The 72,089-nt window shown below is 32.5% G+C and overlaps 1 protein-coding gene across 1 annotated transcript; it reads right to left on the bottom strand.

The window, feature by feature from the left end:
* Positions 1-37,565: 37,565 nt before the first annotated feature.
* On the bottom strand, positions 37,566-59,858 carry LOC114342831 (uncharacterized). The gene is made up of 3 exons (XM_028293640.2): positions 59,746-59,858; positions 45,024-45,477; positions 37,566-37,781 (listed from the first exon to the last, which is right to left on the bottom strand). The coding sequence occupies exons 1-3, from the start codon at positions 59,755-59,757 to the stop codon at positions 37,648-37,650; spliced, it is 600 nt and encodes a 199-aa protein (XP_028149441.1). The 5' UTR covers positions 59,758-59,858; the 3' UTR covers positions 37,566-37,647.
* Positions 59,859-72,089: the final 12,231 nt, after the last annotated feature.

Below are 72,089 nucleotides of genomic sequence, written 5' to 3'. Positions count from 1 at the left end.
AGACAAATAAGAAATCAAATAAACTCCTTACTACAAAAACCTTTCAATGTTAACTAAAAGTGAGTTATACGTAACTGAATGTATATTTCTTTCGTCGAGTAACCAAATCTAAGTATTCAAGCTTAAATACCGGGAAAATAATGCATTTTATAACATAAACTTATTAAACATTTGTCAAATCTCATAAAAATATTAATCAAATAAGCCCTCGAACAAGTTGATAGCATTAAAATTTATGCACCAAAAATATTTCAAAATGTATCTTTTAAAAATTTTTCCAAAAAATGTTATGGTTTTTTGTAAATTACTCCGTCAATTTTGAAGATATAAGGTTTACCTAAGAAATAGTCGAAAGTTGATTCCAAGAGCTATTAAAAGACACCAAAATTAGTCTTTTAAACCTCTTACTTTTTTAAAAATAAAAGGTTAAATAGTAAAACGGCTACATGGTCCTCGCAGCAAAATTGAAATTTAAACGTTTCTATCTCGGTTATTTTTTATTCTACGGAAATAGTAAAATAGGTAAAGTATTTGGAACTAAAAAAACTAAAATTTAGTTATTTATTATTTTTTACGAATATTGAGTATTTTTGTAGTTATTATCAAAAAAAATGAAAATTACGATAATTTTAAAAATTCTGATTTTTTTAAATTATACCTTTTTTTTTCAAAAATATGCATTCTAAACCGGTTAAAATTGTTAAAATCATTAACTACGTTAACCTAAAGAAATTTTTGTGAGGACTAATACAAATTTTAATTTTTGTGGAAATGGCGTATGTTTTATTTTTCACTTTTTCCTAAAAAAATCGAAAAGGTTCTCTTATTTTCATCATAACTTGCTTAATTTTGATGCTATTAACTTCTTCTGGAGCTCATTTGATAGGTATTCTGAAGTACTTTGACAAGTGTTTAACAAGTATATTCTATAAAATGCATCGTTTTCCCGTTATGTAAGCTTGAATACTTGTATTTGAGTACTCGTCAAAAAAATATACATTCAATTACCCATAACTCACTTTGAAATAACATTAGTTTAGTTCTTTAAGTGGGGAGTGCATTAAATTTTTTATTATCTTTAATTATGGTAATTACAGCTTTTTTACAAAAGCTTATAGTTTTTTATTAATACGTGAAAAACAGCTTTAAAACAAGCATTTTTTTAAGAAAAAATAAAATTTTTGATATTTTTAATAACTCAAAAAGTATTGATTTATGTTAATAACTTTTTATAACAAATTTCGCTTAGAAGTTGCCCCTCTATCGATGATCAAATCATCAAGAATCGATTGGAGAATATCCTGGTTACTCTCGATTGAATATGTCAAAGAGTGCACGAGATGCAAAACTCGCTTATTGCATGTAAAGGCAATTTGAGGAAAGTACAAAAAACGTTTTTTGCATTATATTTGTTAATAATCAATTAATACTGTTAGCGTCCCTTTAGAACATATGCATCTCTAATAGTTTTTAACATATTTTAAAAAAATATCGTATATTTTTTAAAAAAATTAAGAAAAAAGAAAGCATTTAGCAAGTTTTGCACCAAAAAAATGATACAGAAATAGTTTGGAAAACATTTTAGTCACAAAGCAATTAAACAGTTACTTATAATATTACATTAAATTTGTAGATCAAGGTCGCAAAATTTTAAACCACTGCAGCCCAAAGTAAAACAAACAATTCAGAAAACCACTAAATGGCGCTAAAACGCAACTGATTCAAACGGTCGAATCACACCAGTAAACACGTGAGTAAAATCCGATGCTGTGATTGGACGCCTTACAAAAAGAGAGTTTTGCATCACACGCATCAATGCATAAAGCGAGTTTTGCATCAAGTCATGATTTTTGGGATAGCTTTTTGTGTGTTAAAAAATTAGTTTTGTTCCAAATACTTATGTAAAATAATAAGTAAATATTATACGAACAAGATAGCGTGCTTAACTACTTTTTTCAATTTTTGTCGATAAGCGAGTTTTGCATCTCGTGCACTACAATAAATTTGATGTTCATCTTTGGATTAACTTAGGTGCTAATATCCAAATCGATAGTGAGTCCGATAGTATACGTAAGGCCAAATGTAATGGTTCTTTATGTAGTTGGGTGGATACTTTGTTTTAGTCAGGAATATTTTTTTTCTAGTACCTTGAGTTCATGTTGATAACAATTTGGGGTTACGCGTAATCTAAGCCTTTAATGTGAACCATTTAATGAGTTTAATTGATGTGAGTAACGGTACACGACGAATACCTATTAGTAAAATTTAAGTTGCCTGGTATACGGTTCATTTGTAAATAAAGTCTGGATGCACACCATCAGACTAGTCTTTGTTTACGTTAAAGAAGATAAAGTTCCTTTCTCGCGATCTCCGTAAACCATACCGGTTCCGGAATCTTGGGAACTTACCTTGATGCACTCTTGTGTTGGATTCACACAAGTGTGTCATACTTTTGTGCCCGCACTCTTCCATGCTCGGAAGCATGAGAAGTGCTGCCTTTATTTCTCTTGTGTAAATATGTGGTATAATGTGGTGTTTACCCACTTTGAGCCAACTTCAAAATTAATGTTTTATTTTAGGTTAGATTAGTTAGTTGATGTACTAATCCTATCTTTAACTTTGTGGAGTGGTTGTGACTGCAACTACAGCTACAACTGCTAGGAGCTACTACTCCTGACCCATATTAAAGTACTAACCCTGCCAAGAATAAACTTCGTTTTGGTTTTTGCCGGAATAATTTTCTGAAGGAAAATTATATCGAGTGGAAGGGGAATGTAGCGTTCCGCTAGGTTTACGAGTAGCCACTCCCGAGAACCGTAATAATTAACATCGAAAAACAAAAAGTTTACTTTACGATTGAGGTAGGAAAATGAAAACAGAATGAGTGCTAGCTAACCAACGACTTAAGAAGGTCAAATAAAGACAAATGTGTGTTGGAGAAAAACCGGCAGACGACATACATAAAAGAATAGGAGAAATCCAATAAACCTATTTTGGAAATAAAGTTCTATCTTGTTTGATTTTTTCCGAAGTGAAAATCTATATGCACTCCCCTACAATAATGAGTTTTGTCAGTAGGAAGCGTGGCGTTGCTATGACGTTTTTTCAGTTAAAAATAGTCTAGTGAAATAGTCGTTAAAATACTTACTTTTTGTGTTATTTGTGAAAAACTGTATAAAAACGCGTTTTTTGTTGATGTGGAACAAAATTTGCTTAACGTGGAATGAAGTAAACACTTCTGTTGTATATAGGTATATTAATTTATTAAAATTCTTAAAATTTATCCACAAGGGAGTGGAAGTACAAAACGTTTTCGGTCAGTTTGATAAATTTTAATAAATATAAATAGGTCAATTTTAATAAATTCATATACCTATATACAACAGAAGTGTTTACTTCATTTCACGTTGTTTTATCGAAGGTATACAGGGTTTACCCGTTTTAAAATTTGCTTAGAATTAGTCAATTTATCCATTCCCAGAATTACTTTGAACGTAAATTTTTTTCATCCCCGAGATGGAGTGAAACTCATTCCCTGGGAAATAGTACACAGCACAATATCACATTTGTTTCTCTGTCGTGTTAGCTATGCGAATGCCATAATTCATGTCAATCCAAGCGGTTCTATAAAACAAGGAACAAAAACCGCGAGTAAATGGACTAATATCACAAGGGTGTGAGAATAAATTGACAATAATTCCACAATTTTTCGAAAACTTGTTGTCTGGCAATAGGGCTTTTCATCGATTGTCATTTGTTTCGAGCTTCTGTCATGTGTCACATAATATTAATATATCTACGTCATACGTCTTTGGTTTGTATCATTGGTATATGCCAATAACGTATGACGTAGACATATTAATATTATGTGACACATGACAGAAGCTCGAAACAAATGACTGTGAATGAAAAACCCTATAGACACGAAAGCCCACATGGCCCGAGTGACTATTGCCCAATGAAAACAAGTTTGAGAAACAAATTGGAGCATTATTTTCTTATTTATTCTTACGATCGTGTGATATTCGACAGATTATTTTTTAATACTTATATGCAAAATTCAATTATTTGTAAATAAACATTCAATGACATTTATCCCAACTATGTGACACACATTTTTCAACTTGTCAAAGTGAATAGCACAGTGTAGCAAATATTCAGACAAAGATAACAATAAAATATTAGTTAAAATTATTTATACACACAGTTTTATTCATGAAATATTCTTACCGAAATACATGCCAGCTCTTAAAATTTCCGATTTGTGCTGTCCTCGTGGCAATTTGATAGTAGATTTTGTAAAATTATTTACATAATATTCCTTCTGTTATATCACTACCAATAGTATATTATTCAACGAGCATGTAATGATGGCTATTACTCACGATGATGAAGTTTGCGACACGAGCCGTAGGCGAGTGTCGTAATTCATCAGAGTGAGTAATAGCCGTTACATGCGAGTAGAATACTATACTTTTTCTACGACCTTTTTTATTTTAATTAGAAAAAAATTTAATTATCAACTACTTGAGATTTCAATTATAATAATTTACAAAAATCCATCCATCCAATGGCACTACAGCCCAAATCGAGCCTTGGCCTCCTTCAACAAGCTTCTCCAATCATTCCGATTTACCGCTGTTCTTTTCCATGAACGCGTTCCCAGGAAGTTCCTGGCATCCTCATCGACTTCGTCTTCCCATCTCTTTTTAGGTCTTCCAACAGGTCTTCTTCCCTGCATTCTTGCATTCAGAAATTTTCTGGGGATTCTATTGTCATGCATGCGGACCACGTGCCCTGCCCACCGTAATCTCTGCAGTTTAGTGTATTGGGCTAGAGTTGGTTCGCTATATTGCTCGTATATTTCTCTATTATACCTAACTCGCAAGTTGTTATTTTCACTTATTGGGCCCAGTATCCTACCTAATACTTTTCTTTCAAACACATCTAATGCATTGGCAGATTTCTGTGTCACCACCCATGTTTCGCAGCCATAACTTACTATGGGCCTGATTATTGTTTTATATACCCGGAGTTTTGTTTTCCGGTGTACGTCTCGCGATTTGAATATGTGGCCCATCGCGAAATAGGCTTTATTTGCTAGCAGATCTATTCATTGCCGGTTCTTCTTCATTGCTTGCAACCAGATCCATTCCTAGGTAGGTGAATCTATTCACATGTTCTATATCGTCAATAAAGTGTTGTTGCGCCTGTCTATTTGATCTGGTTTGTATGAGTAGTTTTGTTTTATTTGTATTTATTGCTAGCCCTACTGCTTCTGCACTCTGTTTCAACTCAACGTAGGTTTCTTCCGCTGCATTCATTGTTCTGCTCATTATGTTTATATCATCTGCGTATGCTGCTAATTGGGTAGATTTGTTTGTAAGTATGTTATTTTCGCTCACCGTCAACCGTCTAATTACATATTCAAGAACAAGATTAAAAAGCGTTGGAGCCAGTCCGTCGCCTTGTTTCAGTCCTTGCGTTATCGTAAACGCATCAGTGATCTGTCCTTGAATACATACCTGTGCTTCTGTTTCTGTCATTGTCATTTGCACTAGTCGTATTAATTTTGATGGTATGTCAAATTCTTCCAATATATTAGGTAGAATTGTTCTATCTTTTTTTTACAAGAGAATTTACAAAAATAGCTAAATGCTATTTACCCCTAGTACGTGGCTGAATAATTGGTTGCCTACTATTACTAAATTCTTATTTGTTGTAAAAATACAACTAGAAATAGTCAATATAAGTTCTATTCGTTTCCGAAAAATTATAAGCTTAAATTTGTACCTACTGTCAGTGAATCTAATAAATAGGAAATGGCTGTTGTTGGTGGACGTATTTCATATACAGTGCGTCCATAAAGTAACGCATAAATTCATTATTTCGTAAACCGGCGATATTAAGGAAAAATCCGGAAACATGTTGATTTTTATTTTTAAATTCCAAATTTTTGGCATATATACCATACTAGTGACGTCATCCATCTGGGCATGATGACGTAATCGATGTTTTTTTAAATGAGAATAGGGCTCATGTGATAGCTCATTTGAAAGGGTATTCAATTCTCTATTCACTAACATAAACATTAACATATTTATTTATACAAGGTGTTCAAAAAAACATTTTTTTAATTAAAATAATTGAGACAAAAAGAATGTATGTAATTTATTTAATTCAAAATACGTTTTACTGTTGTCAAAAAACAGGAAAAAAATGTTTATTTGACAAATAAATATTGTGTTTCGTTTAAATTCAATGTTAGATTTTGAATTAAAATAAATTACACATACATATTACATAATATTACACATACATAATGACATGTATATTATTCTGTTTGTCTCACTTATTTTAATTAAAAAAGATGTTTTGTGAACACCCTGTATAATTATGTTAATGTTTATATTATTGGATAGAGAATTGAATACCCTTGAACACCCTGTATAAATAATTATGTTAATGTTTATATTATTGGATAGAGAATTGTATACCCTTTCAAATGAGCTATCACATGACCCCTGGTCCCATTTAAAAAAAATCATTGAGTACGTCATCACGCCCAGATGGATGACGTCGCTAGTATGATATATATGCCAAAAAATCGTAATTTAAAAATAAAAATCGACGTGTTTCGGGATTTTTTCTTAAAGTCGCCGGTTTACGAAATAACGAATTTATCCATTACTTTATAGACGCACTGTATAGTTATAATGTATATTTACATTTAACTGGGTATATATTCTAATATAATAATATAACTATACATAATATGTTATAACATATTTAACACAATATAACTTGAAAAACAAACACAATATTAATTATAAATTCCAATTACCAGAAACAAAATGCGCTAATGTCACTGTCACTAAATTAAATGATAAACGTCAAAATTTTTAGTAAACCAGATATAAACGAAAAAAATATACTGACATTGAAACAGTTAAAATTCCTTTAAAAATTTTTCGAAGTTACTTATTGGTATAAATCACAATAATTATTATATTAAATAAACAAGTTTAAGTAATTTTATTTGCAGTTTATATACGATTAATATTAAAAGTGGCATGCGCTACTTGAATCTAACTTCAGCCCGTGAGTAATGACCCGTGAGTAACTTCAGCCCGTGAGTAATGAATTATTACTCACGAGTACAGTAATGGGTGCTATTATCTATGAAAAAATAGCGAATAATTAGCATGTTATTAAACGGTCGTAGAAAAATATGTTTATTTTGGAATACGTTTAACCTTTGGTCTGAACCATTTCTCAATTTTCGTATTTATGATAATTACAATTTTATTATTTATGATAATAATAAAATTGTAATTATCATAAATACGAAAATTGAGAAATGCTTTTGACATTAGATGCAAAGCTAATTATTATGGTACATTTTCTTAAATGTGACAGTTGTCAAAACTATGAAACTCGTTATAATCAAACGAAAACAAAATACCTAAAAATTATTCCCAGTGTAATAATGTAGGTAGAATACTCCCGATATAATAATAATCTGATTGGACAGAATTAAACACATAATGAAAAATCTTATTACACGCTTGGAAATTAAAATCAATAAAAAAAAATAGTCAACATTAATATCACAAGAGAATGGGAATAAATTTAAAATAATGCGATAATTTTTGGAAAACTTGTTGCCTGGCAATAGACACGAGAGCTCGCAGGGCTCGAGTGACTTTTGCCGAATGGAAACAAGTTTGAGAAAAAATTGGAACATTATTTCCTTATATTCTTACTATAGTGTGATCTTCGGCTGATTTGATCTCGGGCGCTTAAAATTGTCCATTTTTATTTCCCTCGTGACAATTTGATATTAGATGCAGAACTAAAAGTTTATTTTGGTTAATTTTCTTAAATGTGACTGTTGTCAAAACTACAAAATTCGTTGTAATTAATTTAATATCTATCCAATCAGATTATTATTTTACTGGAAATAATTTAAGTTGATTATTCCCAGTATGTATAATAATAATCTGCTTGGGCACAATTAAACACGTGAGGAAAAATATTACTACACGTTTGGAAATTAAAATCACTAAAAAAGAATCTCTTAAATTTTCATTTTTGTAGGTTTCTATTGGTCAGAGTCTCTACGAATAAAATAATCATTCAAATATTTAAAATTCTAAACACGTATTTACCGCGAGCTCATTATCAAAGAGCTCATTATAAAATATCAATTAGTCATATTGGTACTTATTAGTGAAAAATCCGAAACATATAAAAGCAGGTAAGTTTTGTGTGTTAAGTATATTTATATATTCCATATTTTTCAAATTTTTAATTACGATTTATAGGCTACGGTATGCAACAATGTCTCATGGAAATAATATAGCGTCGTATTGAATAACTGTAAAAAAAGATTAAAAATTGAGGTAACACATAACACCAAACATGGTGAAAATGTTATTTACTTTCATCGTCTTTGCAGAAAACTAGTAAACAATTTTTTTTCTGTGTTACTTTACTGTACCAGTTTACATGCAATCTTTAGTAAATTGACAAATGCATTTTTATAAAATTATTTGAACAATTAGGTAACAATTCAGCCCAAATATTTTTTGATTAGTGACATTTTGTATTTTTGAATAGTGTTTTAAGATTAGACAAAAAAATATCACAGTAGAATTCGTTATACAGGGTGTTTCATTGGGAAAGTAACATAGGTTAACTGTAGAAAGAGGACACTTAGGCGGTCTCAAAAATACTATACTTAATGGGTCTTACTCCATTAATAACAAAGATACTGGGAGTTTTATCTATTTTGCCATTTTCTTAATTGGTTTCTAACTTTTTAACGACACTGTAGATTTATTTTATTTTGGGCACGCAAATATCACTTAAGGTGTACAATAACTTAATTTATTTACAATTGTAAAAAATCCAGGTCCGGATTAAAAATATTGGAAAAATATTCCGACCCGAAAACGACAGCCTGTACATTAAATTTTTTTAAAAGGGATTTTTCAGTTGAAAAGAGGACGAAAAACTAAATTTAGTGGTATATTTTGACTTTTCGGCAAAATGATATTTGTGGTCAAATTTTGAATTTGAATTCTGAAATTATGCCAATTGCGAGAGCTCTAAATAGAAAAAAATTAAAATGCGACTGAATTTTAATTAATACCATTATTTAATCTAAATTGGTAAAATGTTAACATTTCAGTGTTTTTTATTATGTGTAAAAAATAGTTTATGGCAAATATTCATCTTTAAATATTGAATAAATAATAAAGTGTCAATAAAGAATACATCACTTGTTTAAAAATCAACAAAATATCTAAAAATTATAACAAAACAGCGAAAATTTGCAGCATAATAACTATTCAAAACTAAAGTACTTATTTAAAATTACCACCATCAGAAATTATTGTTATGTGTGCACATGTTAATATTTTACCAATTTAGCTTAAAATAATGGTATTAATTAAAAATAAGTCATATTTTAATTTATGTTACTTTGAGCTTCGCAATTCACATAATTTCAGAATTTAAATTAAAAATTTTACCAGAAAAATCACCTTGCCTAAAATTCAATGTATACCACTAAATTAAGTTTTTCATCCTCTTTTCAAACGCAAAATCCATTTAAAAAAAATTAATATACAGGGTGTTTTTTGGGTCGAAATATTTATACAATATTCTTTAACTCGGACCTGGATTTTTATAATTGTAAATAAATAAATTGATTGGACACCTAAAAGAATATTCGCGCGTTAAATATAAAATCAATATACACTGCGGTTGGCAAGTTCTAAGCTGTATTTAAATTTTTTTCTACTTAGAGCTTTCGCAATTCACATAATTTCAGAATTCAAATTCAAAATTTGACCAGAAAAATAATTTTGCCGAAAATTTAAAGTATACCACTAAATTTAGTTTTTCATCCTCTTTTCAACTGAAAAATCCATTTTAAAAAAATTTAATGTACAGGCTGTTGTTTTCGGGTCGAAATATTTTTCCAATATTTTTAATCCGGTCCTGGATTTTTTACAATTATTGTAAATAAATTAATTTATTGTACACCTTAAATGATATTTGCTTGCCCAAAATAAAATAAATCTACAGTGTGGTTAAAAAGTTAGAAACCAATTACGAAAATGGCAAAATAGATAAAACACCCAGTATCTTTTTCATTAATGGAGTAAGACCCATTAAGTATAGTATTTTTGAGACCGCCTAAGTGTCCTCTTTCTACAGTTAACCTATGTTACTTTCCCAATGAAACACCCTGTATGTAACACGTAGATTATTGTGGATAAGTATGTTCAAATCAATTAGTATTGTTTGTCTTCTTGCTTTAATAATTAATTTAAAATCTGGTTTATTATGCGCCACCGGTTGGTCTGTCACCAGTGGGGTCCAAGGACAGCTTATACTTATAATATTCGAGCATATTTCCAGAGACGTATTGATATTGATAATAAGGAAGATGGATGGGAGAAGTCTCATTTGTTATCTTTTTTTGATAAAAGATTTTTACTACTGTCATACCATTCCTTGTAATCAGTTGCAGCAAATGCCTGACAGCCCCCGGAAATATATTGGATGGATTTTTGAGCTTGGCATTCCTATGGGCATTTTTTATTTTGGAACTGACGGTCTTTACGACTATGTTTAAGGTCATTTTTGGTTCATATAACTTATTATGGCGAGTAGTGAACCTTTTGTTTCAGCGAACATCTTTCTTGACGTCAACCAATGGTTAGACGCTGTATTGCTGATATGGCATTGGTTGATTCCATTTGTATTTGTATTCCCATGCAGTAGTTTACCCATCCAAGTGCACATTTTTGTGATCTACTGAGTAGAAAGGTGGTTTATGCGGATTTATTAGGTGATTTCCTCAGTTTAAGTGGTGATGTGTCATGTACTGCACAAATCGCGCGATAAAAGTAGACGTCCCTGCGCCAGCGTGTATCTGAAAATAGACTAAAATGAAAAGTTCTTAGATTAGCAGTAATCTGTTTTTCTAATAGGTTTCTCCATAAACATAAGTCCTCTTTCCCTTAATTGCCCCGGTAATGTTATAGGCCTGGATATTGTGTACCAAAAAAAAATGTTGATTATTTGCAACCTGAAAATTTGTTAATAGCTTAACGGTGCCTAGTCGAAAACTTTGATGTATGGAAACACTGGAACAGGGGAAGTTTTAATTGTGGAACGTGATTTTAATAATAATTGTGGAACATGTCATCCTGTCAAGTTTATGATTGTGAAAACTAGCAGGTTGTTTTTAAGTTTATTCAATATAGACGAAGCAACGAAGCATTAAACCTAGGAATTTTGTGCAGTAAGATGAATCGTCATGCAACTTTTTGCATTCGATTAGAGAGAGTGTCAGACAACTTTGTGAACTAAATTCATCTAGGGCAAAAATTTTTGTGCATAAGAAAATGCATTTTAAAAGTGCATCTCGAAGAGGTGAAAATGAAAAATTTAGAACTTGGGATATATTGACGGAAATGAGTTGAATTTTTATACTCGGGGGTTTTGGGGATCGCTGAGCACGAATTTCATATTTCATATTTGGAGTGAGAACTGAAAGTCCGTGGTGTACAGACGTGTTTACAATTGCTCTCTAAAATATATAGTTTCGTGCCATTGATTGTTTTTAATTAATCAAACAGTAAGTCTTTTTTGGATCTACTACATACATTAGTTTAATTAACAACTTCAAAAAAACATAAACCTGCACCTCATTAGAAGAATGTCTTCAAAATCTCTGTGCTTATATTGCAATAATTTGTTAATGGAGATCGATAGCCAGGTCTCTTGTCTAAGTTGCAACAAATTATGCCATAAAAGATGTGCTCGATCAGAATTAAATGGTTGCAATGAAACATCCGTATCATTTGAGAACTGGCATTGTAATACCTGTAGAGCCTCTCCGAATAACATTACTCTTCAGAATGAGCCATCTATGTCTTCAGCCTCGCTACTCAGCAACCATCAGTTTGATTTACTTATGGACAAATTAGCCATTCTCACAAATTCTGTGACAGAATTAAATAACAAGTTTTCTACACAATCACAAATGCTTGAAAACTGCATGAAGGATGTATCCGCTCTTCGTGATGAAAATAATCTTCTTCGTGAAAAAGTTAGTTCCTTGGAAAAACTAGTGAACTCTACAACTCCGTCACAAGATGATATATATTACGAAACTACTCAGCGTTTGAAGCGGGAAAAGAACGTCCTACTCCTAGGAGTTCCTGAAAGATCACCCGAAGATGACGCTCGCATAATTAAAGAAGTAATTACGCACTTATCTCCGAATTCTGCGAATTGTATCCAGTCCGGCTATCGTCTTGGAAAAAATACTAATAATAACAAACCTCGTCTTTATCGTGTTATTTTTGGGACTCCTAAGGCTGCATTGGACGTTTTGAGAAACAAGAAGAATATTTCTCGTAATTTATATCCTTCAGTTAAGATAATCTCTGATATGACACCTAAACAGCGTCAACATCTAAATGATTTACGTGCAGAACTAGAGTTACGATTAAAAACTGAAACAAATCTCACTATTAAATATGTTTATGGAGTTCCGCAAATCGTTCAAATACTATCCAACAAAAGAGTTCGCGAGGAAGAGTCTTCACCTAATCGAGAGTCTGGCCTAAAAGTTGTAAAACCTGCCTCCTCGAAATCTGAATAGCAATCAGTACACATTGTTTTTTGGAACTCACAAGGAATTAATAGTGTTAATGACTTTTTAAGTGATTTCAATGATATACCCATTCTTTGTTTATCGGAAACATGGGTTATTACCGAAAATATAAAATTTTCAAATTATTTATCTACTTACTCATGTGCCAGTTCAGTTGCCATAAAAGAAAAATCCTTGGGTAGGGCTAGCGGTGGTCTATCAATTTTTTGTAATCCCAACCTTTCTTCTGTTTGTATTGATAAATCACCTTGGTGGATCTTTTGTTTAATATCTAGCAATAATTATAAATTTGTAGTCTGTAACGTTTATTTTAAACCTAGTCTAAGTATTGAATATTTATTGTCACTATTTCAGGAGGTGTTATCTAATATTTTAGAGAAATTTAATGATACACCTATAATTATTGGAGGAGACTTTAACTCCCGTGTTTCAGACAATGACGTATCCCCTCCTGAAATATTTGAAAACACAAATTTTTTTGACGAGAGACAAAGTTTAGATACTGTAATTAATGCAAAAGGTAGATGCCTTCTTGATTTCATGAATTTTAACGGGTTCTGTCTGTTAAATGGTAGGTGTATTTCTGATCGGCCTGCAAAATTTACTTTCGTCGGCCCTATGGGCAAGAGTACAATAGATTTAGTCTGGGTAAATAACTCACATTTGCACTTTGTTAATGATGTTTACGTAAATACAACGTGTACTTTATCAGACCACTTTCCTGTTTCATGCTTTATAACTCAAACGTATCTTTCACCTATGAAAGAAACTATAATAAAAAATAAAACTATTTTTAAGTTAAATGAATCTTTAGTTTTGTCTTATAAACTAAACATGCAAAATTCGGCGGGGGTGCACATAATTCATGATGTCGAAATGGCAAACAAAAACCTGTTGGATAATATTTATAAAACAGCTGATAATCTTGGGCTGTCAAAAAGTATAATCGCTCCTAACAGACCTAATAAACACAAACCGTGGTATGATTGTCAATGTAGAGATCTAAAGAAATCAGTTAAAAGTAAACTCAAAATTTGTCAACAAGACAATTTCTCAAATCAAACTAAAAACGAATACTTAATTATTAAAGCAGAGTATAAAAAATTATTAAAAGTAAAAAAAACTGAATTTCAACAAAATATTATTGGTAATATTTCCAACTCTACTGATTCAAAAACTTTTTGGTTTCATATTAAAAGAGCTCGAAATATTTCAAATAGTTACATATCTTTACCTGCTGCAACATGGGAAACATTCTACTCTGAAATTATGGGAGCCGGGATAGTGGACACAACCCTCTATTTCGATGCGAGGAATCCGTATTTTGACAATCCTATTACCACCAATGAAATGTAATTTACTTAGCTTTAAATTCCTGTCAAAACAACAAAGCTCCAGGATCTGATAATATTCCCTATGAGTTTTACAAATACTTACCAAATAACTGGATCTTATACCTTAACTCATTTTTCAATACTATCTTCAACACTTCCACTTTTCCTAATAGTTGGTCGAAAATTACTCTAAAAATGCTCCACAAAAAAGGTCCCTCTAACGATCCTTCCAATTACAGGGGAATTGCTTTAGTAAACTGCATTACTAAAGTATTCATGCAAATTATTTTGAACCGTTTAGTCAATTGGGTAGAATCGTTTAATATACTTCCCGAATCCCAATCTGGTTTTCGTAAAGAACGTGGTTGTTACGATAATGTCTATACTCTTACATCCATCATTCAATTTCGTCTCCGATTTAAAAAGCGCAAGCTATTTGTATTGTTTGTTGACTTTAAGCGGGCTTTTGATTGCATTAACCACGCGTTGCTCTGGTCTAAACTTTTTGCTTTAGGTATTAGCTCTAAAATTGTACTTCTACTTAAATCTTTCTATTCTAATGCTACCTTTAGGGTTAATGCTGACGAGCAATATACTAAATCGTTTAACATTTGTGAGGGCGTGTTACAGGGAGAAGTCCTCAGTCCCTTGTTATTTGCGTTATTTCTTGCAGACATCGAAGATTTTTTTAAAAGCCGCGGAGCAGAAGGCATCAATGTTAATAACGTAAATGAAATTCTTATGCTTTTATACGCTGACGATTTGGTAATATTAGGTCACTCGGAGATCGATATATCAAAAAAATTAAAAATGTTGGAGGATTACTGCAAACAAAACAAACTTACTGTCAATACTGCTAAAACTAAAATTATGTGTTTCTCTAGGGGTCCTTATAACTTAAAAAATAATATTAAATTCACTTTCAATCAATATCCCATTCTATTAACTAACACCTATAATTACCTTGGAGTGACTTTTGCCTCTTCGTCTCTATTCCGTGAAATGGCAGATGTGAGTAATGCGAAAGCTAAACAAGCAACTGGAGCACTTATACCTGTTCTAGCTAAACTTAAAATTGACTGCATGCAAACGAGGCTACAACTTTTTGATGCATTAGTAACAAGTACAATCTCCAATTGTATTTCTGTATGGGCACTCCGTTATGTAGATGTTCTCGAACAAGTTCAAGTACAATTCCTAAAACGAATTCTTATGCTTCCCATATCCACACCCGGTTACATAGTCAGAGTGGAATGCGGCAGAGTCAAACTCTTGTATAATATATTCAAGTGGACACTAAACTGGTTAAAGAAAATTTATATGATGGACGATTCCCGTTACCCCAAAATGTGCTTTTTTCGTCAACTACAACTGATGGAGACCGATAGCAGGTATAACTGGGCAGCGCAGGTAAAATCACTTTTTACTTTTATTGATGCTGAACCTATTTGGAATAATCTCTCCCTTCATTCCCTACAACTGAATAGAAAAGCCTTGTTAATCAAATTTAAAAATAAGCTCTCAGAATTAGATATTTCTCTTTGTCAGCAATCCAATTTTCTCCCCTTATATAAACACCTAGCTCTTTCCGAATTAAGTCAAAAATACTTATGCCTAAAAATGCCCATCCAGATTACAAGAACTATTGCACAGCTTCGATTATGTAATTCATTCTGCTTAACGTTCACTTATAAGGATTCTACATATAAAATTAATCCTAATGAAATCTGTACTATTTGTAACAATAAGGAGTTAGAAACAATTGAACATATACTTTTTAATTGTCCAATATATTCTTGTATGAAACAATCATCCATTAATTATATAGCCGATATTGATACTGTAACTCATACCTTAAATAACATTACAGTATATTCAGCTAAAATAATAGCTAGCTATATCTGGAATGTTCTAAAACTTAGGTCTTTCATCATAAATGAATAGTTAAATACGTAAATTATACTTTGTATCTTTAATTAATTCTTATATAACTCGTTGTTTTTTTTTTTTTTTTATTTATTTCTTTCTTTTGTTTATCCCTAAAATAAACATATTGTGTGTTTCTTGGGATGAAAAAAAAGGAACGAAATATTTGTTCTCACCCTTTCCATAAAATTGTAAAATTTTAAAAGGAAATAAATGTATCTATCTATCTATCTATCTATCTAAATTCATCTAGGGCAAAAATTTTTGTGCATAAGAAAATGTATTTTAAAAGTGCATCTCGAAGAGGTGAAAATGAAAAATTTAGAACTCGGGCAATATTGATGGAAATGAGTTGAATTTTTATAATCGGGGGTTTTGGGGATCGCTGAGTACGAATTTCATATCGGCGATGGTCTCCAAGGTACCTGGTGCCTACGGTGGAACTCGTCGCCTAGAGTTTTACGTTATAATCATTAAAAATCAGTCAATATCCATTACTCGGGGGTTTCTGGGGTCGCCGGCCACGAATTTAGTGTTGGCGATGGTCTCCAAGATACCTGGTGCCCAGGGTGGAACTCGTCACATGGAGTTTGATGTTATAATCATTCAAAATCAGTCAATAACCATTACTCTGAGGGTTTGGGGGGTCGCTGAACAAGAGTTTCATGTGGTCGATGGTCTCCAAGATACCTGGTGCCCAGGGTGGAGCTCGTCGTCTGGAGTATTATGTTATAATTATTCCAAATCATTTCAAACCATTACGCGGGGGTTTTGGGGGTCGCTGATCACGAATATTTTATGACGGCGATGGTCTCCTGTGTACCTGGTTCTCAGGGTCGAACTCGTCGCCTGGAGTTTTATGTTATAATCATTCAAAATCAGTCAATAACCATTACTCTGAGCATTTGGGGGGTCGCTGAACAATAATTTCATGTGTTCGATGGTCTCCAAGGTACCTGGTGCCCAAAGTGGAACTCGTCGTCTAGAGTTTTAGGTTATAATTATTACAAATCATTTAAAACCATTACTCGGGAAGTTTTGGGGGTCGCTGAACATGAATTTCATGACGGTGATGGTCTCCAAGGTACCTGGTGCCCAGGGTGGAACTCGTCGCCAGGAGTTTTATTGTGTAATCACACAAAATCAGTCAATAGCCATTACTATGGAGGTTTTAGGGGTTGTTGGGCATCAATTTCATGTTGGCGATGGTCTTCAAGGTAGGTATACAATAATCTAAAAAATACGTGTTAAATTAAATGTTAGTGCACATATTCATAATCAATTTATTTGTATAATATAATGAAAAAATTAATAAAAAAGTAAAATAAAATAAACAAATATATTTACTTACTTGAAGTTACACAAATTTCTCTCTTCCGCAATTTCGAAAACCAAAATTATAAAACAGCGCAGCTATAGACTGTAGATAATGAAAACTCCTTTAATACCAATCTTAAACAGCTTGATATTATAATATTATTATTTTTTCTGTAATTAACAAAACTAATAAGTATAAAATATATGACTTTTTCAAAACACCAACATTAAAAACTTACTTTGCTTTAAATACCGTATCACTTTTTAGATGTTTTTTTATAATTAATTAAAAAATTTTAAAAGAACAGAACTATATAAAATTGTAGCTTGGAGGTATTCACATACAGGGTGCGCCAAACCTCTGGTCTTCTTTGATTACGGCTAAACTATGAGATATACAAAAAAATGTTTATAACAAAACTAATGTGTATCAAAGAGGTCTATAATTTAAAATTATTTTCAATTATACAGGGTGAGTCAGAACGACGGTATGAACCAAAGTTTTATTTTTTTAAATGGAACACCCTGTATATTAAATCATTTTTGAATATATTATTTAAAAACATGAAAAATTTGTATAAGGTCTTATAGGTCTAGAGTTAATAATTTTCGAAATATTTACATTTTTATTGAGAAAAATGGTAATATTTATAGGGTTGCGGATTAGGTTTCCAAGGAAATAAAAATTTGGGTGATAGGTCAAAGTTTTTAAAATATAGTGTTATTTTTAAATAATTTAATATTTTTTTACTTTTAGCCATAAAATATACAGTGTGATCACTATTTGCAAATACAAAATTTTCTCATTTTTTTTAAATGGGACACCCTGTATATTACTTTTGCGTTTTGTAGTAAATATTACAACCTTTCTTTTGGTATAAGGTTGTATGTACCTAGCATGTTTGGTTTTGTAGATATTTAAAAAAAACTATAGATTTTACGTGTTTGCGGATTTTTTATTTAAAAATTTTTTTGCAAAAAAAATAATTATAATCTGGTTTTAGAAACATACACTAAAATATAAAATATGAAGATAAAAACGTAATTAAAGATTAAAATAAATCATATGCTAGTACAATTCAATTGAATTTAATACCTTTAAATTATTTTACAAAAAATATTTTACCATATTAATGAATGCATAAATTAGTTACTAAATTAAATAAACAACCAAATTTTAAATCAACCGTAGTAATTTTTCTACTACAGCAACTTTCCTGTACCAAATTAATTGTTAGTTAAATTGTATTTAGTTAAACTTTTAATTTACCTTTTAAATTTACTTACATACATCTTGAGAATATAAAAATTATTATAAAGTATGCTTTGAAACAAATGAATGTTAAATGTATCATCCAAATTATTTATTAATATAAATAGTATTTACTGGTGTCACAAAAACTGGGAATACTTTTGTAGTTGAAATTTTTGTAACAATTTTTTTTATTTTAAATTTTAATTTTTTAACCGAAACATTTTTGGATATGACATTTGTTTTGGGCGAAACCATTAGAAATTATTACCAGATTTTGTGACACGAGTAGGTACATAGATACTATTTACTTCTTAATATACTTCCATAACGTTCATTTGTTTCAAAGCATACTTTATACGTTCTCAAGATGTAGGTAAATTAAAAAGTTATTAACTGATCTTACTCGTAAATACAATATAACTAACAATTAATTTGGTATAGGAAAGTTGCTGCGGTAGAAGAATTACTACCATTGATTTAAAATTTGGTTGTTTATTTAATTTAGTAACTAATTTATGTATTCATTAATATGGTAAAATATTTTTTGTAAAATAATTTAAAGATATTAAATTCAATTGAATTGTACTAGCATACGATTTATTTTAATCTTTAATTACGTTTTTATTTTCATATTTTATATTTTAGTGTATGTTTCTAAAACCAGATTATAATTATTTTTTTTGCAAAAAAAATTTTAAATAAAAAATCCGCAAAAACGTAAAATCTATAGTTTTTTTAAAATATCTACAAAACGAAACATGCTAGGTACATACAACCTTATACCAAAAGAAAGGTTGTAATATTTACTACCAAACGCAAAACTAATATACAGGGTGTCCCATTAAAAAAAATGAGAAAATTTTGTATTGGCAAATAGTGATCACACTGTATATTTTATGGCTAAAAGTAAAAAATATTAAACTATTTTAAAATAACACTATATTTTAAAAACTTTGACCTATCACCTAAATTTTTATTTCCTTGGAAACATAATCCACAACCCTATAAATATTACCATTTTTCTCAATAAAAATGTAAATATTTCGAAAATTATTAACTTTAGGCCTATAAGACCTTTTACAAATTTTTAATATTTTCAAATAATATATTCAAAAATGATTTAATATACAGGGTGTTCCATTTAAAAAAATACAACTTTGGTTCATACCGTCATTCTGACTCACCCTGTATAATTGAAAATAATTTTAAATTATAGACCTCTTTGATACTCATTAGTTTTGTTATAAACATTTTTTGTATATCTCATAGTTTAGCCGTAATCAAAGAAGACCAGAGGTTTGGCGCACCCTGTATATTCCATGCTTTGTTTTTAAATCAGGAGCAGCAAAATAAAAAGACAGATTCACACCCAAGAAAGTCAATAGAAAAATCACCATATACATCTTATTTTTTGGTTGATCATATCGGCATTCGACAGTAATCCATCAACATTATATTATACTAATACGTCGCTAAAGAGTTCTAAAAACCACTGTTTTTTTTTATATAAAAGCAGACTAGAGATCTACAAATTAAAATACCGCAGAAAACACAAAAAATCGCTGATATAACTTAATTACCCTTGAAATGCCAATTATGGTAAAATTTCATAAATGTCATTAGTGTCAAAATTTAGCGACAACTGCTTTAAAAGCGACAAAATTTTAAAATAATTTTTAAATAGGTAATTTTTTAGGATGTAATAGAAAAGTGTTTTAAGAAAAATTATTAATGAAAAATATATTTACCGACCCCCAAAACGCCGAAGTAATGGATATTGACTAATTTTGAATGAATATAACATAAAACTGCAGGCGACGAGTTCCACCCTAAGCACCAGGTACTTTGGAGACCATTGTCGACATGAAATTCGTACTCAGAGACCCCAAAAACCCCCGAGTAATGGTTATTGACTGGTTTTGAATGGTTACAACATAAAATTCCAGGCGACGAGTTTCACCCTGGGCACCAGGTAACTTAGAGACCATCGCCGACATGAAATTCGTACGAAGCGACCCCCAAAACCCCCAGACTAATGGTTTTTCACTGATTTTGAATAATTATGACATAAAACTCCAGGCGACGAGTTGCATCCTGGGAACCAGATACCTTGGAGACCACCGCCAATATTAGCGACACCAAAAACCCCCCGAGTAATGGTTATTGACTGATTTTGAATGGTTATAACATAAAACGCTAGGCAACGAGTTCCAACCCTTGGCACCAGGTACCTTGGGCACCATCGCCAACATGAAATTCGTACTCAGGGACCCTCAAAAGCACCAGGGTAATAGTTTTTGACTAATTTTGAATAATTATAACTAAAAACTCCTGGCGACGTGTTCCACTTTAGGCAACAGGTATCTTGGAGACCACCGCCGACATTAAATTCGTGGTCAGCGACCCCAAAAACCGCCGTGTATTGGATATTAACTGATTTTTAATTATTATAACATAAAACTCCAGGCGACAAGTTCCACACTGGGCACCAGGTACCTTGGAGACCATCGCTGACATGAAATTCGTACTCAGCGACCCCAAAACCCCCAGGGTAATAGTTTTTGGCGAATTTTGGATAATTATAACTAAAAACTCTAGGCGACGAGTTCCACCCTGGGCACCAGGTATCTTGGATGCCATCGCCAACATTAAATTCGTGGCCGGCGACCCCAAAAACCCCCCGACTAATGGATATTGACTGATTTTTAATGATTATAACATAAAACTCTAGGCTGCGAGTTCCACCGTGGGCACCAGGTACCTTGGAGACCATCTCCGATATGAAATTCGTGCTCAGCGATCCCCAAAACCCCCGAGTATAAAAATTCAACTCATTTCCGTCAATATATCCCAAGTTCTAAATTTTTCATTTTCACCTCTTCGAGATGCACTTTTAAAATGCATTTTCTTATGCACAAAAATTTTTGCCCTAGATGAATTTAGTTCACAAAGTTGCCTGACACTCTCTAATCGAATGCAAAAAATTCCATGACGATTCATCTTACTGCACAAAATTCCTAGGTTTTGGGCTTTTTAGTGCTTCGTTGCTTCGTCTAATAGCAAATTTTATATAATATAATATGAAAAAATGTTTGTCCGACATGTTGGGCATTTTAATAAGTCTGACATGTAGAACATATAAAATGACAGGAATTATATTGGCCGTAAATGGCAGTCTGATTTTTGCATGAGAGTTTATTAAAAGGGTAACAAATCAATTCGAAGTTCTGTACAACAAAATATATAAGACGTTTTCGTGGTCTGACGTTCGAAACCTGTAATCTGTTCCACAATTAACTTCCCCTGTTCCATCGTTACTGTACATCAAAGTTTGTCCGACTTGACACCGTTAATCTATTAACAAATTTTCAGCTTGCTATTATTTAACTTTTTTTCGGTATGCGGGATCCAGACCTATTATTCTTTCTACTACAAAATGAGGATGATGTTTTTGTGCCTTTGTGAGGTGTGTTTGTATCTCTTACTGAAGATTTTCTGTATTCGTTTTAGTGCACTTAACAATATCAAATGATTAGTTATACGTGAAACATGAGTAGGTGTTCCGTACAAATGTTTAGTGTTAAGATGAGAATGAACCAACCTATTTTCACTCATGGCTGACTATATTATTAAAAACGACCCTTGTATTTATAGTCCAAAGTGCGTATATACTAATATCACTCCAGAAGTTTTCTACAATTTTTTTACAGATATAATAGCCGATCTACTTGTTTTCCAGTGGAAACCAATAATTCCAGATCATCCAATCATTTTAATTCAATATTTAGGGACGGTAGTAAAGGATATGCAATAAACACAAATTTTTAATTTTTTTTTGTACGATCACTGAACGGTGACGGAATAAGACTACTAAAGGTAATCGATTATTCAATATTAATGACTATCCATAAGTTTTACTATCTTACCAAGCATAATTTTTCTCATATAAATGTAGTATATTTAAGAAAAGTGTAAAATAATTTCTTATATATTAGTCATTTATGATTCCGTGGCACAAATACCAAAGAAAATCTCAATATTTATATGATTGCTTAACTTCCTTTAATAGTTAATTTCATTTCCATGCCATAATCATTATCCAAGACGAACTCCTTGCTCTATATAATTTGCAAAATTATGCAATTCGCTATAATAGTCGTCGTTATTATTAGTGTTTTCATTTGCCAACAGGTGGGCGTAGTGAAACCATAAACCAGAAGATAAAGGTTACTACCTGAAAAGGCGCACCTTTGATTCTTTATTAGTTATTTACTTCTCCGATCGGTAGTTTTAAAGTCTATTATTGACTACTAATTTGCAATAAGAATAGCATTTATTGATTTCTAAAATTGCCATATCGCGATATGCGAATCAACTTAGGTTTGCCTGAGGTACTGTATGTATTGATTTCTATAAAACTACAAAAGGGTACATCTGGTTAAGTAAACAAAAACTTTTTTTGCATAAAATATTGCTAATTCAAAAGTTTTACAATATTTTATTGAAATGTATTATAAGCAACCAGAAAATATTTTGTTCATAATTTTCGAGATTCAACCACGACTTTATACCTCATGCCTTTTTGTGTGCTGAAAATGTTAAATGAGATAAGCAAACAGAAAAGTAAATTTAGAGTCAAACCGGGTTCATTTTCCTGAAAATCTAATTTTTGTTTGTTCTCGCCTTCATGTAAGTTGAAAGTTACATAAGGAGAAAATCTTGGACACTACCCTCCCTAGGTAGGGCTTAGGGGCACAGAAATGTAACTACATTTTTCCCCTTTTGAGATATCTACACCATTGAACTTCCTTAGTGAGTTCTTTTGAGTGACACAAAACTGCATCTCTCCGAATACCTCAAACCCCAGTAAGCAGTTTTCGTAACTACATTTCTTAGCAATCTTTTAGTGTCACAGAAATGTACGTGGTGTTACATTTCTGTGATACTATGTTTTCGTAAGATAAATAAGCTGATATTGAGTTATATTTTTGTGGCATAAATTTTACTGCACTGAACGGTGGTTGCAGGTGGCAACATTTTTTTTTATTAACTCCACATTTATTACAATCTATCTATACAATCTAAACCTAAATGTTTAGGTAGATAACAGACAATAAGTAATAGGACTGACAATAATTAGGAATGACATGTAGGGAGGCATCCAGTGATGCACCCCTTTTTTAAAACTTAGCCTACAACACTGACTATTTCTGACATAAACTTATACACATTAATTTAGTACCTATTGTTCACTTAACTCTAACGGAACTTTTCGTTTTAACCTACGAACAGTACGCGGTTTATTCACTAAATTTTTTGCTAACACGTTTGGATGCACTTTAAGTTTCTCTGTATGTTTTTTCGCGCACTTTTTGATGTCATCTTTGACGTATGGTAGTCCGGCATCCCGATGGATGGCTTCATTGGTTATGAACCATGGAACTCCTAGTACTGATCTCAATATTTTGGACTGAAATCTTTGTATGATTTCAATGTTGGAATGTGCAGCGGTTCCCCATAATTCTATCTCATAAGTCCACACTGGTTTTAGGATGGATTTGTAGATTAATATTTTATTTTCAGTTGATAGTTTTGATTTTTTGCCCAACAGACAAATGGTTCCTAACTTTTGACCCAGTTGTTTTCGCTTAGTAAATATATGCTTCCTCCAGTTTAATCTTCTGTCCAAGTACATACCTAGATATTTGAATTCATCCCCTTGTGGGATTCCTTTACCGTTTAAGTATACAGCCGGACATGTTTCCCTACGCGTGGTAAATGTTAGGTGTAGCGATTTGTTTTCATTAATTTTGACTCTCCATTTTGTCATCCATTGTTGAATTTTATTTAGATTATTTTGTAAGATTTCTGAGGCTATTTTGGGATTTTTGTTCGATGATAGTATTGCCGTATCATCCGCAAATGTGGCTGTAGTGATATGTGTATCTGTCGGTAAGTCAGCAGTGAATATAAGGTATAATATAGGTCCTAGTACACTTCCTTGGGGCACCCCAGCGAGAATTTGTTGTATGTTTGTGTATTCATTCTCATACTTTACCTGGAAGTTTCTATTGGTGATATATGACTTTAAGAGTATATAGTAATTTGTAGGTAAATTCTGTTTTAGTTTACATAATAGGCCTTTATGCCAGACTTTATCAAATGCCTGACTTACGTCCAGAAATACCGCCAAGCAGTACCTATTATTTTCAAAGTCCTCGTTGATTCTCTTTACAATTCTATGTACCTGTTGTTTTATAAACCCAAATTGGTGTGGTGGTATTAGTTTTTTGTTTTCTAGTATAGGCTAGCTTAGTAAGTATCAGCTTTTCAAAAACTTTGGATACCGCTGGAAGAAGACTAATAGGACGGTAGGACTGTACACTTTCTGGTTCTTTTCGTGGCTTTAGTATCATTGTTATTTGTGCTAGTTTCCATTGTGATGGGAAATGACCTAGTCTCATTATAGAGTTAAATAACTTGTCAGAAATTGGAAGCCTTTCTCTGGGAGTTGCTGAATAGTTTTTCCTGTAATCAGGTCGTATCCTGGAGCCTTTTTTTGGATCGATTTTGTGTTGTATAATATTTTTTACCTCATTTTTTGTGAATCTTTTTTCAGGAAGTTCTAGTTGATAAGGTTTTGTGAGTATCGAAATAATTTTTTCTTCAGTCTGTAGTGAGTAATTTCCCTCATTTGGTGTAAAGACTTTTTTAAGGTGGGTCGCAAATGTTTCGGCCTTTTCTAGAGGACTTCTCGCCCATTGTCCTGTTTGTGTTCTTAGTGGTGGGACTGTATAGTTCTGCCTTCGTAGAGTCCTTATAGCCTTCCATAACGAGTAGTCAGTGGCTTGAGTTGCATCTAGTTTTTGTAGGTATTCCTGAAGCTTGCATTTTTTCTGCTATTATCAATTTTTTTAGGTCTTTTTGTGCTTTATTGAGGTTTGTTTTACTTTGAGGTGATCTTGATAATTGCCATTGTTTTCTATAAAACTACAAAAGGGTACATCTGGTTAAATAAAAAAAACTTTTTTTGCATAAAATATTGCTAATTCAAAAGTTTTACAATATTTTATTGAAATGTATTATAAGCAACCAGAAAATATTTTGTTCATAATTTTCAAGATTCAACCACGACTTTATCCCTCATGCTTTTTTGTGTGCTGAAAATGCTAAATGAGATAAGCAAACAGAAAAGGAAATTTAGAGTCAAACCGGGTTCATTTTCCTGAAAATCTAATTTTTGTTTGTTCTCGCCTTCATGCAAGTTGAAAGTTGCATAAGGAGAAAATCTTGGACACTACCCTCCCTAGGTAGGGTTTAGGGGCACAGAAATGTAAATTCATTTTTCCCCTTTTGAGATATCTACACCATTGAACTTCCTTAGTGAGTTCTTTTGAGTGACACAAAACTGCATCTCTCCGAATACCTCAAACCCCAGTAATCAGTTTTCGTAACTACATTTCTTAGCAATTTTTTAGTGTCACAGAAATGTAAGTGGTGTTACATTTCTGTGATACTATGTTTTCGTAATATAAATAAGCTGATATTGAGTTATATTTTTGTGGCATAAATTTTATTGCACTGAATGGTGGTGGTTGCAGTTGGCAACATTGGATTTAATAATTTGTTTCGTATGTTTGGCAGCTTGGTCCGTTGCATTTCCAGTTCTGTTTTACAAAACTGTGAAGGCGTAAACACCTAAATGAGTTGATAGTTTTATCCGCTTACGGACACAACATTGTATCTCAGAAATGACTACTTTTCAGCAGACCGTATTTAAAAAAAAAATATTTGCATTTTGTAATGACCTATAGTTTATTCTCAAATTTTTTGTTCCGAATAATTAATCTTAGAAATGTTTACTTTACGATATTACAATCATACGCAACAATGGATAAATTGCGTTCTCAAAATAACAACAATTAGATCAGCGATTCTCAACCTGTGGGGCACGCCCCCCTAGGGGGGCGCGCTTTTTGTAATGGGGGGGCGTGAGCATATAAAAAAATACACCAACATCATTAACTAATTAGTCCAGAAAGCCACTGCGCATCCGCTAGGAAAAATATTCTAATTCGGATTTTTTGCACAATCTTACTCAAAAAGGACTCCTTTTAACAAATTTGCATGTTGCCAGGACCAAAAGGTGGTCAAAAATTTTTTAAACGTTTTTTTTTTATCCTAAAATTATTTTTTTTTACATGGAAAAAATTTTTTTAGGTTTTTTGGATCATTCCAAACAGAAAAGATCTTTAGTGACTTTTCTCTAAAAGTGATAGTTTTTGACATATAAGCGATTAAAAATTGAAAAATTGCGAAATCGGCCATTTTTAACCCTCAAAAACTATGTGAAAAACTGAAAATTTGAATGTTGCCAAGGTAGGTAGATATTCTTTAAACATCGATTGATGAAATCCCGAAGAGTTTTTTGCAATACAATATTCAAAACTCCTTTGTTTTTTAATTGCTAATCAAGTGTGCGCGACACTATTTTCCACCGACAGTATGGTGCAAATGAAAGGAATAAATTTCGTTATTTCGTAAACTGGCGACTTTAAGAAAAAATCCCGAAACTGTTCGATTTTTATTTTTAAGTTGTGATATTGTGGCATTTATAGTATACTAGTGACGTCATCGATCTGGACGTGATGACGTAATCGATGATTTTTTTAAATGAGAATAGGGGTCGTGTGCTAGTTCATTTGAAAGTTTCTTCAATTCTCTATTCAGTAATATAAACATTTACATAAATGTTTATACAGGGTGTCCAAAAAACTTTTATTAAATTAAATTATTTGACAAAAAAAGAAGTAGAAGCACACCCTGTATGAATAATTATGTAAATGTTTACATTACTGACTAGAGAATTGAAGAACCTTTCAAATGAGCTACCACACGACCCCTATTCTCATTTAAAAAAATCATCCATTACGTCATCACGCCCAGACGGATGACGTCACTAGTATACCATATATGCCACAATATCACAACTTAAAAATAAAAATCGACCTGTTTCGGGATTTTTCCTTAAAGTCGCCAGTTTACGAAATAACGTATTTATTCCTTTCATTTGCACCATACTGTCGGTGGAAAATAGTGTCGCGCAAGCTTGATTAGCAATTAAAAAGCAAAGGAGTTTTGAATATTGCATTGCAAAAAACTCTTCGGGATTTCATCAATCGATGTTTAAAGAATATCTACTGACCTTGGCTACATTCAAATTTTCAGTTTTTCACATAGTTTTTGAGGGTTAAAATGGCCGATTTCGCAATTTTTCAATTTTTAATCGCTTATATGTCAAAAACTATCATTTTTAGAGAAAAGTCACTAAAGACCTTTTCTGTTTGGAATGATCCAGAAAACCTAAAAAAACTTTTTTCCATGCAAAAATAATAATTTTACGAAAAAAACAAAAAAAAACGTTTAAAAAATTTTTGACCACCTTTTGGTCCTGGCAACATGCAAATTTGTTAAAAGGAGTCCTTTTTGAGTAAGATTGTGCAAAAAATCCGAATTAGAATATTTTTCCTAGCGGATGCGCAGTGGCTTTCTGGACTAAATTTACTAAAATCAAAGCAAAACAAAATTCTGACAAGATAAAAAATAAAATACACATTCTTCTTCTTCTTCAGGTGCCATCTCCGCTACGGAGGTTGGCAATCATCATAGCTATTTTAATTTTTTTTTTTGAGGCAGTAGCTCTAAATAGTTGTTTCGAGCTGCATCCAAACCACTCTCTCAGGTTCTTCAACCATGAAATTCGTCTTCTTCCGATGCTTCTTCTGCCATCTATCTTTCCCTGCATTATGAGTCGTAGGATACCATACTTCTCGCCCCGCATCACATGTCCGAGATACTGTAGCTTCTTTTCTTTAATTGTAAGTTCAACTTCCTTTTCTTTACCTATTCTTCTCAGTACTTCATTGTTTGTAACTCTATCTACCCAGGAAACCCTCATAATTTTTCTATAGGTCCACATTTCAAAGGCGTTAAGTCGTCTCATTGTCTCTACATTTAACGTCCATGATTCCACTCCATAGTATAGAACACTGTAGACGTAACATTTTGTTAGGCGTACTTTAAGAGCTAATGTTAAATCTTTGCTACATAGGACCTTTTTCATTTTTATAAAATTAGAACGTGCTTTTTCGATTCTGACTTTTATTTCTGCAGTGTAGTCATTATTTTCTGTTATAAGTGTTCCTAGGTAAGTGTACTTTTTTACTCTTTCGATCTGCTGGCCCTCTACTATCAAGATTTCGTTAGTATTATGGTTGTTTTTACTAATTTTCATAAACTTCGTCTTTTTGATATTGAGAGAGAGTCCGTACTCCCTACTACACCTTACTATTTTACTCATGAGTCTTTGCAGGTCTTGTAAACTATCGGCTATATGAAAAAAATGAATAAAAAATACACATGAACACTGAATATGGGTTATAATCATAAAGAGCACTCAATACTAAAAAGTAAGATTTTATTGTTTTTTGTCAAAATTATTGAACGAGGGGGGGCGCGGTGAAAATAATTATGGAAGATTGGGTCGCAAAGGGTAAAAGGTTGAGAAACGCTGAATTAGATAAAGTAGTGGCAACACATTTTTGTGTCCCTAACTGAAAAGTCTATTATTAAGTATAGAGACTTCCTGTTGTGTATCAGTCATTTATTTGAAATTCTTTATTGCTGTAGCATTATAATCTAATTTCACGAATGAGATTTCACAATTAGGTACAAATAAATTACTAATACCCAACAGTAAGTCCCTATATATTAAACTTTTCAGCTAGGGACACAAAAATGTATCGCCGCAACTTTTTATCTAATTGTTGTTATTTTGAGAACACAAAATTGTTGTATGATCGTACTACCGTAAAGTAAACATTTCTAAGATTAATAATTCGGAACAAAAAAAATTTGAGAATAAACCACAGAGCATCACAAAATGCAAACAATTTTTTTAAAAAACTTAATAAGCTCTACTGAAAACTAGTCATTTCTGAGATACAATTTTTTGTCCCTAAGCCGACGCCTAATAGCACACAAACGTCCATAGGACGTCCTTCGCGTATTTTAAGGATGTCAAACGTCTAACGGTCGTTCACCTAACATCCTACGACGGACGTCCATAAAACACAAAAAATACATTGACACACTTTTAGGGCCAATTTCTCATATCGAGTTCAACTCCAGTTTAACCTGAACTTCTAGTAAACGTCAGTTTAAAGTCAAAATCGTCTTTCTCAATTCACGTTCAACCTATGGCAGTTTAAACTTGAACGATGCTTGAACGGTGGAATTCGGCCGTTCAAAGATTTCAGAACTCAGTTCAGATGATTTCATGGACTACGCATGCGTTGTATTAACACGAAACGCTGTCATAATATAAATATATCCTATTTTATTATATTAAGCCTAACGATAAAAGATAACATTATATTTTTTTTAATATTTATCTATAATTATTAAAATGACTATTTGACTACAAATACTTAAATTTAACTTTATTCGAAAACAGCATAAAAAAGGTAGTTCAAAATGGCGACAGTTTTTTACCTTTTGCCATCTATTGGCATTTCTCGAAAGCTGTAGAACGAGCACTGACATGAACGAACCTGGTTCAACTGAACCATAGATTACCGCAGGTATGAGAAATCGACCCTTAGGCTACGGCTCCACGGGCGGGAAATTGACGCTAGCAGTAGCAGTAAAATGAACTTAAGGTTCCGCGAAACGGAATGGGAATAGCCGAACTGAACCGACTACGCACAAGTCCTGTAGTCGGTACAGTTCGGCTATCCCTATTCCGTTCCGCGGAACTTAAATAAATTTTTTTACTTAGCAACAACATTTTTGTTTATTTTAATAGTATTTTGTATTTTGACAACGAAACCCGATTTGGGCTTCGAAACGTTAATAAATTCATTTTTTAGTAAAAGTGTGGCTTATTTCCCATAGAAAATACTTAATTATAAAAATGCCACAAGGAAATAGCTTCAGAACAACACTATAATAAAAAGCATTACAACATAATATGGATGCGAAGTTTGGCCCCTAAAAGACAGAACAGAGAAAATGCTTAGAGCAACAGAAATGGACTTCTGGCGCCGTTCGGCGGGGATATCTAGACGCGACAGAATAACAAACGAGAGAGTCCGAGAAATCATGTGGGTTACACAAACTACTGTTGACGACATCAGGACGAAACTACTCAGCTGGTACGGACACGTAAGGAGAATGCCGAAGAATAGAATACCAAGACAAATCCTCGAATGGCAACCAAGAGGAAGGCGCAGACCAGGAAGGCCTAGAAGAAGTGTGAGAGAAGGAGTTGATAGAGAAATCAGGGACAGAGAACTCGAGGACGATCTATGGAATGACAGAACGAGATGGAGATTGGAAATCGGAAGACGTCGAAGAACGTTCTAAACCGATATTATATATTTATATGAATTACTGCAAAAGCAATGGATTTTTGCAATTATATCGTTCCATGCAAACAACAAAAAATCAGCTGTACCTACCGACCGACGTGTTAACGGGATTTTCATTAGCGACCCTTGATGTACCTTTTAAAACCTTCAAATACATTTTTACAAAAATTGACTTCTAATTTGATTTTTATGATCTTTTAGGCACTAATGTTTAATCTTAATTGATTTTATTTGATAAATGATAAAAAACACTAAATTTATTATTAAATAAATAAAGTCTTTTGTATAAATCCTTTATTTTTTAACCACTTAACATTTAACTACAATACTAATAAAACAAATAACTGCTAAGGACTCACGTAATTTATTTTTAACAATTTATTTGATCGCGTACAAAAATCGTTAACACACTGAAAAAATCATCCACAATCCTGGTCTTAAATACCAAATACAATGTTCTCGATTATTCATGAAACAAACAGCATTAAAAATTATTTAGGTACATATTACAGGTAAATCGAATTATCCAGAATAAAAATATTTACAAAACAACGTTAAAAGAACTAGTATTTTGGACAAAAACCCATAAATCAAATAACATAATTAAAATTCTTAGGTAAACAAAAAAAGGTTGTTGACATGTCATGAATAACTTTGCGCCCGACGTTTTCGAAGAGCTAACCGAACAATATGTATAATATTTTTTCATCTTTTTTTTTTCTTGACAGGGGTAAAAGTATATAGGCAAAATATGCTTAAGGCCGTAGGCTCAAAATTTCGGCTCCAATGTTTTTTCAATGCATTTATTTCTTTTGCTTCCTGAGAAAACCAATAAATATTTTTCAAAAGCTTAAACGCAGAATGAAAGACTACATTATTACTGAGGGCCTAAAGTCTCTTAGAATAAACAAAATGTTTCTTTTGAATGAGATATTTAAAATTAAAAATCACACTAAATTTTCACACTTGTAACTTATTAAAATAAACATTATAGAAGTTTCCAGGGACTTTCGGTCCTCGGTAATAACGTAGTCTTTCATTCTGCGTATAAATTTTTAATTTTTCAAAAATACTAGTTTTTTCAGGATTGAAAAAAAATTAATGAATTTAAAAAGTATCAAAGCCGAAATATTGCGCCTACCCCATAAAGCAATAGGTATAGCTACAAAGTTATTCAAACATACAAATGACGGTTTCCAAGGCATTTTGGTATTGAAAATTGAGATAATACCATATCAACCCTACTTTTTGATTTAACTTTGGAAGCCTTAGAAAATTATATATATCAATCAGATACATTTGCTAATTATATTGGCATAATAAGCCGAAACAAAAGGAAAGGAAACGAAGTCGTTTTTGTTCAAATATTAATGAAACTAAAACAAAATATATTATAGCCTACAAAATCAGATCGAAATTATTGCTTTCAGCTTTTCTGCCTGGGATCAATATTAAATGATAGAAACAACGTTAGCCGAGAAATAAAGCAAGAATTATAAGTAGTTTTACACATACAAAGACTGAATGGAATGTAAGTTGCTAAATCGTGGGTCGTGTGTCTAAGCTAAGAATCTACAGAACAGTTATTAGACCAATGGTCGCGCATGGATGTGAACCGTAAATTCTCAAGCGCTGATGACAAATAATTCAGAATATTTGAGAGCGAAATATTTTTCCTCGGTGATTTCTCGCAGAAAATCGCCAAGGAAAAATTCAATGTAGAATCACTGAAATGACTCTACAAGAGAAATTTACTAAAGGAGGCTAGGAGGAGGCACAGAAGATACAGCTGAAACAAATAATAAACGACATAGAAGATATAAACGCGAGTTGGGAGAAAATTAAAAACAACATTGAGAAGCAGCAACAGAAGCTCTAGGAAAACGCAAAGTCATACTGAACAAAAGATACAACAAAAATACACCATGGTTCAGAAAATATATAAAAGAGAAATGTAAAGAGAAACGAGATGCCTACACGAAGTATAGAATATCAAATACTCTAGAATCCAGATACACATATAGAAGAATACGAAATGAAACAAAGCATTTGGCAAGAAGAACAAAAAATGAACACTGGGAACAGTTTACAAAAAGGATGGAAAACGACTTCTACCGTACACCAAAACAAAAATGGAGATTTATAAGAAACCAACGAAAAGAAATGGCAGAATTGAAGGAAGACAATATCATACCAGCAAACGAATGGGAAAGATACTTGACGGAACTGTTTAAAGGAAAGGAAAATAATAATCAACACAATAACATACCTGAATTAAGACACGAAATATAAATAAGTTTTCAGGAAGTAGAGATAGCCATAAATTCGCTCAAAAATAGAAAGTCACAAGGACTAGACGGAATAACCAACGAGCTTCTAAAACATTGAGGAGAAAGTATAATCCTAGAGATGACAAAACTTATACAAAAACGAATATTGCACTGCACGATACCAGACGCATGCAGAAACAGGATAATGATAGTAATGTTCAAGAACTGAGACAAAGAAGACCCCAATAATTATAGAGGTATAAATCTACCGAACACAAAGCTAATCACAAAAGTCCTAACCAACAAAACCAATAAACTAGCAACTTGATCAGATGAACAACAATGATTCAGATCCGGAAGGTCCTGCGTAGACCCGTATTTGTACTAAGACAAATCACAGAAAATGCCATCGAGTACAATAAACCAGCATATCTATGTTTTATAGACCTGACAAAGGCTTTCGATCGCATTCAAGTCGATGACGTCTTACACCTGCTGTATAGAAGAAACATACCAATTAATATTATATAAGCAATAGGAAACATCTACTTCCATAATCGAATACAGGCAAAGATAAATGGAAAACTAACACAGTTTATACCAGTACAAAGCGGACTCAGACAAGGTGACTCGTTGAGCCCACTGCTCTTTAATATAACAATGAATATAACAAAGAAATCCAAATATTATGTTGTGCAGACGACGCCGCATTAATAGCCGAGACAGAAGACGACCTCCAAAGATTAACACATCTTCAATACAACAGCCAAGAAATACAATGTGATAATATCAGCAGAAAAAACCAAATGCATGACAAAATCTAAATACCCACTACGATGTAAAATTCGAATTGATGGAAAAATAATAAAGCACGAAGCATGGTTTAAATATCTAGGAATAGATATAACTAGTTACGGAGATATTGTAGAAGAAGAAGTACGACAACAAAGCTTAAAAGCAAGTAAATCGGCGGCATCTGTTAATGACACAATCTCGAAAAACAAACACCTAAGACAAGACACAAAAGCAAGAATATATAAAGCAGCAATTTGACCTATATTGTCCTACACGGCGGAGACAAGACCTAACACATCTAAAACGAGACGACTACTAGAAACAACAGAGTTGAAAATAATTCGACAAATATCAGGGAAAAGTTTGTTTGATAGGGAGAAAAGCGAAAACATAAGAAGAGAACGCAATGTAGAAGACATAAATGGATGGGTGACAAAACGGAAACATGAGTGAAACGAACACATTAGTAGAATGGCAGATAATGCTATAGTACGAATAGCACGAGATAAGTCACCAAATGGACGAAGAAGTATTGGCAGACCAAAAAAATATTGGTGCGATAGTACGCCTGGTTAAACGAACCACGAACTGGATAGTATATTGCACAGCGTAGACATTGTTATATATCAATGCAAAAAGACTAAAATAGGCTTGGTTATTTGAAAAAATGCCATAAAAACTAGTGCAAAAGTAATCCAGAAATGGTAGCTCCAGGGAAATACACTAAGAAAAAGGCCTTATAAGAGGTGTATGGACGATGTAGAGGAGGACCTTAAAACTACGAACATCAGGCAGTGCAGAAGAAAAGTAACAAACAGGCCAGAATAGAAGATTATTGTTAAGCAGGTAAAAAAATCACAAAGGGCTGTAGCATGAGGGGGTAATTAAAAAGAATAAAGTCATAAGTATATGGTTACGTTAAGAATGAAAATGTTTAGACTGGCTTTACCGCGACTTAAAGCGTTCTTCCAAGATTTCAGATTTAAAATCCGATTATTATCAAATGTATCTATGCCTAAAATAAGGAGTACGTGAAATAACTTCCAATCCTCAATTTCCATATTGATCCACGGCAACTGTTCCTTTTAGCATCATAACTGTGTCATACGAATTATAAAAGATGATTCGTTATTGATTTAGTTCCCATGATATACAGGGTGTCCCGAAAAGACTGGTCATAAATTATACCGCACATTCTGGGGTCAAAAATTGAACCTAACTTACCTTAGTATAAATGAGATCATAAACAAAGTTACAGCCCTTTAAAGTTACAAAATGAAAATCGATTTTTTTCAATATATCGAAAACTATTAGAGATTTTTTATTGAAAATGATCATTATTAGGGCAGGAACATCTTAAAACAAAATTATAGTAAAATTTGTCCACTTCATAAAAATTTTATGGGGGTTTTATTCTTTTAACCCCCCCCCCCCCAAACTTTTGTGTACCTTCCTATTAATTCATTATTGTGGTATATGCAAAACTTTTTTGCCTCTTAGTATTTTTTCGATAAGCCAGTTTTTATCGAGATGCGGCTTCTTTTTAATATATTTACATAAAAATTTTATGGCGGTTTTGTTCCTGTAAACCCACCAAATATATGTGTACGTTCCAATTTAAACTATTATTGTGGTACGTTTGGTTAAACACAGTGTTTTTAAAATTTTTTTGCCTCTTAGTCTTTTTTTGATAAGTCACCTTTTATCGAGATGTGGCTTCTTTTTCAAAATACACCTAAAAATGTAAATTATAAATACATTTTCAGATTATTAACAGGTGTCTATAATCGTACTTAACCATATTTATACAGGGTGTCCAGAAACTCTACCGACAAATGAAGACAGGAGATTCCTCAGATAAATTTAAGACATTTTAACCTAATTCTTCTAGTCCGAAAATGCTTCCTAAGGGAGCTACAGCTCTTTAAATATGGCGTCTTGTAATTAGTTTTTCTTAAATAACTCCAGAACGCTTTCAGTTACAAACATGAGAATTGGTACGCATATTTATCTTTCAGAGATAAATCGATTACATTTATTGTAAACTTTTAGTACCGTCATAGGCGTCCGTTTTGGGTAGGGCAACGGTTATTTTATCGGATAACTTTTATGTCTTTAACTTTTAAGCATTTTTGACACTGAATTATTAAATTATGAGGTATCCTAGTACTAAAAGGTACTTTTCCTTTAAGTCGGCAGAACACACGGTTTTCTAGAAAAATCGATTTCAAAATTTTTCGTTTCTTGAATTTCTAAAAAAATTAAAAAAAAACAGTTAGAAAAACGACAATTGGTACGTTTATTTATATTCCAGAGATGAATCGATTTCATTAATTGCGAATTTGTAGTACCGGTCATATGCGTCCGTTTTGGGTAGGTCAAAAGTTGTTTTATCGCATTAACTTTTTTGCCTTTAATTTTTAAGAATTTGTGACTTTAGATTATTAAATTGTGAGCTATTCTACTACTAAAAGTTACTCTTGGTATAAGTTAGTAAAATACACTGTCTTTTTTGAAAACTTTTTTGCAGTTTTTTTTCAAATTTAAAAGACGAAAAATTTTCAACTCGATTTTTCTAGAAAACGGTGTGTCCTACGGACTTTAATCAAGAGCACCTTTTAGTACTAGAATATCTCACAGTATAATAATCCAATATCAAAAATGCTTAAAAGTTAAAGATAAAAAGTTATGCGATAAAATAATAGTTGCCCTACCCATAACGGACGCCTATGACCGGTACTAGAAATTCACGATGAACGAAATCGATACATCTCTGGAAGATAAATATGTGTACCAATTTTTGTTTTTCTAAATGCAAGGGTTCTGGAGGTATCTAAGAGAAACTAATTACAAGACGCCATCTTCAAAGAGATCTAGCTCCCTTAGGAAGCATTTTCGGACTAGATGAATTGGGTTTAAATGTCTTAAAATTATATGAGGGGTCTCCTGTCTTCGTTTTTCGGTAGAGTTTCTGGACACCCTGTATACATACAAATATGTGGTGGATTCGAAAATTATTCAAAATATCTCGATAAACAGTGGCTTATCGAAAAAGTACTAGGAGGCAAAAAAGTTTTAAAAACATTGTGTTTAACTAATGGTGCCACAATAATAATTTAATTGGAACGTACACAAAAGTTTGGGGGAGGGGGTTTAAGGGAACAAAACCCCCGTAAAAATTTTATGGGGTACACAAATTTCATTTTAATTTTTTTAAGATGTTGCTGCCATAAGAGTGCCACATATCCATTTTCAATAAAAAATCTCTAAGAGTTTTCGATATATGAAAAAAAATTGAGTTTCATTTTGTAACTTCAAAGGGCTGTAATTTTTTTTTGTGTGCACTATTGTATATAGGTAAGTTAGGTTCAATCAACCTATTTTTGACCCCAGAATGTGTGGTAGAACTTATGACCAATCTTTTCGGGACACCCTGCATAATACAAATAATTCGTCTTATCGAACTTAAAACTTGTGTTTACGTATCCGGTAAAGTAGCAAATCAGGTAAATTGAAATTAAAGAAAACAGCATATTACAAACAACAATTTTATTCAACAAAAAAACATACCTTTGATCAGTCTAGAAATTAAAACAAATAATAACTAAGTTACTCTTTACTCTTCGTGATGTTCAACTGGTACCCAGCCTGGGTTACCGTCCGTTAAACTGTTTTCTTGATGCCCGCTTAAACCACCTTCTTCGATATTGGGTTCCTGTGTTTCATAGTTTGAGACCTGTTCGGAAGTTCCTAAAACGAAGAAAAAAAGTTTAAGCAAATATTTAGTCAAACTATGTATTAATTAAAAACGGCTGTGTCTCACCATTGCTCTAACGTTAATAGTTTTTGATTTACAAGATGTTAAAATTAAAAAAAAATATTTGCAGTTCCAAGAAACCATGTGTAATTTTAAACAGTAGAAACAAAAGTATTGGCTTTTAGATAAAATGCAGTTTTAATAAAATATTCACACTAGGATCTTCCAACTTCTTGGCAATAAGTCAAATATTGCTTGAATTCACGCAGCACGTTTTCAAACGGTGCAGGTCGAATAGGGTTAGTTTCGATGTATGTATGTATAGGGGTGTAACGAAAAAATGTTTTTCTAATTTCAATGTGGAATAGTGATAGAAAGTTGCCTACAGCCATTGTTAAGCCACAAATAAAATATTTTTCCAAACAAAATATTTTTAAAGGTGCCGCAAAATAGTTGAAAATTAGAATTTTTAGTTAAATTTTGCGAATTTTGATGGTTTTGGTTTGGTAAAAAATAGCTATTGCAATATCTGAATTCATATTTTAAATGATAAATACACACTTTAAAACTACTCTTTAAAGATAATTTTAGTTTTAACTTACAATAATCCAATATTTATTTTTATTAAAACTGGCAAAATTTGAACTTGAATTCCACATTTAAAGAAATATTTAATAGTAAATATTGATTTCATGCCTTAATATAATTTAACATTCTAACTATAGTAGAAGAGCACATTTCAATAGAGGAACCTGGATCAACCTTCCTAGAGTATATAACTCCTGCTTTCGGAACAGGTGAAGCTATAAAAGATAGTATAATGGAGCATTTTCAAGGTGACAATCCTTTGAACATTTCCAATATAACAGCTGTCGGATACTATGGAACTATTCACTATTAGATGTGATTCTATTCACTGTAAAGGGTTATTACCCTACATCTGTGGCTTTTGCCCAGTATTCATGTTTTTTGTTGTGTTGTTAAGCAATTGCTCTTCTATGAAGGTATTTTAAGAGGACGTAAGTTTTTCACTCATTTTTTATATGAAAAAAAATATTATCTTAAATATGTCCTTTTAGGAAGCTCTGATGATGGCACGTTATGTGTTGAAAGTACTTAGCTGATATAAAATATATTTTTTAGACACTATCAAAAGTTTTTTGAGAACATACACCTGTTTGCCGTTTTGACCTACTATGGAACTGCCACTAACACCCGTGTTAACAATTGTGTAATTGCTTTTGTAGAAAAAAAACCTAAATAATAGAGGCCCTAATGAATTTGGAGTGGTTTTAGGCAAAGAACTTGAAATTTGTAACCAGCTTCCTGTAGTTAGTTTCGCTCCCATGCAAAACAACCTCCCGATTCTAGAGATTAAGGATGATCACAAATATTTACATGAAATGTGCAATGCAATCTCAAGTGGTGTATGTCCTTATGATGTTTCTTTAAAACCCCCTGGGAAATTAACTCATTCACGATGGCTTACGTTGGCCAATCGCATTCTTACGTTATATGTTGCAACAAAATATCCTTCAATTAATCTGAAAACTTTTCCTATGTATGTAATAAAGGTGTATGCCTTAGTCTGGTTTCATATCAAACTGAAACCATCTTGTGCAAATGCATCAAAACATAATATATGGAGACTCATAAAATTTTCACGTTATGCTTGTGAGGAACCTCCCCAAATAATTGATCCAGTAATTCAAAGGAATGGTTACTTCTCTCACCCAAAAAAATGTGATTCTCTCCATGTTATGCGACAAGAGAAAACACATAAGAGAGCTATAGGTCTGGATCCCGCGTATGAAAAAAAAAGTTGATTAATAGCAAGCTGAAAATTTGTTAATAGCTTAAGGGTGTCTAGTCGGATAAACTTTGATATATGGGAACACTGGAATAGGGGCAATTTTAATTGTGGAACAGGTTAAAAATTGGGAACGGTCAGACCACGAAAACGGCACTTTTATTTTGTCCGACAGAATAGACTTAAACTCTCCGAACAGAGCTTAAACTCTCATGCAAAAATCAGACTGCTATTTATCACCTGTCATAATTCCTGTCACTTGACATATTCTACATGTTCCACTCATTAAAACGCCCATTTGGTGATAAAATAGCAGTCTGATTTTTGCATGAGAGTTTAATCTCTGTTCGGAGAGTTTAAGTCTGTCCTGTCGGACAAAATACATGTGCCGTTTTCGTGGTCTGACCGTTCCAAATTTTTAACCTGTTCCACAGTTAAAACTTCCCTAGTTCCAGTGTTCCCATATATCAAAGTTTGTCCGACTAGACACCCTTAAGCTATTAACAAATTTTCAGCTTGCTATTAATCAACTTTTTTTTTCATACGCGGGATCCAGACCTACTAGGTCTGCGGCGACTTTTGAAGGAAAGATCAGAACTCATAAATGGTGTAAGGAAGTTTGTTGTCCCGAATGTTGTTGCAATTAATGCCAATGACTACATTGATATAATTAACTGGACGAAAGAAGAAATTACTGAGCTTCCTATGACAAAACATATAACTGATAAGGACTTAAAAAAGTATATAAGTGATGCAAGAGATCCTACTTGTCAGGTGTAGGCAGCGGCGTATCCTGGGATGGGGCCCAGAGGGGCCGGGCCCCCCCAAGCGCTTCATCGAAATTACCAATTCTATTTTTCACCACGATATAAAATACAGAAACGAAAAAAAAACATTCTCTCTCTCAGATATAGTTAATCTTCTTAGAAGCCAACTGCCCACCGCAACAAGATCATAAAATTACAGTTATTTTAAAATCTTGGGTTTGTCTCAGGGTAACTCTCTAACGCATCTCATCTAGCCGACGGTCAGCGACCTTGAGCCGAACAGGAGCGCCCTATCTAGATTTATTTTCTAGCCACAGCCACAGATTCATTCGCTTAATAACCGTTGCTCGGACGGGACGTCCTGTTTTCAGTATTTCAGTGGTGCGGTGTGCGGACTGCGGATTTAGTTTTCTGGCGATATTGTAGTATTTCCACTTCCACATGTGCTTCTCGTTAGTTGAAAAGATAAGAAATTTCATTCAGTATTCTTGACGCGACACGTGTCCACAAAGACATTGTAGTAACGTTTTATTTCTAAAAGTTATAAACTATTTACAATTTGCTCAGTTTTTATTTTTTTAAAATGGACAAATTTATTATAAAGAGACCTCGTCTGGATATTGAGAGTGAGGGGGAATCTAGATCGATAAACGTAAGTAGATACTCAAATAATAATAATTATTTTGGATTCAAATTTTTATACTTTTGTGGCCTGTTGATAGTTTTCCAATTTTTTTATACTTGTTTCTTGTTTGATTTCAGGTTGCAACATGTTCAAATGATTTTTCCAATCCATCTACTTCTCAGGCCACTACCACCAGCTGTTCCAGTTTCCAAGGATGTTTAAAGACTCAAGTCGAAGTTGAAGGATTGGTATTTGCAAAAAAAAATATTGGGCATTTTGTTGGAGTATCAAACATAAGTGATGCAGATAAGATAACTTTATTACGAAGAGTATGGGAACCTTTGCCTTCCCACAAGTTCTGTGTTGAAATTATTGGGTCAAAGAAACGCACTTTCCAAGTTAAATGGCTGCAGAGATTTCCTTGGTTGGCCTACTCTGATAAGCTGAAAGGTGCATTTTGTAAATTATGTGTAGTATTTTGTCCATCAGCAGTTATTAGTGGATATCATGAGTCTCCGGAAAACTTAGTAAAAAAAGCTTTCCGTAAATGGAAAGACGCCATTGAAGTTTTTCAGAAGCATTCTAGGACAAAATACCATCAACACTCAAGCATAGCAAAAGATGAATTTTTTAAAGTTTTTGATGGACAACAGCAAAATGTAATTCAACAATTGCAGAAAAAAAAAATAAAACTGAAATAGAAAGAAACCGAAACATTTTAAGATCAATTATCGAAACCATAGTATTGTGTGGGCGACAAGAGATACCATTGCGAGGCCATCGCGATTCAGGTCGTCTGTCACTTGAAGAACCTAATATAAATGATGGGAATTTTAGAGCTTTGTTACGCTACCGAGCTAATCATGGTGACAATATATTAGCTGAACACATACAGCATGCTCCAGGAAATGCATCATATTTCAGTCCCAAAGTGCAAAATGAGTTAATAACTCTTATGGGGAAACAGATAGAAAGCGCCATCTTGACGAGAGTAAAAAAATGTACCTTCTTTACACTGCTAGGTGATGAAACAACTGACATAAGTCGTGTAGAACAATTCTCACTTTGTGTTCGTTACGTTGATTTTGAGTGCATTGATCTGAGAGAAGACTTTATTACATTTGTTCCAGTAGATGACGTAACCGGAGCTGGTCTTGCTTTTGCATTACAATCACAAATCATACGGCTAGGACTTCGAATGGAAAATGTTCGTGGTCAAGGTTATGATGGAGCATCAGCGATGCGAGGGGCATTCAACGGTGTTCAGTCGATCATAAGACGAGATTTTCCTAAAGCAGTGTATACACATTGTTCATCACATTGCCTAAACTTGTGTTTAAGCGATGCTGCAAAAACACCATGCATCCGAAATTGTTTCGCCAAAATATCTCAAATTAGCACTTTTTTTCGAGCTTCAGCAAAGCGAGCTAAGATTCTAAGAGATGTGTTAGAAGAAAGAGGGAAAGCCAATAGTGGTCTCCATAGATATTGCGAAACTAGATGGGTGGAAAGGCATGACGCAGTTATTGTTTTAGCTGAATGCTTTGAATGCATTATTTCTGCACTGGAGGTTGTCATCGAAAACCATAAAAATGATGCAGCTATCGAAGTTGCTAGTCTGCATACAAGCTTATGTAAATTCGAATTTATAATAACGTTGACTATAATGTCAAAAATGTTATCTGTAACATTAACTACATCCAAATATTTACAAAAGGAAACTCTTGAGTTAGGTGCAGCGTTAGAAAAAATCAGCTTGACGGAAAAAACTTTTTCTAACATGAGGACAGATGACGAGTTTTCAAAAGTTTTCAACATGGCTCAATAATTAGCAAACAAATTAGAAGTTCCTGTGATGGTTCCGAGGATAGTTGGAACACAAAGATTTCGGTCAAATATTGAATCACGAACTCCAAAGAGTTTTATCGTCGTACGGTATACATTCCTTACATAGATGAAATAATGACATCCCTAAAAGACAGATTTTTAAGTCACAAGGATATATTAAGAGGGCTTGATAATTTTGTGCCCGCTAACTCTGTCAAAAAACAATATGAGGACCTAAGACCTGCATTAGAGTTTTACAAAGATGATCTGCGGAGTTCAAACAATTTCATTCTGGAAGCGGAGTACAATCTATGGAAAACTCACTGGCAGACATTTGCAGCAGATAAATTACCCAAAAGTGCGCTAGATACCCTTAGAAACATGGACTGGGACATGTTTCCTAATATTAAAATTTTATTAACCATTCTCGCCGTAATCCCAGTTACAACAAGTTCAGTAGAACGATCATTTTCAACGTTGAAGAGGCTGAAAAACTACCTCCGGAATTCTACTGGGGAAGAAAGATTAACAATGTTAACACTACTAACCGTCCACCGAGATATACCAGTAAATATAGAGGATGTCATCAACGAGTTCAACAGTTCAACAACCAGAATATTAAGTCTTTCGTGATAAAAGTAAACAGTAAGCAATAAGTATTATACTCTTCTTTTATACGTTATTTAATTAAAAGCTAATGTTCACTACTCTTTTAATTTTTCATGGCCTACAAATTTAGTTCATATAAATTTAAATACCCTCATACATAAATTTATTATTATACGATATTACTTTCACATATTTTTCGCTATTAAGTATGGTTCAGGTTTGCGTTTGATTGAATTTGGATAATAATCTATGAAAATAGTATAACCTTCATATTTATATTTATAGATGGGTATAGGTATATTTCTAAAGTAACTGAAAGGGCCCCCCCCCAAAAGAAAATCCTGGTTACGCCACTGGGTGTAGGGTGTGGATTTTCCGTGTTTTCCCTGTCATACAGAGGTAGTGGAAAGAGTCGTAATGCTCGTGACTGAGTCATATCTTAGTTTCTTGTGTGGTCTTCAAGCAAGAAATGGCTTTGTTAGAGCAAAGATTGCTTCCCAGAAGAATATGCCCAAGTTTGAGACAAAAAACAATTTATTTACGTATCAAGAGGAATATTGTAACTAAAGAAATCTTATAGCAATGTGTACATATATAGCAATGATAGCACTGTTAGTTGTTATTAGAATAAATTTGACTAAGAGATGTTCGCTATGGCACCGGGTTAAATATACACGATATTTGAAATTTGCTGTATTTTTTGTTAAAAACCTATCTTTTCAGAGATCTTGCGGTACCTCCAGATGTAAACTTAGAACAAAAATATTTTGCAATTTTATTGTAGACATGAAAAGGCAACTTTCAAGTGCTATTAGAAAGTTTAAAAAAAAATTTTCCTATCCTTTCGTTCCACCCTAATGTTCGCGTTCCACGCTATATTCAATTAAAAATATCTTCATGTAGACTGCACGCGGAGTATTATCCTGGTTCAGTCAGAGGGAAGAGCATATGTATCTCCAGACAAGGGGCTAAGAAGCCCCGAAACCCGTAGAGATGATTGCTGTACTATCTGATTGAACAAGAATATAATACGACTGCAGTTTAGGGTTACAATGAAATTTGAAATAGACACTAATAAATTTCGAAGCCGGTGGAGCACTCTCTGATTGAACTGGAATAATGATGCGGCTGTAGTTTCGTATTGCAACGAAATTGAAAATCGTTATTCATTTTTGAAATTTAAAATGTTTATTCATTTTTAATTTATATTTACTCTATTTGGAATACGAAGTAAACCATTCTTGCTGGAAATTTACCGCCTGAGCAGATGGGATGTGAATTATAAATTGTAAAATTCCCTCATCGTCCTAGAGTCTCAGAATCCATATGGCTTGCATTTTTAGAAGCCTCGGATGGTTTAAACAGAGAACGTTTTCCATTATTATTTTCCATTATATGTGCTATGAGATTAAAAACTTCAACTTTTTTTTAACAAAATACCTAAAAGTTATTCCCAGTATATAATAATGTAACTAGATAATTCTTACTATAATAATAATCTGATTGGACAGAATTAATCACGTGTGATGAAAAATCTTACTACACGAATGGAAGTTAAAATCCTTAAAAAATATTCCCTAAAATTAAACAAACCTACCATAATGTTCTCCACCATTTTGTACTCCATAGACGGGTGAGGATCCTGCTCCATGAGAATCACCATGTTCATGCACCGACACTGGGTATGGTTTTGGCACTTCTACGGGAACGGGAACATGTTTGACAATTTCATGGGGCACTGCATATGGTACTTTGACGTACTTAGTCTCAACAACAGGATAGGGTTTGGAAATGTGAACTGGATAGGGATGGGGGACTGGAATTTTTACGGGGTAGGGTTTTGGTACAGTAATTGTTTCGTGTTTGCTTTCATGAATGGTATCTCCGGGTACAAATCCTTTGGAATATTCACCAAGATGAAGTATGTCATATTTGGGGTAAGAGATTCCACCAAAAGTTTGCAGATCCGGAATACCTTCTAGCTTTGTTGACCCAATTCCTGGTCTCGCCTTTGCTGTTACTGATAAACAGCAAATTGCAATGAAAGTGGTCTGAAAAGAAACAATAAGTTTAGTGTTTTTTTTTTCGTACTTAATGCGTCATTACTAATTAACATCAAGCTGATATGCGCTTCTTATAGTAATACCGTATTTATTTGTAGGGTTCTAAATCTTCATTAATGCTAACTTTTAAAAGAAATGTAGCGTCAACCAATTAAAAAATGGTAACCTTTTTGTGAAAATTAATATTAAAAAGCATTTTCAGACCAGGCAGAGCTTTTTATAAAGAATAACTTTTTTTCTTAAGAATAATAATCAAAGTTTTCAATCCTAATAGCAACATTAATAATATTGAAAAATATTAAAAATATTACTAAAAGATTTTAATTTGAAAACTTATGGGTCCATTTCACTGGTAACACCTCCAAGGCACTCCAAGGCTTCTAAAATTTGCAAGTCAGATGGATGCTGCAGTGAAGGCAAAGGGAGGGAATTCTAAAAAGTTGCAATTCACAACCCCCCGTCTGCAGCTTGGTAAAGTTCCAACGGAAAATGGACCTAGTTACTCTATAGGAGTAATACTAATATAAAATAAAATAAAAATGTATACCATTTTTATTCAGTTGCAATGCGAAAGCAAAACAATCTTATTTTTCACTTAGAACAGGGAGCGCTGTCCAGCACTCTGAATCAACGATTTTCGACTCTTATTCGAGTCATCATCTTATTGCTGCTCTCTGCTCGAAGTGACCAAACCATGAAAGTTTATCCCCACATTGCAATTGACGTGTATGGATTAGGTGACTAGCGTCATCTGGCAATTGAAAGGTAAAGTTTTCAATCTTAATAGCAACATTAATAATATTGAAAAATATTAAAAATATTACTAAAAGATTTTAAATTGAAAACTTATTGGTCCATTTCCCTGGTAACACCTCCAAGGCTTCTAAAATTTTGCTAAAGTCACTAGCCAGTTGTGTCTAAATTTAGCGAACCGACTATACCCGTATTTTGAGAGAAACTTTAATTTTTTTATTAACTACAAGGATGTAATTGCATATTAGAACATCGTTTTTAATTCCAAACTACCTTTTAATGTTAAGAATTTTTGATATTGTCAAATATAAAAGTACTTTACTCTTAAGCAAAATTAATTTTTTTGACATACCTTGTATAATATTAACCCGCGATCAGTGACGTTCCCATGTGTAACAAGATCACCGACGTGTTAGATTTTATCTAACACATTGTTCATTGTAAATTAAACCCAAAAATTAAGAAATATAATACGCATATATTTAATAAACAAAACTAATTACTTCACTCCAAACTGACTAAATTGAGCTTACAAATAATAAAATTTTAAATAAAAAACAATAAATCAAGTCTAAAATATCCATAAAGCTGGTTCCTTTCAGCCTCCCACAGACACTCAGACTGAAACAAGTGCACTTAAATTAGCATGTGGTGGAGAAAGCATTCATAAAAATGCGCTATTGCAGTTTTCCGAAAAAAATTATACCGAAAACTAGAATTTTTTAGATTTTTTCTAACAGGGTCAATGATCGCGCGTTAATAAAATTTGATATATTATGATGGTTTGAATCTTGGCTTTTAGATTAGACCATGCAGAACTTTTTATCAATAATAACTTTTTTCGTAAAATTAGTAATAAAAAATTTCCATTTGTGTCCAACTTAAGTAAACACGGTGTAATGGAATATGGGTGTCCCGAAAAGATTGGTCATTAATTATACCACACATTCTAGGGTCAAAAATAGTTCGATTGAACCTAACTTACCTAAGTACAAATTTGCTCATAAGAAAAGATATAGCCCTTTGAAATTACAAAATGAAAATCGATTTTTTTCAATATATCAAAAACTATTAAAGATATTTTATTGAAAATGGACATGTGTCATTCTTATGGCAGGATGATCTTAAAACAAAATTATAGTGAGATTTGTTTACCCCATAAAAATTTTATCGGGGTTTTGATCCCTTAAACCTCTCCAAACTTTTGTGTACGTTCCAATTAATTCATTATTGTGGTAACATTAGTTAAACATAACGTTTTTAAAACTTTTTTGCCTCCTACTATTTTTTCGATAAGCGAGTTTTTATCGAGATGCGGCTTCTTTTTAATATATTTACATAAACTTTTTATGGGAGTTTTGTTCCTTTAAACCCCCCAAATGTTTGTGTACGTTCCAATTAAACTATTATTGTAGTACCATTAGTTAAACACAGTGCTTTTAAAACTTTTTTTCCTCTTAGTCTTTTTTTGATAAGTCACCTTTTATCGAGATGTGGCTTCTTTTTCAAAATATACCTAAAAATGTAAATTATAAATACATTTTCAGATTATTAACAGGTCTCTATAATCGTACTTAACCATATACAAATATGTGGTGGATTCGAAAATTATTCAAAATATCTCGATAAACACCGGCTTATCGAAAAAGACCTAAGAGGCAAAAAAGTTTTAAAACAGTGTTTTAACTAATGGTGCCACAATAATAATTAAATTGGAACGTACACAAAAGTTTGGGGGGGATTAAAGAACAAAACCCCCATAAAATTTTTATGGGGTACACAAATTTTACTTTAATTTTTATTTAAGATGCTGCTGCCATAAGAATGCCACATGTCCATTTTAAATGAAAAATCTCTAATAGTTTTCGATATATGAAAAAAAATTGATTTTCATTTTGTAACTTCAAACGGCTGTAACTTTTTGTGTGTGCACTATTGTATATAGGTAAGTGAGGTTTAATCAACCTATTTTTGACCCCAAAATCTGTGGTATAATTTATGACCAATTTTTTCAGGACACCCTGTATATTATATATTCCATTTTCACAAAACTGGTCATGATTCAATGTGTAATTCTAGGTACGTTCGCGGTTGAATGAATTCAAATCTTCAATTTATCAATATTATGTAACAACAGTTACACAATTATTAATATTAAGCATATTTTTTAATTATATAATTACACTCTCAAAAAAACTTGTGACAACTAGGAAGTAGAGCAGGAAATGAAATGTAAGCTCTTTCGTTTTATTTTTTTTTATTTCTTAGCTAAGTGATGGTTATCATTAATTTACTGTACAAACATTTTTGTGCTGTAATGTTTCTTTATAACCGTGCCCAAATAGGAAAAAACTTTCATATAAATGTAATACAATTTAAACGTATAAAATTGTTCCATATATATGAATAATCAGTTTATTGTTTTCCCCTTAAGTAAATACTGTTCATATAACATCCTGAAATTGATAAAAATGTTACAAAATTTAGACCGGGGCATATGAAAACATGTTAAATCACTATATTATGTAAGTGCCAGATTTAGTTACCTGGGGCATTTTGAGGTCTCGAATCCCCGCACAACCTATAGTAGTGCTAAGGATTATTTCTAAGGGTTTTCGGCACTGAATTGATTCGAACAGATTACTCGGTGGTTTTGGGGGTTGCTGAACACGAATACGTCATGAGAACCCTGGAGCACTTAGCTCGGGAAGAGACGCGCTCGTTTCTGTTACGTAATCGGTAGCGCTTTAGATTGAATACAACAATACGAATTTAAATACGCATTTAAAACATCTCTCTTTGTAGAATTTTTTAAATACATCGAGAAATACATGCAGAAGTCTACAAACTTACGAAACAAAAACTCACGAAAACACGTTAGAGTTCTTTAATTACCACATAAAAATTTAAAGGAATTCAAGATATTACAATATTGACGTTGGTTTGAAAATATATTTAAGTTAATTCTAATACATTTAGCTCTTAATTCTGAAGAGCCACATAGACGTATTTTATAAAAAATAGACTTTTCTGGAGAAACAAAAATATTACACCATACTATTGATAGAATTTGCTAAAGCATACAAAAATATTTTATTAACTGTAAGGTATAGAATTTTTAATAAAGCAAAAAAAAATAATAGTTTTAATATTTTCAAATTACCCCCCTCTCAGGCCAATGACCATTATTTTGTTGTCGAGGCATTAAGTTAAATAAAAATAGCTATTTGTATAACAAGGGAGCAAAGTGCTACTTTTCCTCCCGAGAATGAAGTTTAGTAATCATTCAAGGGAAGAAAAGGCACTTTACTCCCATGATATAAATATGATTTTTCCACCTCCCCCAAATAACAAGTCATTTTTTCATTTTTAAATAATTTATTTATGTAACCACCTAACAAAATTTATTAGAGAACTAAAACTAACAAGTAGGTACAATATAACTGTCAACTGTCAAATATAAGTCAAATTATTAATGTGAACAATGTTAAATCAAAATAACATGTATACTTTGGATAGAGGTACAGTAGGAAAAATGAAAGAATACCCATGAACGAACATATAAAACATGCTGTATTTTCCTGTCACCGTGTCACACAAAAAATTGGCCAGCGCAAGTACATGTAATAATTATTGTTACATGTACTTGCACTGGACAATTTTCTTTGTGACATAGTGACAGGAAAATACAGCGTGTTTTATATGTTCGTTCATGGGTATTCTTTCATTTTTCCGACTGTAGGTGAAAAAAATGTTTTCAAATTTAATTTTAAAAAAGTTTACACGGAGAATTTCTAAATATTAATAAAGTTTTTTCTCGAACGCATCCTTATAATACTTTAATTAACGGAACCTGTTACAAACCTACACATACGTTTCAGTATAAAAAATTGGCTAATCTATCTATTAGGTCCATGAACTTAAACGTATCAAGTGCAGAAATACACTTTCACGGCAACAAAAAACGAACTTATAAAAACTTGCATATAATTACCAGAATTATAAAACCAAAGTGAATGCTAATGTTGATGTATTAAAAATTAATTTCACATTTATCAGAGACTGGACTTTCGATATATTCGCAAAAAATATAATACAAGTTATTGTTGACTATGGTGATTTTGCAAAAATATTTAATTAAATTGTGTATCGCAAAATCAAATAACTTTTTATCTATTACTTTGTCGCACTAAGTTTACTAATGAGTTAAATCATTGTACGTAGCTAAAGCAAATCGCGGAATATCTAATCAGTTTGGGCACATGAAGATCAAATATTGTAATATGGAAGAAGTGTTGCCTTTATTGCAAATTGCTTGTGTAAAAATAATATACCAGGTAAAAAATATTGAATTACTGGAATGTATATGGTAGGTATTACTTGAGTATTACTTTGATAGAAGGGTACCACAAAACTATCTTGCCGATTTGAGATTAGCATAAACATACAGTATTGTATGGTAGAGTATGGTACAGCAAAAGCAAACAGAGGCCACGGGTCACCTCATTTAATAGGTCTCCTGATCTGCTTTTCAGCGATGGATAATTCGCATATTTATTTCTACAGGCCTACCAAAATTATGCACTTAGTTGAGTATGCAAAACTATAAAATAAATTTATTATTTCATTAACAAACGGTTCAATATCTTCAAGCACGTCAATTTTCATTTTAACCCTTATCCGGACAAGGTGGGCCAACGGGCCCTAGACGCCAATTATTTTATCATAAACTGATAAGAAAAATTTTATTGAATTTTATGCATCACTGAATTTGTTTAGAAGTATGCTTCCTTTAACATAGTCATGAGCTATTCAAAATATTCATTATAATTTTTGAAATTATTGCGTCGAAAGAATTTTGTCACGTAAAGGGGCAACACGGGCCCGTCGGACCCTATTTGTATTTATAGCTAAAGTCTTAATCTTTATTACAGAAGTTAATCTGGCAGTTAGGTAATGTTTTTGTGGATCACATAAACGACTTTTATGATTCCGGAAATCCAATAATAAAGTCTAAACGTGTAACAAACAATGTAAAATCTCTTTGATGTGAACATCAAAGAGATGATTACAATAGGTGTTATATCTATTCTAAATGAATTTTAAAATTTGATAATCACTGTTGGAATGCAATAATATTGTTAGGTAGGTACTTATACATATTTTGAAATAAATAATGCATTTGCTATCAGTCGTTGGATATCGATGTTAATGTCGAGAACTAAGCTCCTAAAATTATATTGAATTACAGTGAAAGTAGACAGTGCGAATAAAATGTCCCAAAAAACCAGTATCAGCTGCAGAACTGCAAGATATTGCTAATAATGTATGGGATTCCGGTGATGAAAGATCTCCTGTAGCAGGTGGAATTGAAAGTGACTCTGAAATTGAAGATCGTCTTTCGAAAGCAAGTGAAGAGGATGATTAGCAAGTAGTATTGAGTGATGATGAAGAAGAATGTGTAGCTACAAGTTCCCAGATTTTAGAGTATGTATTTTTTGAAACTAAGGATTGAATTAACTGGAAGGGTCAACCACAACCGACAGGACGTATGCGATCCTGCGACATAATAAAAAGCAATGTGCACATAGTAAGGTTAGCCCGTGGTCAAAGTGTAGATCATCCTGTTGATTCCTTTTGTTTGTTTGTGGACCAAAAAATTGTGAATGAAATAATAAAGTGTACAAATAAAGAAGCCGAAAAGTCCTGGGGATAGAGAACTGGAAATATTGCGACCCTACAGAGCTTTATTGGACTACTACTAACTGCAGGGCACCTGAGTGCCAACATCCATAATGTAGATATACTTTGGAGTAAATTTTATGGACCTACTATATTTAAAGCTACCATGGGGTTAAAACGATTCAGAATTTTCTAAGATTTGTTCGATTTGATGAAAAGGACACGAGGTCTGAACGAAGAAGGAACGACAAATTAGCAGCAATACGCGATGTGTGGAATCAAGTCAACCAAAACTTTTAGAAGTACTGTTTATCAGGAAAAAACCTAACCTTCCTAATATTTATTACTTGTGGATAAATATTTTTTCTCCAAATTTTTCTTGCATTTCATTATTTTTTGCAAATCTTTCAGGTAGATCGCACCCTCGAGGTAGACCGCATACTATAGTAGCATACTTAATCTAGACAATTTAAATTTAACTTTAATAAAAAATCAAAAAAAGAATATTAGAAATATATGGGTCAATATGAATAGTACATTCAAGAACAGTGGTGGGCCCAACGGACCCGAGTTGCCCGGTTACGTAAGTAAAATGTGTTGCCCGGATAAGGATTAAATAGCCTTAAATTATTATACAAGTGTTGGACGTTACGTCATCAATGTTGGCGTAATGACGTAATCGACTATTTTTTAAATTAAAACAGAGTTCACGGTATATCTCATTTGAAAAGTTTCCCAATCGGCTTTGCCACGATGTATTATTCTAATTTTTACTTTTACAGAGTGGACCAAAATTATGTAAAATTTAATTACCTACAATAAATACTCATTCACTAAACTAAATTACGTTAGGAAAAAATTTACTGCCTCTGTTTCCAATTGCATCATTGCCGGTGGTCGTCAATTTTATTGTTTCTTATAATTTCATTGTATATTACTAGACATTTATTATAACTTAATTATTGTAGTAATAAACCAAGAGTTTTTTTTTTAACCTTTCAGAAATAAATATCCCAATAATTTCATCGTTGCAAAGCCAATTAGGGGACCTTTCAAATGAGATGTCCCCTGTCCGGTGATTTCGGTTTGTATTAAAAAAATCCTCGGTATTAAAACTGCAACACTAATATAGTAACGTCCAATGCATTTATAGCAATTTATGTCATATACATACATGCACACCTTAACAGAATTTCGAAGCAACCCGTGGGAAGCAAAAAATGATGGCTCAGGAAAAGATTGAGAAAAAAGTTACTTTTGTAACCTCTCATAATTATAAAATATAAAAGGGAGAAGCGGTCTTGGTTATGAACTCTGTCCCGATATCCCAAATGGTTCTCAATGAGCCCAATCAGGGTCCTACAGGCCCTAAGATATTAGTTTCGAGTTCGATCAGAATTAGATGTAAATGTAGGAAAAATTTTAGATGAGAGGATAATGTTGATGAGGTTGCTACAAATATTGTTGCAATATACTAGCAACTATTGTCAGTAGATATTACTAAACGACGAAGAAGACCTGGAAAGGTCAGTAGTCTACTTTATGGCTGTAGTACTAGCCGTAATGATTTATGAGCAAGATTTATTGTACAATTCTCCAAGTAGAATTTTTAACATCCGATATGTTTAATGTCGATCAGATAGCCAAGCGGGGCAGATGTTTGACCTCATTTTTCTTCATTGCCGAAATGGTCTAGCGGAAGTGAGTTCGAATCCCTGGACCGGTATACAGAAAAATAAACAGGCTGATGCAGTAGTTTAAAATTCTAAAATGGATCTGTGGCTTAGACTGGAATACGCTGGTGTCTAATTGGCAATGGGGGAGCAGTATGGCAAGGGATAAGGGTCCTAGAATGGTAGAATATGCGGACATTATTTGGATTTATGGATTTTGTGACGTAAAAAAATAGAAAATATCAAAGTTCGTTTCCAAACCATTAAATTTTTGAATCAGTGTTTTACTATTTAACCCTTATCCGGGCAAGGTGGGTCCGGCGAGCCCGAGACGCCAATTCTTTTATCACAAACTGATAAGAAATTTTTTATTGAATTTTATGCATCACTGAATTTGTTTAGAAGTGTGTTTCCTTCAACATAGTCATGAGCTATTCAAAATATTCATTATCATTTTTGAAATTATTGCGTCGAAAGAATTTTGTCACGTAAAGGGGCAATACTGGCCTGTCGGGCCCTACTTCTATTTATACCTAAGTCTAAATCTTTGTTACAGAAGTTAATCTGGTACTCAGGTAATGTTTTTGTGGATTATGTAAAAGACTTTTATGATTCCGGAAATCCAATAATAAGGTCTAAACGTGCAACAAACAATTTAAACATCTCTTTGTTGTGAACATCAAAGATATGCTTACAATAGTTGTTATATCTATTGCAAATGAATTGTAAAAACTGATAATGATTGTTGGAATGTAATAGTATTTTAGGTAGGTACCTATACATATTTTGAAATAAATAATGCATCTGCTATCAGTCGTTTGAGACCGATGTTAGTGTTGACAACTACTAAGCCAGCAAAATTATATTGAATTACAGTGAAAGTAGATAGTGCGAATAAAATGTCCCGAAAACCATTATCAGCTGCAGAACTGCAAGATATTGCTAATAATGTATGGGATTCCGATGATGAAGAATCTTCTGAAGTAGTTGGCATTGAAAGTGACTCTGAAATTGAAGATCATCTTTCGGAAGCAAGTGAAGAGGATAATCAGCAAATAGTATTGAGTGATAATGAAGAAGAATGTATAGCTACCAGTTCCCAGATTTTAGAGTGTATAATTTTTGAAACTAAGGATTGAACTAGATAAAAAGCAAAGTGCACAAAGTAATGTTAGCCCTTGGTCAAAGTGTGGATGATCCTGTTGATTCCTTTTGTTTGTTTGTGGATGAAAAAAATGTGAACGAAATAGTGAAGTGTACAAATAAAGAAGCCGAAAAAGTCCTGGGGATTGAGAACTGGACATATTGCGACTCTACAGAGATATATGCCTTTATTGGACTCCTACAAACTGCAGGGCACCTGAGTGTCAACAATCATAATGTAGATATACTTTGGAGTCAGTTTTATGGCCCTACCATATTTTCTCTTTTATACTCTTTCCTCAGAAGGGTTTTCACACAATAATAAAAGGCAACAACAACGTAATCTTTTTCCAGGGTATGCGTAAATACCAATCCCTCTTTTCAAATAAAAGGGCCTATTAGATTTAAAAAATATTTTATTTATTTATTAATTAAGTCTTCTTTGGCTCCAAATCTTTATTACTTGTAAATAAATATTTTTTCTTCAAAAGTTTTTTTGCATTTCATTATTTTGTGCAAATCCTTCAGGTAGATCGCACCCTCGAGGTAGATCGCATAGGTACTATAGTAGCAACTTTTTTAATCTAGTGAATTTAAATTTAACTTTAATCAAAAATCAAAAATGAATATTAGACATAATATATGGGTAAATATGAATAGTATATTAAAGAACAGTGGTGGACCCAACTGACCCGAGTTGCCCGGTCACGTAAGTAAAATGTGTTGCCCGGATAAGGGTTAAAAGAAAATAAAGAGTTTTTAAATCTTCAGTCCTGATGGTATAAAGAACACATTTTTAATTCACAAGAATGCATGCAATGCAATAGTAGAAGTAGATATAAAAATCATTACCAGGAAAGTAAGTATAAAACAAATATTTAATCACAGGTTCATTATCACATGAAAACATTCAACTCAATTTATATACAGGAAATGAAATAGGTAGATTAGTAAGGATCGATTACTGTACATGACCCTATTTAACGGAGAAAAAAATATTTGCGAGAGATGGAATTAATAGCCCGCGCAACTCCCACATTTGGGCAGATAAAATTCCTCTCAGAAACTTCGAATGTTGCAATTCTGCAATAATTCAAAGTAACATTTCTTCGAAATAACGGATAAAGCCCAATTTATCTTACGGCGACGGAGACGCGGACGACACGGCTGTCTTACGGCACATGTTGAAGTGTCGTGTGATATGAAAAGCATTGGCTAGTTTATTGTACAGCGGAACGGGGCGACACCGGGGGCGTGCGCCGTATATTGTCCCTACAGCACGTACCGTCCACGTCCTGTCGTAAGATAAATTGAGCTTAAATATTAAACCGAACTATTATTTAAAATAAAAAGGTGTTATGAAGAACCAACAAAAGTCTCGTTAAAAGTGTATAACAAAAACTTAACCAAAAAAGAGAATTTTCTGGCTTGGTAGCTTGCGCAAGTTCTTTAGAAAAACCTTAACCTTAATACCTTCCGGTAAATTTGTATTCGCAATTCATCCAATTTTCCAACAAAAAAGTCCCATGAATTCTTGTTGATTTATTGACATAATCTGGACAACCATAAATTTGAAAAAACTTAATCTTAAAATTGCTGAGACATAATACTCCCGAAACCGTATTTTAAATAGGAAAAAAGTACCTAACATAGATATATTATTGTCAATTATTGAATAGTCGTGCAAGAGAGGAAACTCAACAGCGGAGAGATCATAGAAAAATTAAACACACAACCTTCGCCGCCATATTTGTATCAATGTTTGTGTAAATCGAAAAAACACAATCCAGAATGCTAATTCATATTAAGAGTAATATTTTAAAAGTGAGAAAAACAAGTGACAAATATTTGAAATAATCGATTACAAATAAATTAATAATTACTTAGAAATATTTTCAACTACATAATATGTAAATCAATAGTACAGTAGCAACTTTCTAATAAACATGGCCCCCCAAAATACAAATGGGTAGAACATCCCAAAAAATCTACTTTAAATTTCAACATACTCTCTCTGTGGCTCAGTGGTATAGAAGAGTAAGGATCTGTTTTTAGGTGGATGTGAGAGGTGGCATTCAGATTTTTGCGGATAAAGTTAGGTGATAACTTCGTTAATAATAATTGATTTATGCTACTTCTCAAATATGCCCGGAACATTAATAAAAAAAAAATAAAATATTTAAAAATTTCAAAAAATTTCGTTTTTTTTTTCTAATTTCTTTCCTTATAACTTAAAAACTATTCATTTTAGAAAAAAGTCCTATAGAAATATAACCAAGATAATTCAATTTCCTATCAGATGCGATTGGTCAAAATTTTTTAATTTATCGCCCTTGCTTCAAAATAGCAATAAATATAAAATAAGGGGGCAAAACAAGCCTGTCTATATTCAATGATTTTCCATCACTTAGGTTACACTTGGAACCTTCCTAATTCGCTTAAACATTTTTTGTTATGTGCTAAAACCGTACACCAAATTTCATTAAAATTGACTTACTAGATTTTGCGTAATAATCTTGCAATCTAAAGTTTTTTTAAAAAATTTAATTTTTTTAAATTCTTGCACAACAAAAACTAGAACATACAAAGATTTATCAATTTTTTTACATATAAAGAAGTACTCAACCTATCTAATGCACTTTACGGAATTGAAATCGGATTATTTAAGCAGCCTCAGCAATGTTTTAAAGTTATAATAGTTATTTTCCTAACAAGTGCAGAAAGTCATTCTTTTCCGCACGCGACTGCAGTTTGCCGAACGACGCGAAGCGGGAGTTCGGCAAGCAGTCGAGTGCGGAAAAGAGACTTTCTGCAAGAGTTAGGAACAATATTTTTTCTAAGAGTCTTTAAAAAATTACCAAATCTTAATCAATTAATTTAATTAATATGAAAATACATACACAAATTAATTCTTTGACAAGGTTGTCAAAATCAAACTTTCAATATAATTAGTTAGCATGACGACGATCTTGGTTTCCATGACGATGATTCAAAACGACTGTTATTGTCTACCGATTTGACTTTCGAATATGGTGTCAAAATAATATTATTTCATCGAATTGTCGCGTTAATTTCATTAAAACAGGAACACAATAAGATATATTTTAAATTAATTAGTAAATAATATCTAAATATTAGTTTATTGCATGTATTATAATTATTTTAACGCCATATTAACATATCTAAATTAACACGCATGCGGAAAAGTAAAAACCGCGTGCGGAAAAGTAACACGCGTGCGGAAAAGTGAAACTTTCTAAACTAAAATGCGTGCGCGAAAGTAGACATTTTTGCACGCTCGTAGAAAAACAATTTTTTGGCTTATAAACAAATTAGTGCTGTGGCCAGGAGGGGGTGCTACCGGCTTCTTTATTTAGATGGACTTACCCAAGTTTTTATGTATTTTGACCCGTAGAACACGAATTTTTTGGGTAACAGTTGATCCGGATGTCAATAAGATTGTTATAAACAAAGAACTTAAGGAATTACATGAAATCGATTTTTCGAAAAATAAAACATTTTTTTGTATTTCTTGGGTAATTCTAAGCAAAAAATGTTCTTACAAGTTTTTTCGTAGGATGCATAGCTTTCGAGATAAACGCGGTGGAACTTTCAAAAAATCGAGAAATTGCAATTTTTGAACGCGAATAACGCTTGATTAAAAAATAAAATAGCAATTCTGCTGACAGCATTTGAAAGTTTAAGTCAAATTATACCGGTTTTAATTATTTGCACTGCTAAAAATTAATTTTTTTATTATTAAACAAAGCTATTTGTAAATAAATTTAAAAATTTACCCCATTGCTGGGGCCCCTTAAATAGTCCGATTTTAATTCTGTAAAGTGTATTAGATAGGTAGAGCACCTCTATATATGTAAAAAAATTAGCCAACTTCTAACTGGTCTACTTTTTTTCACAAAGATTTTAAAAAATTTGAACTTTTTTAAAAACATTTAGATTGCAAATTTATTATGCAAAATTTATTAGGTCGATTTTAATGAAATTTGGTACAAGATTTAAGTACGTTACAAAGAATTTCCTAAGCGAATTACTAAGGTTCTAAGTGCCACCAAAGTGGTTAAAAAATATTGAATAACAACAGACTTATTATGCCCCCTGATTTTGTATTTATTGCTATATTACAGAAAAGGTATAATACCTAAAGACATTTTTTACCAGTTTACAAAATTCAATTATCTTTATTTTATTTCTCTACGACTTTGTTCCAAAACGAATCGTTTTAAAGTTATAAGTAAAGAAAGCTGAAAAAAATCGATGTTTTTCGAAATTTTTAAATATTTTAATTTTTTTATTAATGTTCCGGGCATATTTGAGAAGGAGCATAAGTCAATTATTATTACTGAAGGTGTCACCTAACTTTATCTGCAAAAATCTGAATGCCACCTCTCACATCCAAAAACAGACGTTTTTTCGCAGATCCTTACTGGTCTAGTATAAGAGAGTCTAGCTTTGGATCCAAGGTCGTGTGTTCGAATCTCAGCTGGATGGGAAATTTTTTATTTATTAAAAATTGGAAATGAAAATAAATAGTTTATATTCTTGTGGTATCGGTACTCACCGGAGGGACCGCAGACGTTCGTATACAAGTAGCGACTCTTTATAAAGACAATGAAGTCGAGTTTATTAAGTAACAAGACTTTTACTCAACACAAACACACTACACTTTACACTATATGATTGTCAGATCAATGGTACCATTCTAATGTCCATTAGTTGTCAAGACATTAAACTAAATTAAAAAAACATAAAAGATAATACATTTTGTGTCTAGATGTAAACAAATTAAAAAATATATATATCAATGGAAATTAAAAAGTCGAAAAAATTTTAATATATATAACGGGAGATTCTTTAAGTATCAGTATAAATAATTTTTAAATGGGACAAAAATGTTAATGTATAATTTCTAAGAATATATCCTTTATTTTATAATAATTATTATAGTTATTAGTATTGTTATATAAATTGTCAGATTATTACTTACCAAGGCATTCATGGTATTTGATACACTAGATAGTTAGGAAGTAACTGCAGAGGTGATAGGGGAGAGAGCCTTTTATATCGGATCCAACATTTCCGGTATCTCTTTGGGTTAACATTTTGCTTCCACTTTCAACAAAAGTTTACAAAAAAAATGGTATTATACAGTTTTGTTGCAATAGTCCATTGGTCGTTGATACGTGACAAGGACAGAGATACTTTTCACTATCTCCTGTGAGGACTAATTTCATTGATTATGTATTAGGTGAGAAATAGAATGTGCCCGTCATATTCTGTTAAAAATTCATGATGGTTAAGAAGATAAATAATGCAGGAGCGGCTTAACAAAAGGATTATTTTATTAATACTTTCTAATGTCTCGATTTAAATGGTAACGAACGTATAAAAACTTTGCAAATAATTTTGTCAAGGTGAGAAGGTTACCTACATACAATAAATAGAGAAATAAAGATTATCTCGTTTATTAATATGTATTAACCCTTATAATACCAAGCGTTATTATACGTGCTTTTTCGAATATATCTAATCCATTTGTTTCTTGTTTTTGTTCTTCTTTTTCATAGCCTGCATATTTCTTTATTACCGTGATAATTTACCTAAAATTGTACATACATTTTTTTCTATCGCGCGTATTATTTAGGTTTTTAGAGTGTGGGTGCGATATCCTACGTATCCTATCGCTTGGTATCCTAGGTATACTAACTTTTTAAAAGTTGCTAACGGACGCGTAAAATCGTTACATATTGTACTTTTCGTATCCCCACTACTCTTATTCGGAGCTTGTGTTGCACCGACCGCCTAGTAGTCCAATCAACAGCCATTTTCTCGTGGAATTTTGAGAACCAAGGTCGATTTTCTTGAAAATTTGGATTTAGGTAGTAATTATAACCTTTGTTAAAATCTACCCTATGCCGAACTGTGGTTTTGCCCTAGGGGTGAAAACAACCCCATCTAGGGGATGAATTTTTTTATCAAAATAACTAAGGAAATCTATATATTGACAAATTCTGAGTAAATTTTGTTGTATAAATTTTTTTTGCAAAATTGACACTTTCCAAGTTATTTACGATTGAAACTATGCATATTTCATTGAAAAACTCACGTTTTATAACGGCTTTTCATGAATAACTTAAAAAAAATAATTTTATAGAAAAAATCATAAAAACAAATTTGTAGCTAATAAAAAACAAAGAGATTCGCATCTGAAATACCTAGGTAAAACCAATACCGACTGAGTTATTGCTCTTTAAAGGATGGTTATTTTCGAAGAACATCGAAATGGAGAACCTTTAATCTGAAATAACTGGAAAGTGGTGCAATTTTTTGGGAAAACTTAAGAGGCATCTTTTAAAGGAACCTTTCAAATAAGCTCTCATAAAAGTTTTTTGCATAAGAACTGACTGACTTATGATGAAAATAAAGTAATTCTCTGCTTTTTTCTTTTTGAATTGTAAAAGCTAAACCCTCGTCGTTACAATCCTAATAGAAATGAATAGCTTCCCACTTGAAATTAACTTTATTTAGGTATAATTGATATGATCCATGTAATTTGACCGGTTAGGAGTGCTTAGTTTAGAAAAAATAGTCGATTAAATCGATAATGACATTTTTGAAATTTGCATTTTTCTTAATATAAATAAATCTAAAATTACAGTAGAACCCCGCAGATCCGAACTAATTGGGGGGACAGCCTGGTCGGATTCCGAACAGTTCGGATTATCCGAAAAATAGCCCAACTAATAATCTAAAGCTTTGGTTGTCGTTGCTTTTGAGTCGTTGCACCTGTCTCACTTTTTATATCTTCCACCCATCTCAGATTGATGTCACTGATGCAGAGCCAGTGTCATTATTGTGTTTACTCGCTTATTCGCTGGCTAGATTTACAATTTAAAGAAGCTCCATTTTTCCACTCTCCATTACAAGATGACCTCCTAGAAGTCGTACAACAGGATGAGTAAACGAAGAAGAAAGTGTAAATAAATAATGAATTGAAGCACACGAAAATGGGCAATAAGAACTTACGGATGAAGACATTGTAGACTTGGTTCAACCTCAAGGCAACCCTAATAAAGATGAAGAAAGCGAGGAAGAAGTTTATCTGCCATATCGAGTGTCACACTAGATGCCACTAAAGGTCTGGGTGTGGCTCTACGTTACGTGGATCAGAACTCTGCTGCGTTACCGGTCGATGTAATATGTATGCGTAAATGGTTTAATATCGCTGCGTCAATTCGCTATACCTCCTTGCGTCAAAAGAAAGGGATCGAGTCAATGACCTATTAATACTAGATTGTTCAATTTTCTAGTTTTACTCTGTATAAAAAACAGGTTTTGAAGTTTTTGTCTTGAAATTTTTAATTTTTTTCACTTTTCGTTGGTTCGGATTTGCCGAACGTTCGGATTAGCGGGGTTCGGATTTGCAGGGTTCTACTGTATTCATAATATGAAAAAAGTTTTAAATATTAAATGTAGAATTGCTTTTACTGAATTTTTTGTTTGTTTTTGTATCATGAACACTTTTAGGTTTATTTAAGAAAAATGCACTTTTTATTTAATTATAATAATGCTATTTTCGATTCAATCAACTATTTTTTCCAAACTAAGCATTCCAAACCGGTCTAATTACATGGATCGTATCAATTATATCTAAATAAAGTTAATTTCAAGTGAAAAGCTATTCACTTCGATTAGGATTGTAACGACGAGGGTTTAATTTTTACATTTCAAAAAGAAAGAAAGCAGAGAGCGACTTTATTATCGTCATAAGTTAGTCCGATCTTATGCAAAAACTTTTATCAGAGCTTATTTGAAATATTTTTTAATGAACTTTAAAATATGTTTCTCAAGTTTTTTAAAAAAATTGTACCGCATTCGAGTTATTTGAGATTGAAGGTTCTCCATTTCGAGGCTCTTCGAAAATAGCCATATTTTAAAGAGCAACAACTCAGTCGTTATTGGGTTTACCTAGGTCTTTCTGACGCGAGTCTCTTGGTTTTTTATTTTCCACAATTTTGTTCTTAATGTTTTTTTCTAGAAAAATAAATTTTCTCATGTTATTCATGAAAAACTGTTATAAAACCTGAGTTTTTCAATGAAAAATGCATAGTTTAAATCGTAAATAACTTGGAAAGTGTCAATTTTGCAAAAAAAATTTATAGAACAAAACTTGCTCAGAACTGGTCACTCTATCGATTTCCATAGCTATTTTGATTAAAAACATTTCATCCCCTAGATGGGGTTGTTTTCACCCCCAGGGAAAAGCGCAGTTCGCCGTAGGGTCGATTTTGAAGAAGACTGTCAACAGAGCTTAAACCCAAATTTTCATTAAAATCGGTGTTGATCCTCAAGATTCCATGGTTTTACAGTTTTTTACCGCTGATGAGTGGTCTATAGTAGTACAGACGTGATACGTGGCCACTCAGTATCGTTTATGCAAGCATCTGTGTAATGTATACGTCATTTTGTAAAGCGCCACGTGATTGTTTATTCGGTTCACACTGAGTAAGGGTTAACATAAAAAAAGTCTAAAAATTACAGAGAAAAACACAAAAAAGGGGGTGCAAATACACCCCGCTTGGTATCGCACGTAGGTATGTAAAAAAGCTTGGTATTGCAAGGTTTAAATGAAACCAAACTGTCAAACTAACGTCAGAACGTGTATGTATCGATCTGTAAATTGGTGCCGAAATTTGTAATTATTACTATAAATACTAGTTATTAAAATTAGTTTTCGCTCAAATAGTGACTAATAACAATTGTGTTACATGTTAATCATCATCAAGAACAAGATGTAACGTCAGTCAGTAAGAGATGATTTACTTAATAATCTTCCAACTTAAACCCATTCAGTGTTAAACTATCAATAGTTTTTCACTGTTGCTATCCCGTCCCAACGGACGCCAACGGTTAGGCAACCAGTATTGCAGTGATGTATCCAAGGTTATCACTTATTTCCAGACATCTAAAGCGTAATATAAACAAATTAAAGTTACTTTTGACCACATGAGTAACAATTTAATTCAATGTTCCCCCACTGTTAGCATCACCATGTCTGGACCCAATTTTTCCAGTAAACTTACTAGTTCATATGCAACTGGTACTATGACGAAACAACGTCCGAAGTATCCCAAGAAGACCGAAGCAATTTTATAATTAGTTGTACGTCTCTATAGTATCCAATGATTGTATATCCAAATTTTTTTTCTTCGTAATTTTTACCTAATGTTATTTAAGATTTAGAAATTAACTGTTATAATAATTAGTTTTAAGTCCTTATTGTAATTAATTATTGTATAACCAATATTGTTTGTGTCAATGGTCATTGCTGCCGAGACACATAAATTTAAATAAAAAAAATGAAATCAAAATTAAATTTGCAAAAAATATGAACTAATGCTAAAATATTTAATACTTTTAAAAAGACTCCTTCATGGAAGAAAAAGGTTAATTCTAAAACATATACACACGAAATATAAAATATAAAAAAATATATACAGTGCGCTGGAATAAGTGTTACCCCCCATATTAACTTATTTATTTTTAGCACATGAGCAAGACGCTCGGACAGGTCGATTTTTAAAATAATCATAGTATATTATAGCATGAATGTTTCGAACTTTACGCGTTTCCTCTTCAGGTGACAGTCATAATATTTGATTTTCTTAAATGGGAAAGTATATCAGGTGAAACCTCATTAAAAGCTTATGGATTGCTGATTACAAAAATGTATAATACTTGCGCAAAATTTCGGTCCAAGTCTTTTTAAATCGATTCATTTTATTTAATCCTGAGAAAACTAATACGTATTTTTGAAAAATTTAAATGCAAAACAAAAGATTACATTATTACCGATGGCTGAAAGTCCCTGAAAACTTCTATAATATTTATTTTAATAAGTTACAGGGGTAAAAAGAGAAGAAAATTGAGTATGATGTTTAACTTCAAATATATCATTCTAAAGAGACTTTTTGTTTATTCTAAGGACTTTCGGTCTTCGGTAATAATGTATTCTTTCATTCTGCGTTTAAATTTTTCAAAAATACTCATTAGTTTTCGCAGGATTCGAAAAAAAATAATGCAATTAAAAAGCATTTGATCGAAACTTGCAACTTGATATAACGCAAATTTTATACATTTTTGAAATCAGTATTTCATAAGCTTTTAAATGAGGTGTCACAGAATGTACTGTTCCATTTAAGAAAATCAAAATTAGGACTGTCACCTGAAGAGGGATCGGGTAAACTTCGAAACATTGGTGATACCTAATATACTCTGATTATTTTAAAAATCGCTCCATCTCAGCGTTTTCCTTATGTGCGAAAAATTCATAAGTTAATATGGGGGTAACACTTATTCCAGCGCATTGTATAAAATGTAATTCACATATTCCAAAAATGTTTCGTCAAATGTATCACCATTTAGTGATACCACAGTAATATCGGATTATTTAAAATATCTTTAAATTGCTATTTAACATGTTTGCTCCGAACTATGAGACTATGAGCCAGTGAACTTCACCAGTAATTCACGCATATTGTTTATTGTTTTGTTAGATATTGCCACTTTTATGAACTTTGTAAGCATCTAATGGAATCCCAAAAAAAATAAGACATACAGTCATGTATGCTAACAGTCAGCCTAAAAAACAAAACACCACAGCAAAGATCAGTTTCAATGGAACAACTTCTAAGGAGACAATGTAAACAAATGCGTAAAACAAGCTTCTGAGGATTCTTAGCAATCCCTGATCCCTGAAGATTATCCGAGGGCTGGAGGCCATATTTTTAATTTTACTGGTAATAATGAATTATTTGTAAAAAATAATGTGACGGTTTCCCATTTATCTTTTATATCTTAAGCAATTGGCCGGATACTGTTGGCTAATCCGCCTTCGAAATGTCTTCATTTCTGGCCAAAATTATGTCCATGGCATCTCCTAACTAGAAGAATCGCCGCTGTCGCTGTGATAGTTTTGGTCCACTCCGAATATTTTATTTCCCCGGTAACACACATATCTAATACTTCTAGTACTCCTAGTAGGAGTAAAGACACCTTTGATGTTATAGTCTAACTATTAAAACTGAAATTATTAAAAATAAGAAGACGCTAGAAATAGCAAGACCGAAATAGGATGGACAGTATTACTGGAATTTATTCATAGTACGGTCACGACCCCCCATATGATAACGGAATAGGCGACACAAGATTTACACGACCCCGTGCACTTCAATTTTTGTACCACTTATCCCCCGTCACTTTTTTTTATTTTCGTGCCAACAAATCTTCTAAATATTTATATACCTTACATTCATTGTTACATTTAGTTGAAATCCACTTTTTTATATGTTAAATTTTCTTAATCATTTACAGATAGAGCGAGAACACCGTTGTCGAAGTTTCATCCGTCAAAGACTCGAGTGCATTAGATGAGGAAGGGGAAGGATTTTAGTTGGAAGACAAGGTGTCATGGGAACATCAACTCTTTTATCCTGAACTCAACACATGCTAGGGGTCATTCCTAGCATGGATTTTTAAATTTTACTACCTTCTCAAAAAATGAAGGTTAGTTGGACCAAAATATGGTTATTTAACCCGGGAGCAGTCGCGCCGTTAGAAAAAATTTAACATTTTATTCTTTTCCGTGATAACTTGATGAAAAATTTTGCAACATCACTTTCCACTCGGTAGTGCCTCAAGGAAGAGTGTAGAAATGCGTAGGTATTTTTTTTATTTATTTTTTATTTTTTTTTTGTGGAATTTATGGCTTTGATGAGAACGAATTTGCTTTAATAATTGTTAGAAACAGACATTTTAACATAACAAGTAAACAAAAATACCATAAAATAAAAACTTGTTTTAAATTCGTATTGTTAGATTTTTTCTAACGGCGCGACCGCTTACGTGGCAGAAAATAGCGCGACTGCTCCCGGACTAATTAAATATTACTTAAGGGCATAGGCGCAAAATGTCGCTCCAATATGTCTTAAATGCATTAATTTTTTCGAATCCTGAAAAAATTTAAAAATCTTTTTGAAAAATTTAAACGCAGAATGAAAGATTACACGATGGCAGAAAGTCCCTTAGAATAATCAAAATATTTCTTTTGAATGAGATATTTGAAATTAAAAATCACACTAAATTTTTTCTTTATTTTCACACTTTTAACTTAAGGCTATGGGTACATAATTCGCAAATATTTTACGTGTATCCCTACTTTTTCTCTCTTTACAAATTACGTGTAGTAAAATTCACACTGGTGTGGATATGTAAACATTACTAGAATGTCATTTTACTTGAAAATGTCATAATTAATTTAAAGAGATGGCTTTTGAATGTTCTTGGATAACTGTTATTTTTATAATTGCAAATTATTAATTCAGTTAATAAATGTGATAATTTTTTCACTAACTATGTTTTCAGTGATTGTAATAATTTATTTGTACAACAAAAACTAATAATCAATCGAGAAAAGAGGAAAAGTGTTAAAGTGATTTTTTAATAATATGTTGTTATTTTGGAACACTTACAATTTTGAACATCTCTAACAACAAAATACTTGGATCACAGGATATATCTGATGTATTCTCTGCTTGGATCTTCCACAAATAATACACAATAAATAACTTTTTATTAAGTTCACGTCTTAAATCAATTATTTATCAAATACCCTTTGTATCAATAATATTTAATCAATTTCTCAAAATATTCCCGATGCAATGTCAAATATTTAAAATTGTCACTGATTGTCAGTGTCTGACTGACAATATATGCTGACAATATTATATTCCGTTGAGTGCGTTGTAAGACAAAGACAGATTTGGAAAATATTACCACGGTATTGTGCTCATTTTTTTCAAATCCTGAAAAAACCGATAAATATTTTTGAAAAATTTAAACGCAGAATGAAAGACTAAATTATTACCGAGGGTCGAAAGTCTCTAAGAATAAATAAAAAGTTTATTTTGAATGATATATTTGAAATTAAAAATCACACTAAATTTTCTCTTAGTTTTTTCACCCCGGTAACTTATTAAAATAAACATTATAGAAGTTCTCAGGGACTTTCTGCCCTCGCTAATAACGTAATCTTTCATTCTGCGTTTAAATTTTTCAAAAATACTTATTGGTTTTCTCAGGATTTGAAAAAAATGAATCCCCATTTGAATAGCATTGCAGCCAAAAATACGTACCGATCCTCTTAAGAAGTTTTCATTCTGCGTTTAAATTTTTCAAAAATACTTATTAGTTTTCTCCGGATTCGAAAAAAATTTAATGCATTTAAAAGACACCGGAGCGACATTTTGCATCTATACCCTTGGGAAAATGTTGCTATAGAATAATAATATTATTTCACACCAACATTTTCTTATAAAGTTGTAAAAATTTTTTTGGCGATTTTATTCTGATAAATTCTGATCAAAATTCACCCAGAAATATAACTTCAGCTTCAGACAGGAAATATAATTTTACATTTTTTTAAAGGAGACGTTACGTGAATGATGATGAAATTGAATCAAAACTTGTGATGATACTTCGATTTTGACATCACATTATGAGGTATAATTATTTATGTACGTCATATTGGTACTTGTGCTTTAACCCTAGGATGCATAACATGAGTCTAAGAGACTCGAGTGTACATTTACATCCTCGTAAAATGTGATTAAATCCATACCAACCATTGCCGATTTAGGAATTCGTTTTTGACATGTATGACTGTTTGTTAGTGTATGAAAATTTAAATAGTATGCAGAAAAAAACTAAAAAAAAAAAAATAATTTCCATTCATACCCCCATAATGCATACCATGAGTCCGGGAGACTCTTTTCGAATTAGTGGTCAAAGGTTTGCCGTGAATCACCGCGATCCTTCGGTACAATTCCATTACGCATATTTATCTATTGCCTAAACTGTAAAGCTAAGAAAAAGGAATTTAGTCACGTTTTGAAGTGTCAAGGTATTAGCGTTAGTTAGTACGTTGCCTGCTTTCATAGTTTATATTTGTGTTATTCGCATCATTATTCAAGCAAGTACACTAATTTTGGATCAGTTTATTACTTAGTCAATAGTTTCATCCACAATTGCATTTTTATAAAAAAGTAAAATTTATTTTTATAAGTGAGGTAGTAGAAAATTGATAATAAATATTGATAAATAATTTTTGGGCTCACTTCTTAGAAAAATCATTTTATATAACGAGTGCTCTTTCGCGACAGACTTCTGTGTTTTTGTTTTTACAGATTATCAAAACAGAAGTAGTATACAAAAATTGTATTTTCAAATGCAAAAAGTTGGCTTTCAAGTATAATACTCTATATTTTCAGGCCAGCATTATGGCATCCTCGAATAGAAAAAGATCCGTTCACCCCAACGATAATAGTTATGAGGAAATCTTACGTACGTGGTATGAGGAGGATGACAACGATTCCATAACTAGTGAAAGTGAAATATCGGAAGCTGATCAAGAATACGAGCAGCCTGCAGTATACAAAGATAGTTCAGACGAGTATTCCGAAAATTCTTGGAGTAGTGATGATATGAACTTGAATCAAAATAATTCAACAATTGAAACAGCAAGTACATAATTTATTAGCAGAAACAATTTTGAATGGAGATCCACGCCTCCTTTGCAAGGAAGAACAAAAATTCACAATCTGTATCGTTTTACGGCGGGACCGAAAGTAAAAAACGAAATGTGAAAAATGAACGCATTTTTTGGCCTGCTGCTACTGGCTGGTGTCGAGAAGAACTGGGATACGCCTGTCAGAGAGTTGTTCTTAGATAAATCATCAGATCCACTGTCTAAAGCTACAATGGCAGTAAATCGTTTTGAAAATATAAGACGATTTATACGATTTGACGACCGACGAACACCTAGGTTGGAAACTGACAAATTTACTTATGTCCGGTATGTATGGGAGTTGTTTGTGAAACAGTGCCGAACAGTTATGGTACCAGAATTGGATGTAACCATTGACGAACAGTTACTTGCATTTAGAGGTCGTTGTAATTTTATTCAATACATGCCATCGAAACTTGCAAAATATGGCATTAATTTTTTTGGCTTTGTGAAAGTGAAACAGGACATGCAGTTGATGGGCAGATATACTTAGGTCGTAAACCAGGTGAAAATATTCAACAAAATGTAGGGGAAAATGTTGTAAGGTAAGGTCTTGACGGCTTCCATAAAAAATTCTGGTCGCAACTTGACAATTGACAACTTTTTTACTAGCATCCCTTTAGCACAGCATTTACTGTCTATGGGAATAACTTGTGTTGGGACATTACGAAAAAATAAGAAAGAGATCCCCTACGAATTTGAAGCTTCAAAAGAAAGATGCGTTTTTCCTATATTTTTGGATTCAATGATAATTTGACTTAATGGTAAGTTACGTGCCAAAGAAAAATAAAGCTGCCATTCTTCTTAGTTCAACGCACCATGAACAATCTGCAGATATTGAGAGTCAAGCAAAGAAGCCCGAAATTATCAAATTTTACAACCAAACAAAAGGTGAGGTTGATAAAATGGACCAGATGATCGGTAACTACAGGGTAAAGCGTCAAACTAGACGTTGGCCTCTTGTCGTTTGGTACAATATTATGGATGTAGCAGCTCTTAACGCGTTTCTCCTTTATACAAATCAAAATAAAAATTTTGCTGCAGGAAAAACAAATAAAAAACGATACTTTCTCAAAGATTTAGTAAATGAGTTAGTTTTACCATTTATGAAAAGAAGGGCTAGAAACCCTAAACTTACAAACACAATCCGAAGACATATAGGTAATTTTATCGAGTTTCCTCAAGAAAATTTAGGGACAGATTTGGCTTATAGAAAGAAAAGGAGATGTTCCGAGTGCCCTTCACACATTGCAAGAATGAGCACACAAATTTGTCAGAAGTGTAAGTGTGCAATTTGCAAAGAACACAGTGTTTTAATATGCAAGAATTGTATTGAGTAGTTCCTTACCAGGTATTTATTATTTGTTTATGCTTATATTATTATAAAGAAAGAATTATTAAATAAATATTTGACAACAATTAAAGAAAATATCTATTTTAGTACTTTATTTACAAAGCGAGTCTGCGAGACTCATGTTATGCCATAACGTAGAAAAATTTGCGTATGCATCCTAGGGTTAAGCACTAATATTTCAACGAATAATGTAATATTTAGTTTCAAATTAATACTTATTTTATTGAAAATCTGCTTTTAACTGTCAGATAATTGTTTTTCGTACATGTTGTGTCTTGTAAGATATTTATTGTTGCTGCTATGTTGTTACGGTATTACGCTGTTACGGTTATTTTTCCATTGAACTGACACGTAACAATTATTTTACAAATCAAAAAGAAACAACAGCAAATCTAATAAGGTGTAAATTAGAGCAGGAAGGTTAGATAATAGAACAAGTCATGGAGTTTAAATATCTGGGCATCACACTATCTAGCTACAGAAAGCTCGAAACTGAAGTGGAGGATCAGGTAAATAAAGCAAACAGAGCCACAGGCTGCTATATATGGATAAATAAAAATATCGGAAAATAAGTGAAAGGCAGGATTTACAAAACAGTCATCAGACCAATAATGAGATACGCGGCACAAACACGACCTATACTGAAAGGACAACACGAAAGCTAGAAACAGCAGAGATGAAAACACTTCGAAAAATCGATGGTAAGGCACTATGGGATAGATCTATAAGTGCAGATATTCGACAGAGATGAAAGGTGGAAAACATTAATAACTGGGTAAAAAACAGAGGATGGTAAGACACTACGGGATAGATGTAGATTCTAGAAGCACAGATATACGACAGAGGTGCAAGGTGGACAACATTAATAACTGGGTGAAAAACAAAAGGGTAGAATGGAACGACCAAATAAGCCGAATGACAACAAATAGAGTAATAAGGATGGCGAGAGACGGTTCGCCAATAGGAAGACGATCAGTGGAAAGATCACGAAAACGATGGAAAGACAACTTAATGGAGGCACATTAAAAAACAGACAGAGTCATGTCTACACAAACAGAAGAAGAAGAAGAAGAAGAAGAAGAAGAATAAGAAGAAGAAGAAGAAAAAGAAGAAGAAGAAGACGAAGAAGAAGAAGAAGAAGAAGAAGAAGAAGAAATACGGAATATTATTTGTATACGCGCAAAGAAAATTTTTGCGTTCGCTTAGCAGCCACATGTTAGGGATGTCTATATTCAGATAAAAGGTAATTTCACTTCGTCTATATTTAAAATTCAAAAAATTAATATCACTTACTACTACCGCTTACACTATCACTGCTAAATATTCTGAGCAAACACAATGCTAATAGATATTT

Source organism: Diabrotica virgifera, chromosome 5 (genome assembly GCF_917563875.1).
Source record: "Diabrotica virgifera virgifera chromosome 5, PGI_DIABVI_V3a".
Lineage (NCBI taxonomy): Eukaryota > Metazoa > Arthropoda > Insecta > Coleoptera > Chrysomelidae > Diabrotica > Diabrotica virgifera.
This window is presented reverse-complemented; position numbering and strand designations above follow the sequence as displayed.

Bases quoted from the DNA above. Each gene is read 5' to 3' on its own strand.
- LOC114342831 (XM_028293640.2), bottom strand. The intron at 37,782-45,023 runs GTAGGTTTGTTT...TCTTCGTTTTAG, and splicing joins AAATGGTGGAGAACATTATG to GAACTTCCGAACAGGTCTCA.